Consider the following 72,089-nt stretch of genomic DNA (forward strand, 5'->3'; position numbering starts at 1 on the left):
GACTGTTCTGGAGCCTCCAGTGGAGTTGGTCAGTAAAATACAAAGGACAATTGTGAACTTTTTTTGGAGTGGGGCTCACTGGATCCATGTTTCAGCACTTTACTTACCCGTCCATGAAGGAGAGCAGGGGCTCGTGGACGTGAGGAGTCGTTTGATTTCCTATAGGATACAAGCAGCACAAAGACTTTTATATCACAAAGACTTGACTTGGGCCCATACTGCAAGATTAATTTTGAAGAACGCAGGCGGGCTCGGGTTGGATAAACATTTGTTCATTATGGACTTGGGGAAGGTGAGTCTGTCAGAAATTACTCCCTTCTATAAGTCAATGCTTCTTTCCTGGAAAACTGTTTATAAAGTGGATCGGAGTAGTGATGACACAGGGCATTGGATTCTGGAAGAGCCATTATTTTTCAATCCAATGATTCAAACCAGGCTGTTGTCTTCAGTAAGCATATCTGCAGTTCTGAGGCGTAATGGTGTTGTAAAGATCAGACATCTCTTGGACGATGATAGGTGGAAGCCGGCTGGAACTCTTAAAGAAGTGACAGGATTGAAATCTGAACGTCTTGTCTTAAAACTGACTGAGGAGATCTGGAATGTATTGCCAAGCGGGCACAGAGAGTACATTGGAGGAGGTCGGTCAATGGACTTAAGAGATCTAGAAGAGGAGTTTCCGAACATCAGAGTGTCTCCAGCCATACGTGAGGAAATAGTTGATGTAAATATGGACTCGATTCTGTCTTTTGATACTCCACAGCTGGACTGTTTTAAATCTACGTCGAAGAAAGCAATTTACTATTCTTCAGTTAAAGTCACACAACAAGGTTTTCTCAAGAGAATAAAAGCTTCAAAGTGGCCAGGTTTGTTGGGACCGGACTTCCTGGTGAGGGACAGGTGGAGAGCCCTGTATAAGCCTCCTATAGAGAAGCGCACTGCTGATCTACAGTGGAGGCTTATCCACGGGGCGATAGCTACTGACAGATATGTGGCACACTTGAATCCAGCAGTGGGTGGGGAATGTAGATTTTGTGGAAACCAAGAAGATTTAGAGCATTTATTTTTAAAATGTGGAAGATTACAAGATCTTTTTAATTTTCTTAAAGATTTGTTTAATGGTTTTGATGAAGAATTTTCAGATCAAATATTTATTGGAGGTGTTAAGTATAGGTATTCTATGAGAAGGATGACATGTTTATTAAACTATTTGTTGGGAACAGCAAAATTAGCAATCTGGAAAACAAGGAAAAATAAAGGAACACAACTTGGGTCTACTGAGGCGGAGATTATGTTTAGAAAACTAGTGGCTGGAAGAATCAAGATTGAATTTGCGTACTACAAACTGGTAAAAAATGAAATGGTTTTTTGTGATATTTGGTGTTTTAAAGATATCCTATGTGTGGTTTTTGAGGGTCAGTTGGTTTTGAATATTTAATTTATGGTTTATGTTTTTATTTATTTTTTACTATTTTAAATTGATTTATTATTATTGTGAATGTGTATGAGTTATAAATAACTTAATAAACGTTGTTTGATCCTCTCTCTCTCTCTCTCGCTCTCTCTCTCTCTCTCTCGCTCTCTCTCTCTCTCTCCCTCTCTCTCTCTCTTTCTCTCGCGCTCTCTCTTTCTCTCTCTCTCTCTCTCTCTCTCGCTCTCTCTCTTTCTCGCTCTCTCGCGCTCTCTCTCTCTCTCTCTCTCACACACTCTCTCTCTCTCGCTCTCTCTCTCTCTCTCTCGCACTCGCTCTCTCTCTCTCTCTCTCTGTCTCTCTCTCTCTCGCTCTCTCTCTTTCTCGCTCTCTCTCTCTCTCTCTCGCTCTCTCTCTTTCTCGCTCTCTCGCGCTCTCTCTCTCTCTCTCTCTCACACACTCTCTCGCTCTCTCTCTCTCTCTCTCTCTCTCTCTCGCACTCGCTCTCTCTCTCTCTCTCTCTCTCTCTCTCTCTCGCTCTCTCTCTTTCTCGCTCTCTCGCGCTCTCTCTCTCTCTCTCTCTCACACACTCTCTCTCTCTCGCTCTCTCTCTCTCTCTCTCGCACTCGCTCTCTCTCTCTCTCTCTCTCTCTGTCTCTCTCTCTCTCGCTCTCTCTCTCTCTCTCTCTCTCTCTCTGCCACAGCGATTCTGTGCAGTTGTTGCCGTTTCGAATCACCAGTACACTGAACCGAAAACTGTTTCTTTCGGACCCGACATCTGAGAACCGATGACAGGGCTCTCAAGCAGGGCCGGCGCTATGGTTGGGCATTTGAGGGCCGTGCCCCCCCTCGCGGTCATTGATGCCCCTCCTACCACAGGCCATGGCGCATTTGGCCAATATCGACCCATGGCAAAAAGTGGTGGGGACATGACCAACCCGCAAATTACGCCTATGATTAAATGTTTTTATAGCATTTCTGCTGTGTTGGACTATGATGTCGCCACTGCGTCAAAATATTTCTCAAACGGGCTGTGCCCCCCCGCCGATGACCCAATGCCCCTCCAGTAGATCTGCTGTGGCGCCGACTCTGCTCTCAAGTGTCACGCATTGTATTTCTCACGCTGAAAAACTATTTGTAATATATTTAATATGCCGCAGCGCCCAAAACTCTGGCCGCGCCGCTCTCACTGTAGAATCAGCAGGAATCAAGCGAAGCGCGTCTCCTCTCGTGATGTTCGTTGAGCTACACAATAGCCAATCATCAATCACAAATCAATCAATTTATCCATCGCATTTAGCCCTGCGATGATCCCCGCGGGATGAAAGAAATTACGTCATTGCGTCACTCTAAATGACCTCATTACGTGATGACGTAAAAGAACCGGTGAACGCGTTTATTGAACCGGTTCATTGAAAAGACCTGGACTTCCCATCACTACCGCGAACTGAAGGAGAGCAACCGGAACCGGAACATGAGTCTTAAAGGAACCACGCACCATATTTAACAATACTGCAAAATGAACGTGTAACCATAGAAATATGACATCTCAATTAATAGAAAGCTAAATTAGAAGAATACATTTAATGAATATTAAAAGAATAATTCCAGAATACAAAATAATGAAAGAAATCTAACAAATGATAACAAAGGGAGAGATTTTGAGTGAAATTAATAAATACATATAATACCCATTAAAATTATATCAAACAAAAGGACAGAGCCTCTACTTTATTCTTGCTTCATGCATTCAGTACATCCAGATGGGATTCAGGAGTAGATAAAACACCCATAACGCTTCACTGTCGCGAGTATAGCTCCTCCTGGGTCAACATTTCATTCAGTAACATTAGCCAGTTTTGATTATATGCTGTTTAATGTCATTATTTTTCATATTCATCTTTATTATATGAGATCTCTCGTTTCTGCTTCCACTTCGCCTGGAGAGATTCAGCACTCGTTCAGGAGACGCGTAATAGCGCCCCCTACCGTATAACAGTGGAGACACGGAAAGCCGGAAAATCTCTTCATTGGCAGGGAAGCGTTTTCTCATTAAAGACGAGATAACAAAAGCCAGAGAAAAATCGCTCACTGCTCTTGACTGAATAACTTAATCAGAATCAGAATCAGAATCAATTTTATTGCCAAGTAGTGTTGTGCACATACAAGGAATTTGCTTTGGTAATAAGATGTTACCGAGGCTGCTATATCAGCGCCAACTTGAGAAAAAAATACAGCATGACATGAGGAGAGGTGAGGAGAAAAAAGGCGACCCCCAGACTATGCTCCTGTAAGGAGAACAGTCTGGGAACAGGAAAAAACACCTCAGCAACATTAGCACATAAACAGTACACTCTACAAACAAGACATTGCAACATGGTGGGGAGTGGGGGATGGAGGTAGTCCAGCCCAGGCAAGCAGCATCCGGTCCTGCAGCCATTATGGCGCTGGTCACAGACCCGCCTGTCAGACTGGGGGTACGAAGCGGCGAAGGCGTGGGATGGGGTGTGGGTTAGGTGCATATCTGTGTATGTGTAAGTTCATGTGTGTGTAGGCCTGGAGAGAGTCGCTAAGCCAGCACCATAATCTAGGAGCCTCAGTCCGCAGGATTGTCATAGCGATACACAGCAAGTTGCCATGGAGACAACCTTGATCATGTCCCAGGCAGAGTCAACAATCAGCAGGTGTCTGAGGAGTCGGGGAAGGAACGCAAGAGCGGCTCACTGCAGTGCTCTTCCGGGAGAGTTGTTGTTCCAGCAGCGGCCTTGGCCAAGGCCAGTGCTGGTAGGGGGGTGCCGAAACAGATAAGATTGGGATTGTTTGGTCTTCGGGCGAGTAGCCGCATCCAATTTATACAGGCTATTCTCCTGGTCCGTTTTGGTCTCTGAAACGATCCATTTGCCTTTGCAAAGCTGTGAGCTTCTCCATGATGTTATCCATATTGTGGTTCATAGACCCAGTCTGAGTGCTGACAGCTCTGCCCACCGCTTCAATCATCACGGGCAGCCTTGCGGGGCTTTTGACAGCTGTCACCGTCTGCTTAGTTCCTCGATAAACCAGGGCAATGCCTAATCCAATCGGCAGAAGACCTGTTATCATGGTGCCGAATAGGTAGATATCTTCAACGTCCTCCACGGAAAGAGTCGCCAGACACACGACCCGCCACCTCTCCCACGCGTCCATCGTGTAGCCAGCTGCGAACGTCCCGGCAGGGCAGTCAGGTTCCCCCGAACCCAAGCTTCTCGTCGAGAAGATGGTGTCAATTGCGTTGAGAGACCAGTTGATCAAATCCATAATTTCTTGGTTTTGGAGAGCAGTGTAGCGAGAGTCTCTCAAAGTACAAGACAGTAGACGTGACGAGAGAAGCAAAGCAGGAGAGGTGAGGGGAGGGAGAGGGAGAGAAAATGCGACCGCCTTCGTTGAGAGCCAAGAGGGAAGAGGGGCGAATAAATAAGGGCGAATCTATATTTATACAGTGAAGACCATGCAGTGATATTTTACATTGTCAGGTAGGCTACAGAAATAGTAATCAATCTAGTTTAGACCTACATGAAAAACCTGAAAATTGTTTTTTATTTTGAGTCTTCTAAAATATTTACAATTTAAATTAGTTAGGCTGGTAGTTTTTGGAGCCATAACCTTATTTATTAACCTTAATAATAAATAAGGTTTTCTTCTAAAAACTCATCTCTTCCGTGAGAACTTAACAAACTTTTTTTTTTCCTTCTTTTTAAAAATCTACCCTTGTCTGGCTTTTGCTACTCTGAGCAATGCCTGAACTTTGTATTTTGAGCACTTGTTGCGTCGTTCTTGCCTTTTCACGATGACTCGCTTGCTTTAGTCCTCAGTTGTAAATGGCTGTGGATAAAAGCGTCTGCTAAATGACTAAATGTAAATGTATTGAGGTTACATCGATCAAAAACAACTAAAACAATAACTAGGCCTATTTTTTTTGTGTGTGTGTGTGTGTGTGTGGTTGGGCCAGTGAAAACTTTGGCAGGGCAAGTAAAAATTTAAAACACAGTAGAAATAATCCTGAGCTTTGAGCCCTGATTATATTTTAACATTTCAATGCAAGTTCATTTTGAATACATTTACCTGAACAAATCCTAACGTTCGACCTGTCTGAATACACCCAAAGGTGATCAGAAACTCCAGCCTCTTGTAACACTTACCAGGAAGAGACGGACTTGTTATCCCCCTTTTAGTCATACTAACTCTCTTCTCATCATATAAGGTAAGACAAAAGTCTCTTGTTTCACATGAACAATAATTAGTCATAAACACAGACACATTCATGCACTCAATAATTACTCAACTTCATATGATATGAGTATCATACTGTAATGTGAAGAAGTATCTATCCTGATTTCTTCTGTGTTTGTCACAGTCAAAAAATCCTCTATAACAGAAAACAACTCATTAACATCTTTACAAGTTCTTTTACCAAAGCATACACAAGATGAAATACGAACTCTAAACTCACGGTTGAGCAGCAAGCTTAACGTTTCTCAAACCAGGATTACCATCGAGGACAGTAGATACCATGTGGTTACCAAACTGAATCTCCCTCTTACTCTCCTACTTCCTCTTTTATCTATAAGGTTGAAGTGCTACTGGTGCCCCCTAATGGATGGGATGGACATAGCATTGAAAATGAAAACAAATAAACAAGTGACAGGCAGTGACTGTTACATATTCCCACCCTCAATTAGAAAGGGTTTGCACAGTACCATGAAATGGCTTTAAGTTTTGAACATGGAAAGAATCTACATGATCAGGGTCATCAACAAAGGACACAGAGTAATTTACAGGACCAAGACATTTAATCACTCTAGCTGGACCTTTCCATTTTGCCGCAAGCTTGGCCATAAAACCCTCACTAGCCTGTGATAGAGGATGAGTACGAACCCAGCACAGTCTCCAACCTGGAAGTGAGCTGGTCGTCTTCGCAAGTTGTAGTAATGACGTTGTTTCTCCTGGGCCCGTGCTACATTCCTTTTTACGGTCTGAATAAGCTCTTGGTACTTCTCCAGAACCGGGTATGCAGGGTTATCTGGGTCAGGTGACTTGAGAACTGCTCTTTCTAAGGGACCTTTCAACTTTCGACCCAGCATTACTTCTGCCGGAGTGAACCCTGTACTCTCTTGCCAGGCCGAGTTAATGGCAAAACGGAACTCTGCCAACCATCTATCCCAATGGCGGTGGTAGTCTTGAAAATACGAGGCAATCATGGTTTTCAGAGTACGGTTGACCCGTTCTGTGAGGTTTGTCTGAGGATGTGCAGTCGTAGTTAGCTTTTGAATGACACTCCATTGCTTGCAGATTTGACAGATTAGTTGTGAGGTGAACTGAGTTCCTCTGTCGGACACCAGATACATTGGCGTACCCCATCTAGTAAGATCTCCTCCACCAGGATGCGTGCGATCTGTGGAGCTTTTGAGATACGCAAGGGAAACATCTCCACCCATTTTGAGCAGTAGTCCACAATTACTAAAAGATGTACATTCTGCTTGGGACTTCTGGGAAATGGTCCCATGAGGTCAACTCCCAGCATGTGTCCGGGTTCCACCACTGGCGTAGACTGCATATGGCCGGCGAGTTTTGAAATGGATGGTTAGTGTTGTTGACATACTTGACACTCCTTACAATGTTTCCACAGATCTGAGCGCATCGTGGGCCAGTAGCAAATGTCCACAAGTCTTAGCAGAGTTTTAAGTCTGCCAAGATGTCCACTTAGAGGGTTGTTGTGTGCATAGTTGAGAAAATCTTGTCTTAAGCTGATAGGTATGACTATTTGAAGTTTGGGCCCTCCCTGTCCTTGTGGCATGCTGCGGAACAGAAATCCATTTTTCAAAAGGAAATGGATGCGTGTGGGATCAGGATCAGCAGATGTTTTGGTTTTCCCAATGATCTCTTGAATATCTGCATCTTCCTTTTGTGCTTTTGCAAAGTCCGTCCATTCCACAGGAAAGCAGAAAAAGTGGAGGATGAATCCTGGGATTTCCCCTGTGACAGCATTGTAAGTGGTGGGATATCTAGGAAACTGCGTGATAAAGTATCAGGCACGATATTACGTTGACCCTTTCGATACTTGACGGTGAAATCAAAGTCTTGCAGGCGAATGGCCCAACGGGTCAGACGTGAAGATGGTTTTGGATGGTTAAACACCCAGGTTAAAGCAGCTTGATCAGTGATCACCTCAAAATGTCATCCCTCCGAATACGGTCTCCATTTTTCAACTGCCCATATCACTGCACAGCACTCTTTCTCTGAAACTGAATATGATTTCTCAGCTCCTTGCAGGAGATGTGAGGCGTAGGCAATGACATGTTCCACCTCATCTATGTCTTGGGTCAAGACGGCTCCCAAACCAATGTCACTAGCGTCAGTCTGGACTCTAAAAGGCTTTGACAAATCTGGGGAAATTAAAACTGGGGCACTGGTCAGTTCATGCTTGATCAATTCAAAAGAACGCTTACACTCTTCTGTCCAAGCCCAAGTAGCTCCTTTTCTTTTCAAGGAATGCAGTGGGGCAGCTTTCTCAGAAAATTGAGGGATGAATCTATGGTACCATCCTGCTAGGCCCAAGAAATGTTGCACCTCCTTCAGCGACTTGGGGACAGGAAATGAGGCTACAGCTTCAACTTTAGCAGGGTCAGTTTTAATTCCTTCTACTGAAATCACATGTCCCAAAAACTTCAAGGATTTCTGCATTACATTGCACTTTTGGAAGTTTACAGTGAGACCTGCCCTACTCAGACACTGGAAAATTTCTCTTAAATGGGCTAGATGTTCCACCTCCGACATGGAGTAAACCACAACATCGTCGATATACGAAACAACTCCTACCCCTCACGTCTTTCAACACAAACTCCATAACATTTACATTTACATTTAGTCATTTAGCAGACGCTTTTATCCAAAGCGACTTACATTTGAGGATTAAACCAAGCGAGTCATCATGGAGAGGCAAAAACAACGCAAGAAGTGCTCAGAACACAAAGTTCAAACATTGCTCAGAGTAGCATAAACCAGACAAGCGAAGATTTCAAGAAAAAGGTTTTTTTTTTCCCTATGTTAAGTGCTCACGGAAGAGATGAGTTTTCAGTTGTCTTTAGAATGCTGTCAGGGATTCTGCATTCTGGACGGGGGTGGGTAGGTCATTCCACCAGCATGGAACCGTGAATGAGAATGTTCTGGACAGTGATTTTGTGCCTCGCTGTGATGGCACCACGAGCTGTCGCTCCTTGGCCGATCGTAGGCTTCTGGTAGGGATGTAGACCCGTAGGAGCGAGTGAAAGTAGGAGGGAGCTGAGCCGGTGGACAATCTGTAAGCAAGTGTCAGCGCCTTGAACTTGATTCGAGCAGCGAGTGATAACTAATGCAGGGAGATGAACAGCGGAGTGACGTGGGCTCTTTTGGGCTCCTTGAAGACAAGACGAGCAGCAGCATTCTGGATCATTTGTAAGGCTTTAGTTGCACATGATGGAAGACCAGCTTGAAGAGCATTGCAGTAATCAAGCCTAGAAATAACCAGGGCCTGGACAAGAAGTTGTGTTGCATGCTCAGTTAGGAAAGGCCTGATCTTTCTGATGGTGTGCATTGCAAACCTGCATGATCGAGCTGTCTTTGAAATGTGGTCTGTGAAGGTTAGCTGGTCATCAAAGATTACTCCAAGATTTCTGACTGACCTTAATGACCTTAGTGAAGTCGTGCTGTAGAGACGGATTTGCAGGGAGGACGAGAAGCTCAGTCTTTGCCAGACTGAGCTGCAGGTGATGTTCCTTCATCCATGCCGAGATGTCCGCCAGACAGCTAGAGATACGTGCAGCTACTGTGGGATCGTCTGGTTGAAATGAGAGGTAGAGCTGGGTGTCATCAGCATAGCAGTGGTAAGAGAAACCATGTGCCTGTATGATGGTTCCCAGTGATGTGGTGTAAATGGAGAAGAGGAGGGGTCCGAGGACTGACCCCTGGGGAACCCCTGTGGTCAGTCGATGTGCTTTGGATACCTCGCCTCTCCATGCGATCCTGAAGGACCTACCTGTGAGATAGGACTCAAACCAGTGGAGGGAAGTTCCAGTGATGCCCAGTGATGAGAGGGTGGACAGAAGGATCTGATGATTCACAGTGTCGAAGGCAGCAGACAGGTCTAGGAGAATGAGAACTGATGATTTGGAAGCAGCTTTAGCGATCCGCAGGGCTTCTGTGACTGAAAGTAATGCGGTCTCGGTCGAATGCCCTTTCTTGAAGCCAGATTGGTTAACATCCAGCTGGTTGTTTAGAGACAGGAAAGATGATACTTGGTTGAAAGCAACTCGTTCAAGTGTTTTTGCAATGAATGGTAGGAGAGAGACAGGTCTGTAATTCTCTAGAAGTGATGTGTTTAATGTTGGTTTTTTAAGCAGTGGGGTTACCCGAGCCTGCTTAAATGCTGTAGGAAAAATGCCAGTATGGAGGGATGAGTTGATGATGTGTGTGAGTGCTGGTAGAAGTGTGGGAGTGATGGCTTGAAGAAGGTGTGAGGGGATGGGGTCTAGAGGTCAGGTGGTAGGATGCGGCGGCAGTGGCTCAGTGGTTCATGTACTGTGTCAACCGTGGTTGTCTACAAACCGAAAGGTTGGTGGTTCGAGCCCCGGTTCCACCTGACCAAGTGTCGAGGTGTCCATGAGCAAGACACCTAACCCCGGCTGCTCCCGACGAGCTGGATGGCGCCTTGCATGGCTGACACCGCCGTCGGTGTATGAATGAGTGAGTGAATGGGTGAATGTGAGGCAACATGTAAAGCGCTTTGGTGGCCATTGGGTCAGTGAAAGCGCTATATAAATGCAGTCCATTTACCATTTACCATGACTGGAGAGGAGAAGTTTAGATACTTCTTCCTCGGTTAGTGGAGAGAAGGAGGAGAGAAGGTTATTGGCTGTGGGAGAGGTTGGGCTAGGTTCCTGTGTGTGTGGAGGAGAGAACTGACTGCTAATGGTCGTTGTTTTGTTAGTGAAGTTAGCAAAATCATCAGCAGTTAGCGAGGAGGAGGGTGGTGGTGGAGGTGGACAGAGGAGAGAGTTGAATGTCTTGAAAAGTGTGAATGTGTTAGAGGCGGTGTTGATCTTGTTGTGGAAATATGAAAGATTTTGCGGCGTGAATATCAGCAGAAAAGGAAGAGAGCAGGGATTGGTACATACTCAGGTCAGATGTATCTTTTGATTTGCGCCATTTCCTCTCCATTGAGTTTAGTCCGGTGTTCACGAAGAACCTCAGTTAACCAGGGGTTAGAGGGGGTAGCGCGTGCTGGCCTGGAGGAGAGAGGGCAGATATTGTCTAAAGAAGAAGTTAAAGTGGAGCATAAAGTATCCGTTGCGGTATTCACATCTAGAGATGAGAATTGTGAGGGTGAGGGAAGAGAAGATGACACAGCAGAGGAAAGACGGGAGGGAGAAAGTGAGCGCAGGTTACGTCTGAAAGTAACTGGTAGGGGAGTTGGTGGAGTGTGGATAGTGAGTTGTAGATTGAAAGTAATGGGGAAATGATCTGAAACATGGAGAGGTTTCACCAAAATGTTGTCAGTGATGCAGTTGCGAGTGTAGACCAGGTCCAGTTGGTTGCCTGACTTGTGAGTACCTGTGGTGATGAGCCGTTTGAGATCGAATGAGGCTAGGAGAGAGATGAAATCTGTAGCATACGGCTTCTCTAGATGGATGTTGAAATCGCCAAAGACTACAAGTGGAGTGCCGTCCTCAGGGAAAGAGGACAGCAGCACATCCAGCTCCTCAACAAAGCTTCCCAGTTGACCTGGGGGGCGATAAATGACGACAATCTGGATCTTAAAGGGAGTTGTAAGTGTAATAGCATGATATTCAAATGAGTTATTGCATAGAGAAGAGAGAGTTGAGTATTTCCAATTGTTAGAAATGAGAATACCAGTCCCCTCACCCCTACCAGACTGGCGAGGGGTGTGAGAGAGAGAAAAGGTCGCACAGGAGTCGCACAGGTAGAGTCGATGTTCTTCACCCGAGTCGGTCTTCACACGAGAAGGCTGAAACGCTTCCGCTGCCGCTTCCGTGACAGCACGCACACTACATAGATATAACGCGCTCAAATTACTGAGTGAGGACAGCTGTCTCGGACCAGCGATTAACACAGCACCCTCGAATAATCCGAAAATGCCATAAATCGCTGGAATGTGGCAGCAGCATTTTTCAGGCCAAAAGGTAAACGAAGAAATTCATATAATCCTGATGCCGTAGAAAATGCAGTTTTAGGGATACTCTCTGGCTCCATCTAAACTTGCCAGTATCCGCTCTTGAGGTTGAGGGTACTAAAGATAGCTGCTCCATGCAGAGACTCAAGAATTTCATGTATCTGTGGCATGGGATAACCGTCCAAGTACGTCTTTGAATTCAAACCTCTAAAATCGACACAGAATCTCTAACCTCCTCCCTTCTTCGGTACCAGGACCACCGGTGCAGCCCATGGAGAAAGTGAAGGCCTAATTATGTTTTTATCCAGCATTACCTTGATTTCTTGTCCGATGAATTGCTGTTTCTCAGGTGATACTCTGTAAGGTCTTTTAAGGATAGGTACTTCACTTGTGGTAATAATGCGATGTTTGTCTACATCTGTGTGTCCTATTTCATTAGTACAAACAGTGGGCCATTCTTTCATCAGATGCTTGAGTTGTGTCTTATATTCTGGAGTTGTATCTGCACTGGTAACCAGTTGATGGATAAAGGTTTGCATTTCAGGTGACTCTTCTGGTAGGGGTAAGGCAAGGTAGAAAGACAGCAATGCATTGGGGGAATTGGATGACATGAATGGGAATGTCTCTTCTTGGCAGTCGTTTGAGGTAGGTAAGGTATATTGAGCGTTATGGAAATTCAAGTTGATTCCCATAGTCGTCAGAGAATCCATACCCAAGATGACAGGTACAGTCAGATCTTCGTTCTTCATTACATACAAATTCAAATCATACCTCCTTCCTTGCACTTCACATTCACAGTTCCACATCCCCAAAGATGATAACAATTGGCCATTAGCTTGTTTGAAGGTCTGACCATGACTAGAATTCAGCTGTTCTTTGCGACTCAACTGTCTCCAACAGGATTCTTGTATTAGAGTCAGGGAACTACCCGTATCCACCATAGCTTGAAAATATCTGCCTCGGATCAACATTGGCAGGGTGAGAAACTTGAAGTTCAACATGTTGGGATTAGGAATGGACTGCAGAATACGCGCATGCGAGGGATTGGATTTGTGATGGGCATCTCTGTCAATTTGGTTCTTGTGCTTCTGCATTTCAGTGTCGGCCTGACTCTAATGCCTCTTGGCTTCCTCAAAATCTCTCTCAATTTGCGTGCCCACTCTTACCAATTCACTCACCTCTTTTACAGTGCCCCTTAACAAACTTGCAAGTCGGGGATTGCAATTCCTCAAAATGGACTGTACAATCTCCTTCTCAGGCATCTCTTTCCTCCATCTTAAACATAAAGCACGATAATGGTATGCAAAGTCTCTAATTGGTTCCTTTGGACCTTGTTTCCTCTCCAGCAAACGTTTGGCGGATTCAGCTTCGTAGTCATCCGTCAAAAAAGCATGCAGGAAATCTTGCTTAAACTGGTCCCAAGTGAAAATGTGTCTTTCTGCTAGCTACCAGTCCTTAGCTGTCCCTTTCAACACTGAAGTGAGTGAAGCTAGTATTTCGGAGTCAGTGAGTGGTCTGAGTGCAAAATATTCTTCACAACGTTCAACAAAGGAAATCGGATCATTGTCTTCGTCTGCACCAAATTGTGGGAATTCAACCTTTACCGGAGGTAGATATGGAGCAGTTGACGTGTTATCATGTAGGTTGTGAGTACGGTGATGAAACTGCTCAGTATGTGATCTATGAGAGTCTCTTGGCAAGGCTGGGGTGAGCAAAGGAAGAGAAACTGGAGTAGACAGGACATGAGCATATGACTTAAGCTTAGTGTCAATTTGCACATCTCTCCTCTTCAAACAATCCACCATAGACTTTCCCAAATCAGCTATACTCAGCTCAAGTACTTTTTTGACTCTTTCACATTCCCTTTCAATCCTGTAGTTCAACTTTTCCTCCAACATCCGCCACTGGTCCTTAAACTCAGAATGTGAACAACATTGACTCACTTTTTGGGTGCAGGCTTGTACTTCACCGTCCAAATCTGTTATACGGTTGGTCAATGAATCCATAATTTGTGTTGATAGGTGAATTTCAGGAACTACCTCACCAGGAGGAGGTGCAGGAGGAAGTTCATCAAGATGAATGTTGGAATCAATATCTTCATAAGAGTTAAGATACAAGTCACTGAAAGTATGAATGAGTTCTTGAACAGGTGGTGGGTCTCTTCTGGTGACAAAAGGACCAGCAGTGAAATCAGGATTGGATTTTGCAATCATCTGCATTTTGCGATGTAACTGACATAACCGAAACATAACAGAAAACAAATGATAAACAAACAGAAAAGCATAGACCCTGAACACTTGATAAGCAAACGGTCCCTGTTCGGGCGCCACTCTATAACTATCTTGGCTATTTTAAACCAAGCTTGCTACAGTAGAAGGAGGGGGAAATCAGCCTTGCATCAGATACTGTGTTCAGGGTATGCATGAATCAACAAAAGACAACTAAATGAAAATCTTCTCTCTTCAACTATATTGAATTTTACACAAAATACTTTATCATTCACCTAAACAAACAAAATATCACAGAAGAAAAGTCCTGGTGGGAATAGATGAATGTGAAATGCCCCATAAAAGATGTTGATGGATAAATGTAGATGAAGTGAGCAGTCTTTAGAATTAACAGTCTTATCTGGAACGGATGAAATGAAGTATTTGTCCTTCTGGTTGCAGCCCGGGATTCTTTGAATAAAGTCCTTGAGCAGTTGCCCTAATGCACCCAAGTAAACTCCAATCCAGCACTCAAGGGCTATGTAAGTCACGGGTTATACAAAAATCCTCTATAACAGAAAACAACTCATTAACATCTTTACAAGTTCTTTTACCAAAGCATACACAAGATGAAATACGAACTCTAAACTCACGGTTGAGTAGCAAGCTTAACGTTTCTCAAACCAGGATTACCATTGAGGACAGCAGATTGGAGTTTCCGCCCAGTTCCGAACTGGGGACCTTTCGCGTGTGAAGCGAAACGCATGCACGCGAGCCACGCACTTATCCTGGTGGAGGAGATCTTTACTAGATGGGGTACGCCAATGTATCTGGTGTCCGACAGAGGAACTCAGTTCACCTCACAACTAATCTGTCAAATCTGCAAGCAATTGAGTGTCATTCAAAAGCTAACTACGACTGCACATCCTCAGAAAAACCTCACAGAACGGGTCAACCGTACTCTGAAAACCATGATTGCCTCGTATGTTCAAGACTACCACCGCCATTGGGATAGATGGTTGGCAGAGTTCCGTTTTGCCATTAACTCGGCCTGGCAAGAGAGTACAGGGTTCACTCCGGCAGAAGTAATGCTGGGTCGAAAGTTGAAAGGTCCCTTAGAAAGAGCAGCTCTCAAGTCACCTGACCCAGACAACCCTGCATACCCGGTTCTGTGAGGTTTGTCTGAGGATGTGCAGTCGTAGTTAGCTTTTGAATGACACTCCATTGCTTGCAGATTAGACAGATTAGTTGTGAGGTGAACTGAGTTCCTCTGTCGGACACCAGATACATTGGCGTACCCCATCTAGTAAAGATCTCCTCCACCAGGATGCGTGCCATCTGTGGAGCTTTTGCGATACGCAAGGGAAACAACTCCACCCATTTTGAGCAGTAGTCCACAATTACTAAAATATGTACATTCTGCTTGGGACTTCTGGGAAATGGTCCCATGAGGTCAACTCCCAGCATGTGCCCGGGTTCCACTACTGGCGTAGACTGCATATGGCCGGCGAGTTTTAAAATGGATGGTTCGTGTTGTTGACATACTTGACACTCCTTACAATGTTTCCACACATCTGAGCGCATCGTGGGCCAGTAGCAAATGTCCACAAGTCTTAGCAGAGTTTTAAGTCTGCCAAGATGTCCACTTAGAGGGTTGTTGTGTGCATAGTTGAGAAAATCTTGTCTTAAGCTGATAGGTATGACTATTTGAAGTTTGCACAAAACACTTTATCATACACCTAAACAAACAAAATATCACAGAAGAAAAGTCCTGGTGGGAATAGATGAATGTGAAATGCCCCATAAAAGATGGATAAATGTAGATGAAGTGAGCAGTCTTTAGAATTAACAGTCTTATCTGGAACGGATGAAATGAAGTATTTGTCGTTCCGGTTGAAGCCTGGGATTCTCTGAATAAAGTCCTTGAGCAGTTGCCCTAATGCACCCAAGTAAACTCCAATCCAGCACACAAGGGCTATGTAAGTCACGGGTAATACAAAAATCCTCTATAACAGAAAACAACTCATTAACATCTTCACAAGTTCTTTTACCAAAGCATACACAAGATGAAATACGAACTCTAAACTCACGGTTGAGCAGCAAGCTTAACGTTTCTCAAACCAGGATTACCATTGTGGACAGCCGATACCATGTGGTTACCAAACTGAATCTCCCACTTACTCTCCTACTTCCTCTTTTATCTATAAGGTTGAAGTGCTACTGGTGCCCCCTAATGGATGGGATGGACATAGCACTGAAAATGAAAACAAATAAACAAGTGACAGGCAGTGACTGTTACAATATTGCCCAAAAGAAATGATTTCAACTCACCCCTATGAATATTCCTTTAATATGGCATTTTGTGAGAAGTCAAGAGAACTTGTCACGTTTTCTTGTCGTTTTCATATAAGATTAACAGTTAATGCCAAATATAAAATGTCCATGCATTTAGAAACCTCATTTGGATAAATACAATGGTAGAAAACTTTAATCAATCACATAGGAAAGCCTGTCAGTGATGTGCTGTAAAGTAAAAGGAAAGACCATGTAAATAACTTTGCTTAATATTAACATTATTATTAGTAGTATATAAATGCTAAAAAAAAATCATCATGGGCTGTTGGCATGTAAATGAACATGAGAATAGAGAGTGAAAAAAACCCAGCTCCATCTAAAACTTTTCAATCAAGTCAAAGGAGTACCAGCTTCTGTTGTAAAGTTATAGTACACACACATGAAAGGTACAGCCTCTCCCTACTCTTACAAAATTACAAACAACCAGCCTGAAAAACACGTTGTATGAAGAACCGATAACATCCAAGCTTATTGATACTGCGGTCTTCCTTATTTTGGCCCCAGGGCCCGTTTAATACTGGGTTTCGGTACCCATTCCTACGTAAGGGTGAGTTCATATGGATGAAAGCCTGTTGTGTTCTGTCTCTTGATTTGTGAGAGTGGCAGCTATTGTGAAACTCACCTTCTTCATCTACTGAGTGTGGATGACATCAAGACCTTGTCCTGAAGAATCACAGGGCCAAACGCTAGGCATTATATCTCATCTGGTGACAAGAGCATAGCCATAACTTTAAGGACTCTAATGATATCTATACTGTATCTCACCAAATCTTCTGTCCTCTTTTCTCTCTCACACACTCACGGCTTCTCCGATCTCCACTTTAATCTCCGTTTTCTGTCCGCACACACACTAATGATATCTATACCCCTGATATAGCATTCTTTTTTTCTATTCATACGTTCATGTTTTCATGTCATATTTTTATTTGTCAACATTAATTTTCGTAACGGTCTTAAAATATTTGAATTTTAATGACGGACACACCCCGCCCCCCGAATACTTGAGGAATCATTTTTTGAGACCTGTCAATGATCGAAATGAGAAATTAACAAAAAATGCCCATCCCTAGATCACATCTGATGCTTTGAATCAGCATCATGGCTAGTTTTTAATATCTACTCGCCTTGTCTCCTTGGATGTCATTTTTGCCTCTTCACAATGACTTGACTTGTCTCTAGTCCTCAGTTGTAATTCGCTTTGGATAAAAGCTTCTGCTAAATGACTAAATGTAAATGTAGAGCAGCAGGAGGTTTGCAGGGAATATTTGTTTTGATTGTGTTTAATCTTGTTGTGTTGTGTCTCAGTCCCCACAAACCTTTGCCCGGACTTATCATGAATTATTGCATTGTCATTACATTGTTTGTCTCAGCCTATTTATACTGTACCATGTTCTGTCTGGTCAGGCTTGGGGAGGTAACAAAGAAAAAGAAAGTATGATAACGTAGAGATGTAAAAATATGTGCAGAACACACTTCAGCCTCAGAGTGAAAACATAACGCAACTTTAAGTAAAAGTAAAAGTATTTATTTCCTTCATATATCAAAAAGGTTAACAAAAGATGGGAATAAATATTCAGGAGAGAGTAAGGCCTAAAATAATAAACAGAAAAGAAGCTAATTAAGGTTTAAGGGAGCTGCACAAAAACAGATGAAAATCAACAACACAAACTTCCCTGAGCTTCCTCTCTAACCAAAAACAGGAGAATATATATATATATATATATATATATATATATATATATATACTGTATATGTTTTGTATTTTTAATAAAATAAATGCAGCCTTGGTGAGCAGAAGAAACTTCTTTTAAAAACATTAAAAATCCCGCTCATTTCCCAGATAACCATAAACAAGTGAACAGAGCTAATAAGAAGTTATACATTATAATTACCAACAGAAAATGAAGTTAATGCCTGCTTTCACAATATCTTTTAGTTTTCCACAGGTAAAAAGTCAACACTAGAATTATACAATATATTCCAGGTACCCTCACAAGGATAAACTGGCGTTGTTGGCACACAGCGAATGAGTGTGTCCCAAACTCAACACACACTCTTTTTTTTCAACATTTTGGCAAAAAACTGAATTAAAGACAATTATCATTGGTCAAGGCAAATCAAATAAAAAATCAATAGAATTGTATCAGAAAAAATAGAAATAGAGAATATCAGAATCTTAAGCAAACCGCATATTAATATGCACTGTCAGTCAATCACGCAAAGGATAGATTTAAGGATTTACAGTGTGAGGTTTGGTCTGGTTTTTCACTGTTATTAAAGACCAGGAATCTGTTTCCACAATCTCTGTTTTGTTTCTTCAGTTCTGCACAGTTACTTTCACTGAAACATTTTTCTGTTGGCTTATTTCTCCGGCGATCTCCTCCAGTGAACAGAACAATGCTGAACTGAGCAGCTCTTGGACTGAAGATCTTCTTCATCAGATCTACTGTGTCCATCTCTTGTACATCTTTCCAAACTCAACACAATGATGAACACATGAGGGCCAGGTGACAACGTGGAAATACATTTCAGTATTTATTTACTGTTGATCATGTGTCAGTGTCTCGCAAAGAGACCTGGAGTATCAACAACAGTTCCTGATCGACCATCAACTTCACAAACTCTCTTTTCACACACTCGTGACTGAATTTAGTCACAATCATCTCTTCCCAGAATACTGTTTCCTGTTGCACTCTTCCCATTTCCTGTCTTCCCGATCAGAGCAATCCTCAGACACTCCTGATCCTCTGATTGACCTTCAGCACCTGAAAATCACAGCGGTAGAAAGAAAACTTAGAGAAATTACGCTCAGAACTTTAACATTGTTGTGTTGTGTTGTAGAAGTTGCAGATGAATGATAATTGATTATGAACTGAAAAACAACAACATCTTAAGTCACTTGCAATAATAATAATAAAAAAACTCAATGGATGGATACTAGGGCTGGGTAAGGAATATTGATTTCTTGATTTTAATCGATTCTCATTTTTACGAACCAATATTGATTCTTAAATCCCAAGAATCGATTAGTCATCCGTGTAGCAATGTTCAGGGAAGAAGGAGGCAGGAACCGGCGAACAATCAAAATAAACTTTATTTAAAATAAAACAAACAAACTAAAATACCGCCAGCAGCCCCTCGCGGACGACTGCTGGCTACCGAAAATAAATATAACGGCCAGCAGTCCCTCGCGGACGACTGCTGGCTAAAATAAAACACAAATACAAAAACCAAACACAACTAAAACACAGGCCTGTTCCTCTCTCGATCATCAACGTCGTCGCTCCTCCTTTATGCTTCCGCTCCTCCGTGAGAGATGCGAGACCGGTGTGCTCACAGGTGTTGCTCATTATCAATCGCACCACCGGCCTCGCGCCGTTCTCTCACGTCCCTCGGCCGTCCTGTTCGCCACAATCCTGTTTTCTAGTGATGTAGTACTTGAGTCCGGTCTCGAGACCGATTTCTGCTTTCTCGGTCTCGTCTCGGACTCGACCCTTCAAAGACTCGGTCTTGACTCGGACTCGACCCTTCAAAGATTCGGTCTCGACTCGGACTCGACCCTTCAAAGGACTCGGTCTCGACTCGGACTCGACCCGGACTCGACCCTTCAAAGACTCGATCTCGTCTCGGACTCGACCCTTCAAAGACTCGGTCTCGGACTCGACCCTTCAAAGACTCTGTCTCGTCTCGGACTCGACCCTTCAAAGACTCGGTCTCGACTCAGACTCGACCCTTCAAAGACTCGGTCTTGACTCGGACTCGACCCTTCAAAGACTCGGTCTCGGACTCGACCCTTCAAAGACTCGGTCTCGGACTCGACCCTTCAAAGACTCGGTCTCGGACTCGACCCTTCAAAGACTCGGTCTCGTCTCGGACTCGACCCTTCAAAGACTCGGTCTCGACTCAGACCCTTCAAAGACTCGGTCTCGACTCGGACTCGACCCTTCAAAGACTCGGTCTCGACTCGGACTCGACCCTTCAAAGACTCGGTCTCGACTCGGACTCGACCCTTCAAAGACTCGGTCTTCACTCGGACTCGACCCTTCAAAGACTCGGTCTCGACTCGGACTCGACCCTTCAAAGACTCGGTCTCGACTCGGACTCGACCCTTCAAAGACTCGGTCTTGACTCGGACTCGACCCTTCAAAGACTCTGTCTCCACTCGGACTCGACCCTTCAAAGACTCGGTCTCGACTCGGACTTGACCCTGCAAAGACTCGGTCTCGTCTCGGACTTGACCCTGCAAAGACTCGGTCTCGTCTCGGACTCGACCCATCAAAGACTCGGTCTCGACCCTTCAAAGACTCGGTCTCGACCCTTCAAGACCCTTCAAAGACTCGGTCTCGACTCGGACTCAACCCTTCAAAGACTCGGTCTCGCCTCGGACTCGACCCTTCAAAAGACTCGGTCCCGACTCGGACTCGACCCTTCAAAGACCCTTCAAAGGACTCGGTCTCGACTCGGACTCGACCCTTCAAAGACTCGGTCTCGACTCTGACTCGACCCTTCAAAGACTCGGTCTCGACTCGGACTTGACCCTGCAAAGACTCGGTCTCGTCTCGGACTCGACCCTTCAAAGACTCGGTCTCGACCCTTCACAGACTCGGTCTCGACCCTTCAAGACCCTTCAAAGACTCGGTCTCGACTCGGACTCAACCCTTCAAAGACTCGGTCTCGCCTCGGACTCGACCCTTCAAAAGACTCGGTCTCGACTCGGACTCGACCCTTCAAAGACCCTTCAAAGGACTCGGTCTCGACTCGGACTCGACCCTTCAAAGACTCGGTCTCGACTCGGACTCGACCCTTCAAAGACTCGGTCTCGACTCGGACTCGACCCTTCAAAGACTCGGTCTCGTCTCGGACTCGACCCTTCAAAAGACTCAGTCTCGACTCGGACTCGACCCTTCAAAAGACTCGGTCTCGACTCGGACTCGACCCTTCAAAGACTCGGTCTCGACTCAGACTCGACCCTTCAAACTCGGTCTCGACCCTTCAAAGACTCGGTCTCGACTCGGACTCAACCCTTCAAAGACTCGGTCTCGCCTCGGACTCGACCCTTCAAAAGACTCGGTCTCGACTCGGACTCGACCCTTCAAAGACCCTTCAAAGGACTCGGTCTCGACTCGGACTCGACCCTTCAAAGACTCGGTCTCGACTCGGACTCGACCCTTCAAAGACTCGGTCTCGACTCGGACTCGACCCTTCAAAGACTCGGTCTTGTCTCGGACTCGACCCTTCAAAAGACTCGGTCTCGACTCGGACTCGACCCTTCAAAAGACTCGGTCTCGACTCGGACTCGACCCTTCAAAGACTCGGTCTCGACTCAGACTCGACCCTTCAAAGACTCGGTCTCGGACTCGACCCTTCAAAGACTCGGTCTGGACTCGGACTCAACCCTTCAAAGACTCGGTCTCGTCTCGGACTCGACCCTTCAAAGACTCGGTCTCGACCCTTCAAAGACTCGGTCTCGACCCTTCAAAGACTCTGTCTCGTCTCGGACTCGACCCTTCAAAGACTCGGTCTCGTCTCGGACTCGACCCTTCAAAGACTCGGTCTCAACCCTTCAAAGACTCGGTCTCGACTCGGACTCGACCCTTCAAAGGACTCGGTCCTGACTCGGACTCGACCCTTCAAAGACTCGGTCTCGACTCGGACTCGACCCTTCAAAGACTCGATCTCGACTCGGACTCGACCCTTCAAAGACTCGGTCTCGTCTCGGACTCGACCCTTCAAAGACTCGGTCTCGTCTCGGACTCGACCCTTCAAAGACTCGGTCTTGACTCGGACTCGACCCTTCAAAGACTCGGTCTCGACTCAGACTCGACCCTTCAAAGACTCGGTCTCGGACTCGACCCTTCAAAGACTCGGTCTCGTCTCGGACTCGACCCTTCATAGACTCGGTCTCAACTCGGACACGAACCTTCAAAGACTCAGTCTCGACTCGGACTCGACCCTTCAAAGACTCGGTCTCGACTCGGATTCTACCCTTCAAAGACTCGGTCTTGACTCGGACTCGACCCTTCAAAGACTCGGTCTCGACTCGGACTCGACCCTTCATAGACTCGGTCTCGACTCAGACACGAACCTTCAAAGACTCGGTCTCGACTCGGACTCGACCCTTCAAAGACTCGGTCTCGACTCGGATTCGACCCTTCAAAGACTCGGTCTTGACTCGGACTCGACCCTTCAAAGACTCGGTCTCGACTCGGACTCGACCCTTCATAGACTCGGTCTCGACTCAGACACGAACCTTCAAAGACTCGGTCTCGACTCGGACTCGACCCTTCAAAGACTCGGTCTCGACTCGGATTCGACCCTTCAAAGACTCAGTCTTGACTCGGACTCGACCCTTCAAAGACTCGGACTCGACCCTTCAAAGACTCGGTCTCGACTCAGACTCGACCCTTCAAAGACTCGGTCTCGACTCGGACTCGACCCTTCAAAGACTCGGACTCGACCCTTCAAAGACTCGGTCTCGACTCGGACTCGACCCTTCAAAGACTCGGTCTCGTCTCGGACTCGACCCTTCAAAAGACTCGGTCTCGACTCGGACTCGACCCTTCAAAAGACTCGGTCTCGACTCGGACTCGACCCTTCAAAGACTCGGTCTCGACTCAGACTCGACCCTTCAAAGACTCAGTCTCGGACTCGACCCTTCAAAGACTCGGTCTCGACTCGGACTCGACCCTTCAAAGACTCGGTCTCGTCTCGGACTCGACCCTTCAAAGACTCGGTCTCGACCCTTCAAAGACTCGGTCTCGACTCGGACTCGACCCTTCAAAGACTCGGTCTCGTCTCGGACTCGACCCTTCAAAGACTCGGTCTCGACTCGGACTCGACCCTTCAAAGACTCGGTCTCGACTCGGACTCGACCCTTCAAAGACTCTGTCTCGACTCGGACTCGACCCTTCAAAGACTCGATCTCGACTCGGACTCGACCCTTCAAAGACTCGGTCTCGTCTCGGACTCGACCCTTCAAAGACTCGGTCTCGTCTCGGACTCGACCCTTCAAAAGACTCGGTCTCGACTCGGACTCGACCCTTCAAAGACTCGGTCTCGACTCAGACTCGACCCTTCAAAGACTCGGTCTCGGACTCGACCCTTCAAAGACTCGGTCTCGTCTCAGACTCGACCCTTCAAAGACTCGGCCTCGTCTCGGACTCGACCCTTCAAAAGACTCGGTCTCGACTCAGACTCGACCCTTCAAAGACTCGGGCTCGGACTCGACCCTTCAAAGACTCGGTCTCGACTCGGACTCGACCCTTCATAGACTCGGTCTCGACTCGGACACGAACCTTCAAAGACTCGGTCTCGACTCGGACTCGACCCTTCAAAGACTCGGTCTCGACTCGGATTCGACCCTTCAAAGACTCGGTCTTGACTCGGACTCGACCCTTCAAAGACTCGGTCTCGACCCTTCAAAGACTCGGTCTCGACTCGGACTCGACCCTTCAAAGACTCGGTCTCGACTCGGCATAGGCGGTCTCGTCCCCATCACTTTCCCGGTGAGAGGGTTCAACACCCGCACTTTTTCTGCAGTTTACACAAACGCCTTACTACAGTCGCTCTCGTTCAGTTGTTTATCTGGCCGCTCTGTGTCTGCGCTCGCTGCGTCTCCTCTCCCCTTTCCTTTCAAAAATGACACCGCCTTTGAGTGTGACCGGCTGATGATTGGCTGTTCTGCCTTAAGTCCCGCCTCTCTTGGGGTGTTAGATTTATTGGTCAGCTCGTGCTGAGGAGTCGGGAACTTATGGTTATTTACATCTCCCTTTTCCAGGTACTTTGAATGAGTGTTTATGCTTTCGAGGTTTTTAAATAAGCTTGATATGCGTTTAGGAAGATGTTATGTTTGTGTTTTGTTGACATGTCGAGTGTTTTCAGTATTATATTTCGTTCTTTAGACTAAACCGCACATGACTTAGGCATTCTCTTTGTGCTGCGTGATTTAAAGAAAAGTGTGCACTTTGCTCAAACTTTTCTCCAAAATAAAAGCTCAAGGGTTTATTTCTTACAAGTGAAGAAATTAGGACAAAAGTATTGTAATTTTCCTATTCTATAGCGTAATGTAAAATATACTTTTGAAATATTCATTTTCATTTATAGAGTAGCATACATTTATAGGCTATATGGATTTTCCATCATAGGAATAATTATATAAATAATTATATTATTATGATAAATGTTTGGCATTCTAAAACACCAGTGATAATGTAATGTAGACGGAGACTCTATATCATAACTAAAAAGATGTTTGAGCCCTCTTTAGGTACAAGTCAATGTTTTTTTTTTGTTCAATGTGCACAGGTCATGGGTCGAACCCGGTTGAAGCTCTTAATTTTGAGCTCTCAAAGTGCATCAGATTGAGCGTTTAACCTTAAAATGTACAAAAAAAAGTTGAGGGGGAGCATACTCCGAACCCCCCATAAAGGAACAGAGGTCCACACAACATCGTTTTACAAAATCCAGTGGGAAAGAACGATCATTTATAAATTGTACCCCAGCATATACAACAAAGTTCCTTTTAAGCTTTTTAGTCATTAATAGCTGTTAATGCCAACATTTAAATGTCACATCCATCCCCCGCACTTTTGAAAAGCTTGCTACGCCCCTGGTCCATATTAAGACGTTAAGACTGCTCCTCTAAACAATTCCCAATCTAGCTTAGTCTGTAGGCCTAACTGTTGATTATTAACTGGGGTGATATTAAATCATGAATATCAAAACTGACATGTCGAGACAAAATCTCGACTCGGACTCAACCCTTCAAAGACTCGGTCTCGACTCGGACTCGACCCTTCAAAGACTTGGTCTCGACTCGGACTCGACCCTTCAAAGACTCGGTCTCGACTCGGACTCGACTCTTCAAACACTCGGTCTCGACTCGGACTCGACCCTTCAAAGACTCGGTCTTGACTCGGACTCGACCCTTCAAAGACTCGGTCTCGACTCGGACTCGACCCTTCAAAGACTCGGTCTCGACTCGGACTCGACCCTTCAAAGACTCGGTCTCGACTCGGACTCGACCCTTCAAAGACTCGGTCTCGACTCGGACTCGACCCTTCAAAGACTTGGTCTCGACTCGGACTCGACCCTTTCTCGACTCGGACTCGACCCTTCAAAGACTCGGTCTCGAATCGGACTCGACCCTTCAAAGACTCGGTCTCGACTCGGACTCGACCCTTCAAAGGCTCGGTCTCGACTCGGACTCGACCCTTCAAAGACTCGGTCTTGACTTGGACTCGGCATAGGCGGTCTCGTCCCCATCACTACTGTTTTCAGTTGATAAATGAATCGAACATTGCGCGTGAAAATGAAAATTGTGAAAATTTGCCATGTATTGTACCGAAACCGATATCGGACCGAATTGCAAGCTTGTGAATCGAAATCGAATTTTATGCATTCTTTTATTAATATTAAAGTCCCTGTAAAGGCAATTCTAAAAAAAATTCTAAACACATTATAAATGTTAGAAATGTATTGCTAAAACATATTACAAAGACTGTGAAGTACTGAATTGTGGCGTTAGAGCGTTAAACAATTTTTCACTATTGCTGTGTTCCGGATTTTTTGGGCGGGGCTAAAAATGATGACGCACTGGGGGTCTTGATTGACACGCCCCTACTTGATGACGCCCTGGAGCCCCTGAGCTCCTGGACACGCCCCTACTTGATGATGCACTGGAGCCACTGAAGCTGGCCCCTCCCCTAACAATATAAATAGAGCACATTAATAACATCACTTTGCTGCTCAATTACGAGTTACTGTAAGTATTATTAGTTACTTGCCTACAATTTGCTAGCTAGCTATGCGTTCGTCACGGAAATGCGTACTATCTGGATGCGGTCAAGTACAAAACATTTCCGAAAAACGATCACATCAAGAAGAGTTGGATTAATTTTGTGAAGAGACACCTTGATAGAGAGCTGAGGATCACCGCAAACACCCGCCTCTGTAGTGATCATTTTACTACTTTTATTTCAATGTAAAACAGCTGTTTTCTATGCGAATATATAGTAAAAAGTGTAATTTATTCCTGTGATCAAAGCTGAATTTTCAGCATTATTACTCCAGTCTTCAGTGTCACATGATCCTTCAGAAATCAGTATAATATGATGATGTGATGCCCAAAAAACATTTATGATTATTATCAATGTTGAAAACAGTTGTGTACCATTTGTTTTAGGATTCTTTGATGAACATAAAGTTAAAAACAACAGCATTTATTTGAAATAAAATATTTTGTAACATTATAAATGTCTTTACTGTCACTTTTTATCAATTTAATTCCTCCTTGATGAATAAAAGTATTGATCCATTTTATTTATTTCCCCCAAAAAATTAAATAAAAAATTCTTACTGACCCCAAAGTTTTGAACGGTAGTGTTTAATGTTACAAAAGATTATTTTTCAGATAAATGCTGTTCTTTTGAACTTTCTATTCATCAAAGAATCCTGAAATAAAAATGTAAATAACTGTTTTCAACATTGATGATAATGAAAATGTTTTCTTGAGCATCACATCATCATATTATACTGATTTCTGAAGGATCATGTGACACTGAAGACTGGAGTAATGATGCTGAAAATTCAGCTTTGATCACAGGAATAAATTACACTTTACTTTATATTCACATAGAAAACAGCTGATTTACATTGAAATATTTCACAATATTACTGGGTTTTTGTTTTGTATTTTTAATCAAATAAATGCAGCCTTTGTGAGCATAAGTGACTTATTTTAAACTTACTTTTGAACGGCAGTGTGTGTGTGTGTGTGTATATATATATATATATATATATATATATATATATATATATATATGTGTGTGTGTGTATGTGAGTGAAAAATCTAAAATGTATTCCCAAAATCGTGCAGCCCTATAGTTTGTCTTGATATCAACATGTTTACAGGTGTTTATTTATTTATTTTTTTAGAAAGGGATCAGATGCTACTGGATGAGTCCTGCTGACTTCAACATTCACATGAGTCTCTGTACATGAACATAGTAAAATGAAAAGTCAAACACCTTGGACATGACCGGTATGTAGGCTACTATGTTTTAGGAATGGCACAAAGGTGTGTGACTGTCCAAGTCTCTGTTTTTAGATCAGTGTGTTTACTAATGTGCTATTTTGTCATTTGTTGTGTATCTTTGGATTATGTTGTGTTGTAAATAAATCCAGACAATCAAAAAGCCATTCTTTTTTTAATTTCTCCTCATTCTTTGGGCATGGCTCCTCATAATGATCGGGCCTGATAGCACCTGATAGGGCCATTAGGGGAGGGTCTTTGTCTTTCTCAGGTGTAAAATGCATTCATATTACTGAGAGAATCACGCCTCCTCGCATACAGCTTTCTCACACAAAACACGTCATACAAATTTTAAATCAATATATTGTCTTATCTAAATGAGTATGCAGGATGATTTTCACATAGTTTTGGAGCAAATTATAAATGTATAGCTTCCGGCTATACGCAGTCTACTTGTGCCTAAAGCACAACTTACGCAACTTGTGACGTCAGAAGTAGAGTAGTGCGTCATGGCGTAGCGTAAACATGGTGTTTGTGGGGTCCTTGAGATGTTTTGACATGCCCTGACATTTGTGCTTTTTTCAGTTGCTTATAAAAATATTATTGGCAAAGGTGTAATTACACTCAATTCAGCACAAACAGGGCTACCATAATATATGAGCAACATGTATGTCAGGTGTTCAAAGCATTTTCTACTGGTTGAGAGAGGAATTACTGCAGTAAATTGACTTAGGATGGTCTATTTTACTGTCATTAGTGAATATTGTAGAATAGAATAGCGCCCAGTATAGCCTAAAATAGTTATTTCTTAACATTCTAATAACGTTCTTATAACCAGGAAATAACGTTAATACAACATTTATATATCGGGAGAATTGTACGTTCTAATGACGTTTGAATGATATTCTTATAACCAAGCAAGAACGTTAATACAACGTTTATATAACGGGAGAATTGAACGTTCTTATAACGTTTTGAATGGAGTTCTTATAACCAAGAAATAACGTTAATACATACGTCTAAAAAACTGGACATATGTTCCTGGAACATTCAGAAATAACTTTAACGTTTTTATAACTTAATGGGAACGTTATGAAAACGTTCTTATAACCTAAAATTGTTAGCTGGGGAAGAGGAGAGATTCGCGATTGCACTGAACACGTTTTAAGTGCAGGATTCTCTGAGCGAGCCAAGAGAAAATAGACCTATTTTAACAAGAGCAGCGTGTATCTGAGAGCACGGCACATTATATTCCGCGCGCGAGCAGAGAGATTCGCGCTCGCGCATTATATTAATGTACTTTCGCGCTACAATAATGCGCTCCGCATCCATCGTCCATGTAACGTAACAGAGCACTGCTGTTTGTTTACCCTCACTCGTCGCTGCTTAGAAGTGCAACATTGTAAAGGGTCCGTCTGAAACAGTGTCGCGCAGCGTAACGCTCGTTCCGAACGTTGTGTAATTAAATACACCGGTGTGGCGGTTTATTCAAAATCAATATCGTGACGAAAATATAAACTGGTTTTCGGTTTGAACCGGTTTATCGCCCAGCACTAAGAATAATGTTTATGCATGGTTATTGAAAAAACTAAAACTTAAAGTTTCTGAAAATAAGGCCACAAAACACATACTAAATATGTGTCCACAAGACTTTTGACTAATGGATGTTGTTGCCTAGAGTTTTTGCTTCTAAAGGATCTGAAAATCATCCTGCCTAATCATTCACATAAAACAATACATTGTTTTAAATTTTGTAAGACACTTTTGGTTTGGAAAGGCAATATGCATGTGGGCGTGAACGATCATGAATAATGCTCTGATTCACACCTGAGAAGACAATGACCTGCATAATAAGCTGCATAATAAGCCTTTCACACAGGTGTGTCACTGGGTACCACAAGAAAGAATGTGAGGACTTATTTTGTATGCATGCAAATTGCATAATTTCCATGGTAAACATTTCTAGTAACTATGCAGTTAATTCTCATACTGTATTTTCAGAAAGTTTTGGAATATATCCTCTCCCCAAATGTGTCACTAATAAAAAACAATAATAAATAATTTAATGTGAAGGCTTATATTGGCATATTAAGATGTTGCTTACATTTAGGCTACCTTGTAAATATATATTTTTGCTATTTTATTAAAAAGTGTTCATACATATTTCAAAGTTAAGGATTCAAACACTATAATAACATCTTACTTGATGAGTTTATTTTTGACAAAACATACTAGCTATATATTTAACATATGAGCAGACACTGGCTAACAAAAGCTTATTTGATGTCTATTTTACAATAAAAATGTTATAATCTATCCCAAACTAGTCAACGAAATGTTGTCTTTCACATTTCATCTGTAACATAGTAAACGTAAGTGCGCATCTGTGCTGTTCATTCATTCACACACGGACACACGATTCATATTTAAACAGTCTTTTTGCGGTTTACAGACACTATTATATAAAGGGGTGGTGATGGCGCAGTAGGAGACACATGCCTTTGGTGTGAGAGACCCGGGTTCGAATCCACTGTGAGACACCAATGCGTCCCTGAGCAAGACATTTAACCCCTAGTTGCTCCAGAGGCGTGCGACCTCTGACATATATAGCAATTGTAAGTCGCTTTGGATAAAAGCGTCAGCTGAATGAATAAATGCAAATGTATTCTGTGGTGAACAGGACGGCCGAGGGACGTGAGAGAACAGCGCGAGGCCGGTGGTGCGATTCATAATGAGCAACACCTGTGAGCACACCGGTCTCGCATCTCTCACGGAGGAGCGGAAGCATAAAGGGGGAGCGACGACGTTGATGATCGAGAGAGGAACAGGCCTGTATTTTAGTTGAGTTTTGGTTTTTGTATTTGTGTTTTATTTTTAGCCAGCAGTCGTCCGCGAGGGGCTGCTGGCGGTATTTAAGTTTGTTTATTTTATTTTAAATAAAGTATGTATGTTCGCCGGTTCCCGCCTCCTTCTTCCCGGGTTTCGGCACCAGTGTAGCAATGTTCAGGGAAGAAGGAGGCAGGAACCGGCGAACATTTAAACATACTTTATTTAAAATAAAATAAACAAACTTAAATACCGCCAGCAGCCCCTCGCGGACGACTGCTGGCTAAAAATAAAACACAAATACAAAAACCAAAACTCAACTAAAATACAGGCCTGTTCCTCTCTCGATCATCAACGTCGTCGCTCCCCCTTTATGCTTCCGCTCCTCCGTGAGAGATGCGAGACCGGTGTGCTCACAGGTGTTGCTCATTATGAATCGCACCACCGGCCTCGCGCTGTTCTCTCACGTCCCTCGGCCGTCCTGTTCGCCACATTTTCCTATCGCGATTAGAACAAAGCATATAAGAATAAAAAACTTACTATTAATCCTCAACTGGATCCGTTGCTCCTCGAAGTGTTCAAATTAGACATTCCTGTTGGCTGAACACAAGTTAATAGATACCAATCAGTCAACAAAGTGTCCTGTGCTCACCACACACCGGCTATAGGTGGAGAGGAGAGATTTGGCTATAGGGTGATGTGTGGATAACTTACACAGAAGAGACTTTGTTGCTCAGCACATGAAAATAAACTACTTACCGTGATCTCAGACTGTGTTTAAGTGATTTCTCAACTGCATGGATCTTCATGTGTCGCTTCAGGTGACTTTCAATAGAGAAACTCTTTCCACACTGATCACACGTGTGCGGTTTCTCTCTGCTGTGGATCCTCTCGTGTGTTTTCAGAGCTGATGCCTGTCTGAATCTCTTGTCACAGTGTGAACACTTGTAAGGTTTCTCTCCAGTGTGGATCCTCTCATGTCTTTTCAGAGTTGATGACAGACTGAATCTCTTGTCACAGTGTGAACACTTGTAAGGTTTTTCTCCCGTGTGAATAATCTGGTGCCTTTTTAAATGGTTTGCTGTACTAAAAGTCTTCTCACACTCAAAGCACATGTACTCTCTCACACCAGTGTGAGTTTTCTCATGTCTATGTAAATTAGGCAGCAGTGAAAAACTCTTTCCACACACAGAACATGAATGTGGCTTCTCCTTCGTATGAACTGTCATGTGTGTCTTCAGGTCTGATGCCCTAAGAAATGTGTTGCCACATTGATCACATGAGAACGGCTTCTCTCCGGTGTGGATCCTCATGTGATCTTTAAGGGATGAAGATTGACTGAAATCTTTCCCACATTGATCACACTTAAACGGCTTCTCTCCGGTGTGGACTCTCATGTGTGTCTTCAGGGTTTTTTTAAAAGCAAAATTCTTTCCACACTGATCACACGTGTGCGGCTTCTCTCCAGTGTGGATCCTCTCATGTGTTTTCAGATGTTCTGATCGACTGAATCTCTTGTCACAGTCTGAACACTTGTAAGGTTGTTCTCCAGTGTGTATCCTCTCATGTGTTTTCAGATGTTCTGATCGACTGAATCTCTCGTCACAGTGCGAACACTTGTAAGGTTTTTCTCCAGTGTGGATCCTCTCATGTGTTTTCAGATGTTCTGATCGACCGAATCTCTTGTCACAGTGTGAACACTTGTAAGGTTTTTCTCCCGTGTGAATTCTCTGGTGCAGTTTCAAATTGGTTGCTGTAGTAAAAGTCTTCTCACACTCAAAGCACATGTACTCTCTCACACCAGTGTGAGTTTTCTGATGTGTATATAAAGATTGCAGCTGTGAAAAACTCTTTCCACACACAGAACATGAATGTGGCTTCTCCTTTGTATGAACTGTCATGTGTGACTTCAGGTGTGATGTACTAAGAAATGTTTTCCCGCACTCATCACATGAGAACGGCTTCTCTCCGGTGTGGATCCTCATGTGATCTTTAAGGGATGAAGATTGACTGAAATCTTTCCCACACTGATCACATGTGAACGGCTTCTCTCCGGTATGAACTCTCATGTGACGCTCAAGATGTTGTTTGGTTGTTAAACTGTTTCCACACTGAGTGCAGGTGAAAGATATCTTGGCTCGTCTTTTCTTTGAAAATGTCTGTTTAGTCTTTGAGCGACTCAAAGGTTTTTCTCCAGGTTGGACATGAAGTTCCTCCTCCACTTCTCTCAATTCTTCACTCTCCTCGCTCTCTTCCATCCGGTCTGACATGACAGAAACAAATATTACATTTAATTTTCAGTACATCAAAATAACTCAAAGAGAGAAATATAAAGTGAAAGGACATGAAAGTGAGCCCTGATGTAATGGTAGAAAGTAGACAACTGCCATAAAATATAATAATTTGATGCCTTTTTATGAATTGATTATATGTCCTTGAAACTTTCCATGAATGAGGTAAATTTAACTTCCAAGTATTATTTGTAAAACATTATAAGCAAGAATCCCATGTTTCTTTAGCCAGAAATGTTAAATATATTTAATCAATGACACAATTATCTAACATGATATTAACATTAAAATATACAATACTGCCATTTTTTGACACCAACTTTGAGATTGATATTTATTTTAATAAACCTTTTAATTATTAATGGCCGTTCGCACTAGACTTTTCCTTGCACTGACTTCCATTCATACGCATGTGAAAGTGGGACACCAGAAACACAAGCTCAAGTGAATAACCCTGTGAGAAATAACACAAGCGTTTAGCATTCAAATAGAGTGGACGGTTTATTTTTACATTTTTAATTATTATTATTTTTTATATGTTGAATTTATGTTTGTAAAAAAGCTGCCGCAGAATGTGACGTCATTTCACGATCGTTGCAGTGTCTGTAGAAATATCACACGCTCAAAGTGTAGAGCGGCTTTAACTGGTTTTAAATTAACCATATGTATTAGCATTATCTGTGTCCTACATGTTTCACTCAACCCTGTTACTCATGACATGATTTTCCTCCTTTTAAAAACAGAGCATTTCTTAAAACTGTGACACCCAGGAAGTGACATCGTCTGGACTCTTTCTGCTGCATGATGGGAAGACAAGAAAATAATAGGCTTGTTTGAGATGAGCAAAATCTGCGCAGAACCGATCACCGGTGATCAGCGCGTAATGCATGCCGGTTAGAAATGTGTCCGAGTGCGGTCCACCTTGCTCTGATGTCATGCTGACGTGTGTCAAAAAGCTCTCGCGAGCGCAAGTGTCGGATTCTGCAGTCGCTCGCAGTTGCTCTCCACCGACTGCGCTGATCAAAAGCATGATGGGAAACGACTTGCTGACGACACAGCTTAATGTTGATTGGTTAAAACAACCGTGATGTATTGTTCTCTTTTAAAATGTTTTATTTTAAAACTCGGATATCATGTTTTATGTGTATATGTTATGTGTGTATATTCCCAAACTCTCGGACAGTGTGATCTCTATGGGTTATGTCATTTTATTATAAAAACAAAAAAACACATAGCATATGTCTGTATTAAAGAAAAAATGATTGATAAACACTTATTTGGAATGGAATTAAATAACAAGTACTTTGGGTGTCTTGTTCATTATATTTATTTTCATATAAAAGCAACAAAACTTAAATTACATCCAGTTTATTAGCAACACTGTGCAGGAGCGTGAGTCCCGCGATATCCATCATTGATCTGGCAGGAGTCAGATCCACTGCGAGAAGCGAGAACTGTCCGGCTTGCCTGCGCTTTCTTCACTCCTCCTCTCACTGCAGCCGCTACTCTCGACTACACTTCAGGCGAAGCAAGCCGCATATCAAACAAGCCTATTAGACGGCTCAATGACATCATCAGCTGTCGGCCAATGAGAACCCTAACCCTAACCCTACTCTCGACTACACTTCAGACGAGGCAAGCCGCATATCAAACAAGCCTATTCTCAATCCATTGTCTCAGTTTTTACACAAACTGTAGCATTGACTGTATTCATCAACCCTGTTACCAAAGTTACTGTAAGAAGAATCTCTATAACTATGAATAACTTGTATGATATTTGACAAATACAACTTTATCAGTAACTTGGCGTTTACTGATTATTCCTAAAAAAATAATAATTTTGTGAACTATGTTGAAAAGGACAAAAATTCTGGTAACGTAGTTGCAAATTGGGACCAGATATAAAATAAATGTAAAATAAAACAGTTAAAATAGTAATAAGCTTGATCCGATCTTGACAATCAATATAAAAGTCTCTCAAACTTCCCTTTACTGACCATTTGTTGAAGAAAAACCCAGAACATTCTGTACCATTTCATAGATTAACTGTTTATCTAAATGTGAAGAAGTGCTTGAATGTTTCTAACATGAATGTTCTCCAGCATCATGAATGAATGAAGAATAAACACCAACCTCTTTGTTCTTCAGGATCTTCAGTGTGTTTCATTCTGCAGGTTCTGGATCACTCGTGTTCTCACTGTCCTCTTTAATAAACTCAGTCTTTGCAGATTTCAGCTCTTCCTGATGCTCTGATGCTCGTCTTCACTTGCAGCTGATGGGAATCATTTAAAAATGCATTTATCTGAGAATTGCTGTGGGAGGAGCTTCACTGATGATGTATTCCAGTGTGGGAGGAGCTTCACTGATGATGTATTCCAGTGTGGGAGGAGCTTCACTGATTATGTGATTACAGTGGGAGGAGCTTCACTGATGATGTGATTTCAGTGGGAGGAGGTTCACTGATGATGTGATTACAGTGGGAGGAGCTTCACTGATGATGTGCTTACAGAGGGAGGAGCTTCACTGATGATGTGATTACAGAGGGAGGAGCTTCACTGATGATGTATTCCAGTGTGGGAGGAGCTTCACTGATGATGTATTCCAGTGTGGGAGGAGCTGATCTACCAAAATCAAAAATATATAAATTACTGAGCGAGTTTGTTTTTATAATAATTGAAACTTCTAAGCATTTATGTCTGTCTATCTATTCATCATACAGTAAGTGATGCCAATTCATTAATTATTTTTTATTATTTTTATTGCTAATCCTAACATCATTCTGTTTCTTCATTAAAACACCGGTATCAAGAAATATAGAAAATAATATAAATAATTTAAATTCTTCCAAGTATAAATAATGGTAAGAAAAACAGTTCAATTCATAAACAGAAATAAACGTACTTACTAGCCAACAAATCCCCCCAGTCTGCTGACACCAACGAAATGAGCTTTAAGTGTCAATTTACAGGAGATCTGAAAACATCAGCATAATAAATGAGGAGAAAACAGGAACTATTGTCATGAAATAAAGAGTGTTTTCAGCAGATCTGTTAATATTGATGATCCTCAGACTATCAACACTCATTCAACAAGACATTCAGGATCATCAGCAGAACATCTCACTTTATTCTGAGTGTTTGCTGATAGAAACACATTATTTGAGTCGGATAGATGATAAAAGCCTATAAAACTACTCTACTGACAGTCAATACTGTTATTTCTCACAATATGACATGGATAAAACATCAATAACACAAAAACAATCACTAATGACACTCATCAACCACTACAGATAAATAATTACAGCAGCATAATGTCCAAATTAATCTAAATATTATATATAAGTTTGATAACTATAGTAATCCCCATAAAGTAGTTAGATCATTAACTGGAGCGCAACTGGAAAAAAACAAAACTAGAGGTATTTCGGATTTCATGGAAGGAGAGCCCGATTGCTTACAGAGAGGCTTTAAAAGCTGCTAGATCTGCTTATTTTTCAACCCTATTAAAAGAAAATAAACATAATCCAAGGTATTTATTTGAAAAAGTGGCTACACTAACGAAAAAGAAAGCTTCAAGCCCAGAAGTTTCCAAGAAACACAGCAGTAATGACTTTATGAACTTCTTCACTTATAAGATTGATAATATTAGGGACAAAATTATAACTATGCAACCGTCTACTACAGCATCACATCAGGGAGTGCATTATAGTCTCCCCGAGGTAAAATTTGATTCATTTGTTGCCATAGGAGGAAGAATTTTGCAAACCTGTTAATTCATCTAAATCGACAACATGTATGTTAGACCCTATACCGACTAAACTACTGAAAGAGATGCTTCCAGAAGTCATAGATCCTCTTCTTAACATCATTAATTCGTCTTTGTCTCTAAGATACGTACCAAAAACCTTTAAGCTGGCAATGATTAAACCACTTGTTAAAAAAACGCAACTTGATCCTACAGAATTAGTCAATTACAGGCCGATCTCGAATCTACCTTTTCTGTCAAAGATATTAGAAAAGGCAGTATCCTCACAACTGTGTTCCTTTCTTGAAAGAAATGGTATCTGCGAGGATTTCCAGTCAGGATTTAGACCGCACCATAGCACCGAGACAGCTCTCATTAAAGTCACAAATGATTTGCTCTTATCATCCGATCGTGGTTGTATCTCTCTATTAGTGTTACTCGATCTTAGTGCTGCATTTGACACCATTGACCACAACATTCTCTTAAATAGACTAGAAAACTATGTTGGCATTAGTGGAATTGCACTAGCATGGTTTAAATCATATTTATCTGACCGTTATCAGTTTGTAGCAGTAAATGAAGAGATGTCTTATCGATCACAAGTTCAGTATGGCGTACCACAAGGCTCAGTACTAGGACCGCTGCTGTTCACTCTGTACATGCTACCTTTAGGAGATATCATTAGGAAACATGGAATTAGCTTCCACTGTTATGCTGATGATACTCAGCTCTATATTTCTTCCAAACCTAACGAAACTCACCAATTCACAAAATTATCGGAATGCATAGTTGATATAAAAAATTGGATGACTAGTAATTTCCTACTACTAAATTCTGAAAAAACAGAGATTCTATTTATTGGACAAAAAACTTCCACACGTAATAACTTAGAATACCGTCTAACACTTGATGGCTGCTCTGTTAAGTCTTCGCCGTCAGTTAGGAACCTGGGTGTATTCTTTGATACCAATCTTTCATTTGGAAGTCACATGTCTAGTGTCTGTAAAACTTTTCCATTTTTCCATCTTAAAAATATATCTAAATTACGTCATATGCTCTCATTGACAAATGCGGAACAACCAGTTCATGCTTTCATGACATCAAGGCTAGATTATTGTAATGCTCTACTGGGTGGTTGCCCTGCACGCTTAATAAACAAACTACAGCTAGTTCAAAACGCAGCCGCTAGAGTTCTTACCAGAACAAGGAAGTACGACCATATTAGCCCGGTTCTGTCAACACTGCATTGGCTCCCTATTAAACATCGTATAAATTTTAAAATATTGCTGATTACTTACAAAGCACTAAATGGTTTAGCTACCCAGTACTTGAGCGAGCTCTTAACGCATTATAGTCCTTCACGTCTATTGCGATCTCAAAGTTCTGGCCAGTTGATAATACCTAGAATATCTAAATCGACTGCTGGCGGTAGATCCTTTTCCTATTTAGCACCAAAACTTTGAGAACAATCTTCCTAATATTGTCCGGGAAGCAGACACAGTCTGTCAGTTCAAAGCGAGACTAAAAACACATCTCTTTGACCTAGCATTCACATAACACTCTATAGCCTTCTATAATTCAATATTAGGCTGCTTAGATTAGGTCAGCAAGAACTGGGAACACTTCCCTCAAATCCTGATGTACTCGTTACATCATTAGAAGAATGTCATCTAGGCTAATTTTAGTGTCTTTGTTTATCCCAAGGTTTTCCCGCAGCCTGCCGGATCCAGGCCGTTTCCAGATCTGACGAAGGACTTTCGCCTGGACCCGATGACAATGCAGTGCTGAAGTGCCAACTAGCCTCTCCCTATGGAGGATCCCTATACCACTCTACAGATAAAGCGTTGTGGAATTTTTCGGTTCGCGATCCTACTCAAAGTGATAAGATAAAATAAAATTCTGCATCAAAATTTATAGACAAGTAGTTTGTTTAGGCATGGTTTGTAAGGAATTACAAACCTGCGCACATATATTCAAACGCACATAACTATAGAATCAATTCTTAATGCGCATGTGAACGCCATCAGCGTCTATCACAGGTTCACGTTTAAAGTCTGTTTAGAGAGAACGGTGTCGTCTTAGCGGCCCCTAATTTAATAACAAATGATCATTTAGACGGAAGTGAATCAATCAAAACTAACTTTACCTGGAAAAAACATTTTTCTAGAACCACTATAAAACCAAACCAATCTGTTACCTTAAATTATATGTTTCTCTCTGTAAAGCGGCTTTGAAACAATCTTCATTGTTAAAAGCGCTATATAAATGAGGATGACTTGACTTGACTTGACATTAAAATAAGATGATTTGATATGCGCAGAAACTGAAAATTATCATAAAACTTTTAGGAATAAACAGGTGCCATTTGGGTTTGATGAGATGCATAAGGCCCAAAAATGTCCCAAAATGTGTTTACAAAGCTTAAAGTTATTCATTCAAGTGTTCTTGTTAACATGATATATGATAAAAAAAATACTATTTTTAAAGAATAACTGTTACGTGTGGGTTTTGTTGTGTCTTGTATATCACGTGATCCCTTGTTTGTCATGTGATCCTGCCATGTGTCTTGTCATTGTTTGTTGTTGCTCAGTGTCCACAGGTGTTCCTCGTCCATGTTTATTAGTCTCCCCAGGTGTTTCTCATTAGCCACGCCCCCTTGTTATCTTGTTTAGCTTGTTTGTCTGTGTATTTAAACCCCTGTGTTTCAGTTGTTGGCTGTTGGTTGTTGTTTGCTGTGTGTTGTTCCCAGTTTCCTTGTTCCGTGTCCCGTGTGCCTTATTCTGAGTTTACCCATGATATTCTGTTTGTTGGATTATTAAAGTGCTTGCGATTGGATTCACTCTCCGCTTCATCCTTGCTGCTACGCAACAGAACAACCGACCAAAAATGAATCCAGCAGCATGGACCTCGTCTGATCTCCCCTGCATGAGCCGGGAATTCGCGGGTCAGATCGCATCCTTGGCTCTGGATAGCCCTGATTTATTTCAGTTCACGTGGGGATTTATTCCTCTTGCTACTTCCTGCTCCCTCGGAGACGAGGCAATTAAATTGTGTTACCGGCTGGGGCCTAAGGAGGTCAACCTGAGGGAGCTTCCCAATATCTCTGGTCTGGACTGGAGAGAGGCACTCTCCCGATGTCTGGAGAGCATCCTCCCATGGTACGCCAGGTCATCATCTGACCTCCACGCCCAGCTGGATTTTCACGTCCAGTCAGAGCTTCACGTCAGCCACGTCCAGCTAGAGCTTCACGTCAGCCACGTCCAGCCAGAGCTTTACGTCAGCCACGTCCAGCCAGAGCTTCACGTCAGCCACGTCCAGCCAGAGCTTCACGTCAGCCACGTCCAGCCAGAGCTTCACGTCAGCCGAGTCCAGCCAGAGCTTCACGTCAGCCACGTCCAGCCAGAGCCTTCACCGCTGGTCCCGTCCAGCACAGTGCCTTCACCGCTGGTCCCGTCCAGCACAGGGCCTTCACCGCTGGTCCCGTCCAGCACAGGGCCTTCACCGCTGGTCCCGTCCAGCACAGGGCCTTCACCGCTGGTCCCGTCCAGCACAGAGCCTTCACCGCTGGTCCCGTCCAGCACAGAGCCTTCACCGCTGGTCCCGTCCAGCACAGAGCCTTCACCGCTGGTCCCGTCCAGCACAGAGCCTTCACCGCTAGTCCCGTCCACCGCAGCGCCCTCACCGCTGGTCCCGTCCACCGCAGCGCCCTCACCGCTGGTCCTGTCCAGCGCAGCATCCTCACCGCTGGTCCTGTCCAGCGCAGCATCCTCACCGCTGGTCCCGTCCAGCACAGCGCCCTCCCCGCTGGTTCCGTCCAGCCCAGCGTCCTCATCGCTGGTTCCGTTTAGTCCAGCGCCCTCTCGCTCTCGGAGACGGAGGAGGAAGAGGACTTCCCGCGTCCCGCAATGCCTGGAAGTCCTTCCTGTACTTCCTGTCAGCCCAGAGTCCTCGCCGCTGGTCCCGTCCGATCCAGAGACTGTTCAAGTCACGTCTGCCGATCCAGAGACGGTTCAAGTCACGTCTGCCGATCCAGAGACGGTTCAAGTCACGTCTGCCGATCCAGAGACGGTTCAAGTCACGTCTGCCGATCCAGAGACGGTTCAAGTCACGTCTGCCGATCCAGAGACTGTTCAAGTCACGTCTACCGATCCAGAGACTGTTCAAGTCACGTCTGCCGATCCAGAGACTGTTCAAGTCACGTCTGCCGATCCAGATACTGTTCAAGTCACGTCTGCCGATCCAGATACTGTTCAAGTCACGTCTGCCGATCCAGAGACTGTTCAAGTCACGTCTGCCGATCCAGAGACTGTTCAAGTCACGTCTGCCGATCCAGACTGTTCAAGTCACGTCTGCCGATCCAGAGACTGTTCAAGTCACGCCTGAACCTGATCGCTCTATGTTTGTTTCTGTGTTTACGTTTGTCCTTGTGGCTGTTTCTGTGCTGGTGTCTGTTCCCGAGCCGGAGCCAGTGTCTGTTCCCGAGCCGGAGCCAGTGTCTGTTCCCGAGCCGGAGCCAGTGTCTGTTCCCGAGCCGGAGCCAGTGTCTGTTCCCGAGCCGGAGCCAGTGTCTGTTCCCGAGCCGGAGCCAGTGTCTGTTCCCAAGCCGGAGCCAGTGTCTGTTCCCGAGCCGGAGCCAGTGTCTGTTTCCCGAGCCGGAGCCAGTGTCTGTTTCCCGAGCCGGAGCCAGTGTCTGTTTCCCGAGCCGGAGCCAGTGTCTGTTCCCGAGCCGGAGCCAGTGTCTGTTCCCGAGCCAGAGCCAGTGTCTGTTCCCGAGCCGGAGCCAGTGTCTGTTCCCGAGCAGGAGCCAGTGTTGTCTGTCCCCGAGCCAGAGTCTGTGTTGTCTGTTCCCGAGCCAGAGTCTGTGTTGTCTGTTCCCGAGCCAGAGTCTGTGTTGTCTGTCCCCGAGCCAGAGTCTGTGTTGTCTGTTCCCGAGCCAGGGTGTGTGTTGTCTGTTCCCGAGCAAGGGTGTGTGTTGTCTGTTCCCCAGCCAGAGTCTGTGTTGTCTGTTCCCGAGCCAGAGTCTGTGTTGTCTGTTCCCCAGCCAGAGTCTGTGTTGTCTGTTCCCGAGCCAGAGTCTGTGTTGTCTGTTCCCGAGCCAGAGTCTGTGTTGTCTGTTCCCGAGCCAGTGTGTGTGTTGTCTGTTCCCGAGCCAGTGTGTGTGTTGTCTGCTCCACAACCAGTGTGTGTGTCATCCGTTCCGTCCAGCCCAGCGTCCTCATCGCTGGTTCCGTCCAGTCCAGCGCCCTCTCGCTCTCGGAGACGGAGGAGGAAGAGGACTTCCCGCGTCCCGCAATGCCTGGAAGTCCTTCCTGTACTTCCTGTCAGCCCAGAGTCCTCGCCGCTGGTCCCGTCCGATCCAGAGACTGTTCAAGTCACGTCTGCCGATCCAGAGACGGTTCAAGTCACGTCTGCCGATCCAGAGACGGTTCAAGTCACGTCTGCCGATCCAGAGACGGTTCAAGTCACGTCTGCCGATCCAGAGACGGTTCAAGTCACGTCTGCCGATCCAGAGACGGTTCAAGTCACGTCTGCCGATCCAGAGACTGTTCAAGTCACGTCTGCCGATCCAGAGACTGTTCAAGTCACGTCTGCCGATCCAGAGACTGTTCAAGTCACGTCTGCCGATCCAGAGACTGTTCAAGTCACGTCTGCCGATCCAGATACTGTTCAAGTCACGTCTGCCGATCCAGAGACTGTTCAAGTCACGTCTGCCGATCCAGAGACTGTTCAAGTCACGTCTGCCGATCCAGAGACTGTTCAAGTCACGTCTGCCGATCCAGACTGTTCAAGTCACGTCTGCCGATCCAGAGACTGTTCAAGTCACGCCTGAACCTGATCGCTCTATGTTTGTTTCTGTGTTTACGTTTGTCCTTGTGGCTGTTTCTGTGCTGGTGTCTGTTCCCGAGCCGGAGCAAGTGTCTGTTCCCGAGCCGGAGCCAGTGTCTGTTCCCGAGCCGGAGCCAGTGTCTGTTCCCGAGCCGGAGCCAGTGTCTGTTCCCGAGCCGGAGCCAGTGTCTGTTCCCGAGCCGGAGCCAGTGTCTGTTCCCCGAGCCGGAGCCAGTGTCTGTTCCCGAGCCGGAGCCAGTGTCTGTTCCCGAGCCGGAGCCAGTGTCTGTTCCCGAGCAGGAGCCAGTGTTGTCTGTCCCCGAGCCAGAGTCTGAGTTGTCTGTTCCCGAGCCAGAGTCTGTGTTGTCTGTTCCCGAGCCAGAGTCTGTGTTGTCTGTCCCCGAGCCAGAGTCTGTGTTGTCTGTTCCCGAGCCAGGGTGTGTGTTGTCTGTTCCCGAGCAAGGGTGTGTGTTGTCTGTTCCCCAGCCAGAGTCTGTGTTGTCTGTTCCCGAGCCAGAGTCTGTGTTGTCTGTTCCCGAGCCAGAGTCTGTGTTGACTGTTCCCCAGCCAGAGTCTGTGTTGTCTGTTCCCCAGCCAGAGTCTGTGTTGTCTGTTCCCGAGCCAGAGTCTGTGTTGTCTGTTCCCGAGCCAGAGTCTGTGTTGTCTGTTCCCGAGCCAGTGTGTGTGTTGTCTGTTCCCGAGCCAGAGTCTGTGTTGTCTGTTCCCGAGCCAGAGTCTGTGTTGTCTGTTCCCGAGCCAGTGTGTGTGTTGTCTGTTCCCGAGCCAGTGTGTGTGTTGTCTGCTCCACAACCAGTGTGTGTGTCATCCGTTCCCGAGCCGGTGTCTGCTGTTCCCGAGCCGGTGTCTGCTGTTCCTGAGCCGCTCTCTGCTGTTCCTTAGACGGTCTCTGCTGTTCCTGAGCCGGTGTCTTCGCCGCCCTGGCCGCCCGAGGGGTCTTCGCCGCCCTGGCCGCCCGAGGGGTCTTCGCCGCCCTGGCCGCCCGAGGGGTCTTCGCCGCCCGAGGGGTCTTCGCCGCCCTGGCCGCCCGGAGGGTCGTCTCCGCCCTGGCCGCCCGACGGACTGTCTTCTCCGCCGTGGCCGCCCGAGGGGTCGTCTCTGCCCTGGTCCCCTGCACAAACCTGGCCCTCCGTCCCTCCCCCAAGACCGCCTCCACTTCACCACCCTCCTAAACTTTAGTGTTTTTGTTTCAAGGGGCGTCGGGAGCCGCCCATAGGGGGGGGGGGGGGCTATGTTATTATGTGATCCCTTGTTTGTCATGTGATCCTGCCATGTGTCTTGTCATTGTTTGTTGTTGCTCAGTGTCCACAGGTGTTCCTCGTCCATGTTTATTAGTCTCCCCAGGTGTTTCTCATTAGCCACGCCCCCTTGTTATCTTGTTTAGCTTGTTTGTCTGTGTATTTAAACCCCTGTGTTTCAGTTGTTGGCTGTCGGTTGTTGTTTGCTGTGTGTTGTTCCCAGTTTCCTTGTTCCGTGTCCCGTGTGCCTTATTCTGAGTTTACCCTGGATATTCTGTTTGTTGGATTATTAAAGTGCTTGCGATTGGATCACTCTCCGCTTCACCCTTGCTGCAACGCAACAATAACATACTTTTTAAAATAATTTTTCATTAGTACATAGCCAATTTCACATGTCCGTGTTGACCAACATTACATTTGCATCTAAAATATTTTTAGAGTATTTAGTAAGATATTTTTGACTTTATATTTTCTAAAGTTATGTATTTTTTTAAAACATTTATTATTTTCAGGATTATATGTGTGTAGGCGACTACTCCCCCTCTCCCTCCCGGATGGCAGTCGCCCTTCAAACTCCCAGGCGGCCGGCAGTGAGCTTGACCGCCCCCCCGGCAACTCACTCCAGCGCACCGCCTCGAGCGTCCATGGCCTCGAGTCCCCCGCTCCCTGCTCCTCCTCTACCCGGCGGGCGGTAGCAGGCTCCGGCCCACGGCGAGCGGCGGCGACTCGCGCACCATGTTCGATGGCACCACGAATTCCCCACAGCGGTGAGGACACTCTGACAGCGCGTTCCTCCCTCTTCCCGGGTTTCGGCACCAGTGTAGCAATTTTCAGGGAAGAAGGAGGCGGGAACCGGCGAACATTTAAAGACTTTATTTAAAATAAAACAAACAAACCAAAATACCGCCAGCAGCCCCTCGCAGACGACTGCTGGCTAAAATAAAACACAAATACAAACACAACTAAAACACAGGCCTGTTCCTCTCTCGATCATCAACGTCGTTGCTCCCCCTTTATGCTTCCGCTCCTACGTGAGAGATGCGAGACCGGTGTGCTCACAGATACAGGTGAAATCAGTGTACGCAACCATCTCATTCCACTCCTCCAAAACGTCATTTTAGAGCTTGAAATAGAGACTTGTGCCATTGATAGCAGATTAATTACACGTGTACGCAGCGTGTTCTTCTGGGATCATCACGGATACAGGTGAAACACGTGTACGCAGCGTGTTCTTCTGGGATCATCACGGATACAGGTGTAACGCGTGAACGCAGCGTGTTCTTCTGGGATCATCACGGATACAGGTGAAACACGTGTACGCAGTGTGTTCTTCTGGGATCATCACGGATACAGGTGAAACGCGTGTACGCAGCGTGTTCTTCTGGGATCATCACGGATACAGGTGAAACACGTGTACGCAGCGTGTTCTTCTGGGATCATCACGGATACAGGTGAAACGCGTGAACGCAGCGTGTTCTTCTGGGATCATCACGGATACAGGTGAAACGCGTGTACGCAGCGTGTTCTTCTGGGATCATCACGGATACAGTTGAAACGCGTGTACGCAGCGTGTTCTTCTGGGATCATCACGGATACAGGTGAAACGTGTGTACGCAGCGTGTTCTTCTGGGATCATCACGGATACAGGTGAAACGCGTGTACGCAGCGTGTTCTTCTGGGATCATCACGGATACAGGTGAAACGCGTGTACGCAGCGTGTTCTTCTGGGATCATCACGGATACAGGTGAAACGCGTGTACGCAGCGTGTTCTTCTGGGATCATCACGGATACAGGTGAAACGCGTGTACGCAGCGTGTTCTTCTGGGATCATCACGGATACAGGTGAAACGCGTGAACGCAGCGTGTTCTTCTGGGATCATCACGGATACAGGTGAAACGCGTGTACGCAGCGTGTTCTTCTGGGATCATCACGGATACAGGTGAAACACGTGTACGCAGCGTGTTCTTCTGGGATCATCACGGATACAGGTGAAACGCGTGTACGCAGCGTGTTCTTCTGGGATCATCACGGATACAGGTGAAACGCGTGTACGCAGCGTGTTCTTCTGGGATCATCACGGATACAGGTGAAACGCGTGTACGCAGCGTGTTCTTCTGGGATCATCACGGATACAGGTGAAACGCGTGTACGCAGCGTGTTCTTCTGGGATCATCACGGATACAGGTGAAACGCGTGTACGCAGCGTGTTCTTCTGGGATCATCACGGATACAGGTGAAACGCGTGTACGCAGCGTGTTCTTCTGGGATCATCACGGATACAGGTGAAACACGTGTACGCAGCGTGTTCTTCTGGGATCATCACGGATACAGGTGAAACACGTGTACGCAGCGTGTTCTTCTGGGATCATCACGGATACAGGTGAAACGCGTGTACGCAGCGTGTTCTTCTGGGATCATCACGGATACAGGTGAAACACGTGTACGCAGCGTGTTCTTCTGGGATCATCACGGATACAGGTGAAACGCGTGAACGCAGCGTGTTCTTCTGGGATCATCACAGATACAGGTGAAACACGTGTACGCAGCGTGTTCTTCTGGGATCATCACGGATACAGGTGAAACACGTGTACGCAGCGTGTTCTTCTGGGATCATCACGGATACAGGTGAAACACGTGTACGCAGAGTGTTCTTCTAGGATCATCACGGATACAGGTGAAACGCGTGTACGCAGCGTGTTCTTCTGGGATCATCACGGATACAGGTGAAACACGTGTACGCAGCGTGCTCTTCTGGGATCATCACGGATACAGGTGAAACGCGTGTACGCAGCGTGTTCTTCTGGGATCATCACGGATACAGGTGAAACGCGTGAACGCAGCGTGTTCTTCTGGGAACATCACGGATACAGGTGAAACGCGTGAACGCAGCGTGTTCTTCTGGGATCATCACTAGAGCCCGACCGATATATCGGCGGGCCGATATTATCGGCCGATTTTAGGCATTTTCCTAACTATCGGTATCGGCATTTATAATGGCCGATAAATGAATATTTAAAAAAATGCGGGTACGGTGATTCATGTAAGGGTGGCGCTGCCAATAAAGCACCTAAAAGCTGTCACAAGAACTGGCAAAAATAATGATTATGAATACAACAAATATAGCAAGGAGACATTTTAATTGTTTATTAATAAACAAGTGTTTTCAGTCAGTGTCAGCCAAAGATGAAGTTGACGATGCTGACTCGCGATCTTCAGTGAGCGCGCGCCAGAGAGAAATGCACATTTCATACGATTACATGAGTCTTTCTGTCTTTCGTTTTGAATTGTTCTGTTTAAAAGTAGACATTTCAATATAGATATATTTCAATTCTCAGGTCTATACGCTGAGTTTCGGTTCATGAGACGAGCTCCAGTTCACCCGAAGGCGCCTCCGTGTCGAGATTATCTATCGTCTGCTAAATTTACTTCTTATAAATTAAATCCAGGCAAATGGCTGATGAAACAGTGATTAAAATTAAGATACAATTAATACAAAACGAAATTCCCTTTGAAACGAAAGGTTTTGTGCTTTCTGTTTGATGTCTATGTGAAAGTTTCAAAGCATTAGTGCCGCTTTCAGAGCGCTCACGTCCGTAGTGCTGAACTGTCGCGTCTGTAACATTGTTTTTTCCTCATAAATGCAAACACGAAAAATAAAATAAAATAAAATAAAATAAAATGAATATTTTATGTAGCCTGTGGAGACTGAGAGCCAACCCTTCTTCATCCGGTGGGTAGTAGCCTACTTGTGATTTGCGCAGTGTAATTCACGGAATTGATTTCTCTGCTACAAGCCTCTGTCACGTATTGTGTGAGCTTGTGACTATTGCAAGCGCGCAGCTGAGAAGTCCTGATTATATTGTCTGCTATATTTATGCCTTCTTCTTATTTATTAAGGCAATTGGTTGATGAAACATTGATTAAAATGCGTGGCGCGAGCGATCTCCGACAGTAAACTGATTCTGCTTTGTCTAGGGTAAACAGCTGTTGCGACGCGAGCAGTAACGGCCGCGTCCGGTGTAGACACAGTGTTAAAGCTCATTCTGCCTGATAACGCTACGTTACAACATCAAGCAATATTCCAAAAATGTATATAATTATAACACTTTATATAGGGCCATTTTGCATTAAGAGTAGCCTAGTTTCACGTTTAGTACATTTTGCTTACTAATTATTTAAAATAGTATAAAAGTACTGTACATATGTAATTAAAAACGTTTTCATTATGATATTATTCATCTTACTTTAGTAAAAAGATCTGAGTTCTTCCTCCACTGGTAGAGATTAGAGGAATTAAGAGTAAAAATAGAAGATAATAAGGTTTTGTCAGTGACACACTTTATATATTTATTGATACAAGTTATGACTAAATTAAAAGACAAAGTCATCGTTAGTGAAGATTATGCAACAGTATTTAGAATATAATATAATATAATATAACATGCAATGCAAACTAGTTTGGTTACAGCTCAGCTGTATAATTCTCATTCTATCATTCCCCCTGCCTCCATTACATATCTGTGTCACACAAGTGTTTGATTACCACATTTGAGTGATCATTGCAAAACGTGTTTATAAAATATATTTATTCTGTTTATAGCTACTGTGTAAAGTACCCATCAAAAGTTTGTACACACCAATAGGAAAGTGTCCAAACTTTTGACTGGTATACTGTACTATAATACACATAAATAATATTGCTACTGTATTATAATATACACATAAATAATATCGGCCGATATATCGGTATCGGGCTTTTTTTACTCCCTAATATCGGTATCGGCATCGGCCCCCAAAAATCCATATCGGTCGAGCTCTAATCATCACAGATACAGGTGAAACGCCTTTTTAAGCCTTGTTAATTGAAATATTCAAGCGCACATAGACGCGAAAGTACCAGTGTCTCTGTTTGGAACACGCGCCCATAACGCAAACGTCTCACAGCGCGCGAATACTCTTTCACATCTTTCTGAGCTTGCACCAACACACAAAATTGGCAAATTGCACGTCTTGACGAGAATCAACGTAGACATAGTCGGTTTGGTCTAAAGCGAACGTAAACATTAAGTTTCCCAGCCACCTCCAGCGTTTTTGGTCATTCTCACAAGTTTCATGGCCCTGAGAATATTTTGATGTATAAATATCTGAACATGCATTATGTGACCGGTCGGGCTGGGTACCGAGTTCATTACTTTTTAGGTACCGACCGAATTGCCTCGATACTATCGAGTATCGAAAAATGACATGTTGTTTCGGTTCCAGATTTCGATACCTAAGGAGTTAACTCGTCAACGTCAGTGCTCAAACAAATACATATGAAATGCACATACAGGCAAACTCTACACACACAAGACCCGCGGAACTCTCCTTGCACATACTCATATGAGACGCGCGCGTGCACGCACAAACTCTCCACGCGCATACTTATATGAGACTCGAGCACACACAAAAACTCACGCACATACTCAATGACACGTGAGCACACACATACAAACTCTCCGCGCACATATTCATATGAGACGCGAGCACACACACATAATACCTTAAAGATGTGGAAAAGTCGATCAAAAGTGTGGGTACATTTCTGCTTTATGTCAACAGCGCACGATGCAGTATTTGCGGTAAAATAATTGCTGCAAAGACCGGCATACCACGACAAATATGATGAAGACCTTGACAGTGCACGGAGTAAACATAAAAGTTGCTCCGTCTTCGACTGGTAAATGAAGAGATACCTTGTTGATCACTCTGACAGTGTTTATAGAGCAATAAATAATAACCTACTGAATGTACACTGCAGTTAAAAAATGTGTTGGTTAGTCAGAATTGTTTTTCAGTAAGGAATAGGATGCATTAAAGTTATCAAAGGTGACATTAAAACGTGTAATGTTACAAAATATTTCGTTTTTAAATAAATGCTGTTCTTTTGAATTTTTTATTCATCAAAGAATCATGACAAAATGTATCATAGTTTCCAAAATATTAAGCAGCAAACTGTTTTCATATATCTGAAGGGTCATGTGACAATGAAGTAATGATTTTGAAAATTCAGCTTTGAATTAAATCCCTTTCAATAAATTACATTTTGAAATATATTCAAATAAGATTTTAATTTGTAATACTATTTTACAATATTACACGTTTTACTGTATTTTTTATTTTTAGAAAATCAGCTTTGGCGAGCATGAGCTCATTATACAACATTTTTTGTTCCTTTTTGCACCGGCTAGGAGCATGAGTCAAACTGAAAAAGTAAAACCAAAGTTTTTCTGAGGTAATGTGTAATGTAATCTTGTTCAAATGGATTTCATAAAATTGGTCTCGAAAAAAGTATCGTTAGGAACCGGTATCGAAAGATTTTGAACAATACCCAGCCCTAGTGACCGGTCTTCATTTAGCTCTGCGTTGTGTTGGTAGATGAACGAGACAACAGCGAATTACAACAGAAATTACTCAGGCCAGATTGTATTCTGCATGAATAAAAGGGAAGATCAGAACAAGCTCGAGTCTGTGGCCTTCTCTCACAACTCAGCCTGTCAGTGAAAGGCATTATTTTAGCCAACAGAGCTTGCACACTCGTGCTTAATGAATTCTCCCCGAAAATACATGTTAACTCATCACATCATTCAAACAAACTTCATGCATGTTTGAATAAGATTAAAGTGCATTTTAGAACAAAATTACATGTTGTATTACAATAAACAAATCTCATATCAAACTTTTTAGACGGAGCATCTCTTCAACTCACCTCTCTTCAGTCGCATTTACCGCGAAATAGTGATGGCCGGTTCGTGAACGAATCGTTCTTTTGAACCGGATCTTTTTAGTGAACCGGTCGACAGTACACTAAATCGGACTGAATCGTTCGAAACAGTTCGCGTCTTGCGTCAGTGCTGATCCACAAGTTATTAAAGTTACTCACTTTCAGACATGCCTGACAGTCCCTCGGACTCGAAAATAAACCAATATCCCTGTTAGAAATATATATCTCCCTCAGCAATAAAGTCTATATACAATAGAGATTCTATGGTCCAGCATAGTAGCCACGCTGGCACATTCCTTTCTATCGATGTGAAGTTAAACATCTGGTATTCATTAATGAGGAAGGGAACACCTCCCTTCTCCTTTCTCTTTCTTTTCTTCTATAGCCTATGTTTCTATGTTATACATTGAAGAGCTTCCTCGGAGCTCCAGGCTTGTAAGGAGATTCTAGCGGATACTGCCCATATAAAGAAGCTGTATAAAAGTCTATATGATATGCCAATGATGTAATGTTTGATTCTATTGGTCAGACTTATATTCCTCCCTTTAAGACTTTTCCTATATAATGTATAATTTAGACATTATGAGCTGAGCGTTTTGTCTCCCTCCGGCGCTGGGGTTGTGAATTGTTTATTCATAATAAAAGACCAAGATTTGAATGGAATGAATATGGTATCAAAATGATTAACACATGCAAGCACAATTATCAATGAACTTGATTAATGTTTCAGATATGTTTTACTATCCACAACCCAATGCCTTTCAACTTGCGTGTGCAAAATTCGAAATTGAATGAATGTGTAGCAATTTGTACAAATAGAGACATTTTTGTGAATAGGCCTACAAATGTTTTCTTTTGTATTAGTGTATCATAGCCTACTTTGCACATGCAACAAAGAAGATGTGCATGTGTGGATCAGGTGACGCGCGTGCATTCATTGATGTCTTTTCTGAGTCAATCTCATTTGATTCATTTGGATTTTGAGACTTTCTTTTCGCTGTTTTTAAGCATTTCACAACCCACACACAAATGAATAGGCCTGGTGCTAATTATTAATGTGTGCACAACAACCCATCTATTTGACAAATTCACAAATGTGCGTCACTACATTTAAATTAATACAATACAACTTGTGTGTGCAAAATTCAGAATCACGTGAATGTGCAGCATTTTGTACAAATAGAGACATAGTTGTTAATACAAAACCTCGATTTTGTATTAATGTAGCTCAGAATTTGTGCATGCAACAAGTAAGATGTGCATTTGTGGATCAAGTGATGCGCGTGCATTCATTGACTCGTTTCTGAGTCGATCCTATTTGATTCATTTGGATTTTGAGACTTTAATTTCGCTTGTGCAGCTTTGCACGATCCACACACACTGTCTGAGAAAACCTGCTACCACTACATGGCAGTGGTCTGCTAAAACAGACAACGGTAGCGTAATGTAGTGGATTTTTCCCTAAACCTAACTGCATATCTGGAATCTAATTATTGAACACTATTACTTTGGATCTCTAGTGTTCTTAAATTTGTTCGGGGTGCCCTGTCATCACCCAAGCGTCTCTCGTCGACACTTAATCTATGGCGTCTCTAGTCGACACTCAACAACCTTTATACTCTAAACTAACCTGTTGCGCAACAGAAAATAACAGACAGACTACAGCAAATATCCTTTAAATGCTTTAATCACGGCCAGGAGAGTTCTCGAGCAATACTCAGAGAATCTCACAAGTAAAAACAAGGCCGGTGGATCTCAGACAAATTCCACTGAGAATCCCACCAGTCAACACGAATACAACAGTTTTTATAATATGACATGATACATTATCACATGCTTTCAAACCCAGACATCTCAAAACAGAATCATCATGACTAACATATCACGATTGGTTAGATTGTCAAAGCAAGTCCCCCCTTTATCAGTAACATAAGCAAAGATATCCTGTATCATCAAAAATATTGTGAGGGGTTAATATTTCAATCAATCATTTCACAACATAATGGTTAGTGCAGTTTCATAGTTCCTTTTACCAAAGTTATATCAAGTCAAAACTTTAGGAGGTTAGAGTTTGTCTGATGGCTACATCCTAGAGAAAAAGGAAGTAAACTCAATTTAGATTTATTGTTAGAATCAGGAATGGAAGTTTTAGTCATCTTCAGACATAGGACCGAAGGAAGTGTTAGAACCTATCACGAGATGTTAGTATAATTCATATATTTGTGGTTAGCAACATAATTAATCTTTATCTCCTTTAAAAAATCCACCACAGTAATAAAGCGTTCTTCCCCATTTAAGACGCTTAATGTGAGTGATATTGAAGCACCAAATTTAGTACACAATATAGGGCTACCTTTTAATAACGCATACTTTGTAGAGGCAAACAGATTAAATCAGATTATGAACAACACCCATGGAAAACCATTATAAAACACTTAACGTGCAATAGCGCGTTACATGTTCAATAAGGTGTAGGATACTGAGTTTTAATATCACTGTCTTACTGCATTGACGTTAAGCTTTTTCTTTATAATAGGCTCTATCGGAAGAAAGTATAGCCTACAGACAAGAGCCTATATGAACGCGACGTGCAAACTTTCACGGTCATTTTCCTCAAAAAAATTTAGGAAAAGCATCAGGAAGAGCTGAAATCTGCAAAGACATGTCTAATTATTAACTTACACGTGTAGACATATTAACTTATGTGGCAAGAAACCATGTAATACACTGAATAATGTACATTCAGCCGGTTGTTATCGCAGAATAAACCCCTTCAGTCTAATGCAAGACCCCTCCGCTTCACGTCCTGATCAGCCTGTCGGAGTTTATTCTGCTATAAAAACTGGCTGGATGTATGTTATCCCTTACATAATTGGTTAATGTTCCTCTTTTTATAGTTGATAAAGGAAATTCTACAGACAAGACCAAGTGGACCAAATGTGCTTAAAGAGTTTGAAGATACAGGGTCAATTAGCGATGACATGAGAAAACTGATGGTGAACATCTTTTGATGGTGAACATCAAGGGTAATTATTAAAATATAATAGTCTTGCATGGGTTATTTAATTTGTTAGTGATTATGATAGTATATAAATTGTGAAGTATATTAGTTGGGTGCTACAAATTTAATTAAGTAATAAGCTGTTGATTGTTCTGAAAGTAAGAGTAGTTTAATTATATATTTTTAAACAATTCTCATCAATGTAAAGTAACATTTTTCAGGAGAGTCCCACATCGATTTACCAAACAGAAGTATGGTTTGGGAGTTATCACCTTGTTTCCCTCACTCAGAGATCCCCAAGGGAGGACTGGATATGTAAGTCATTATGTGAGATCAGAACATTCAATATTTTTGTGATCATTTAGAAATGTCTTAAAGAAGTTGTCATTTTCGATGGGGGGTTACAATTAGGGCTGTCACTTTACGTTCGAAAATCGATTGCACAATCGATCGGACGAACCAACACAAGTTTCGAAAATGAAAATAGGTTATCGATTTTAACGGCCTTCTCTCGGAGCGCGTCCAGATCGTCACAATGCGCCCGCAGCGAACGCGCGTCACACAGCAACTGCAGGTTCTGACACACACACATAGCCTACTTCTGCATAATGTGTCTCTTTTTACAACAAAATTGTGAATTCTGATGGTATTCAGACAGTCTCATGCATACAGATTCGGGCTACGGGCTAAAATCGCCTACGTAGGCAAAATTTGTTTGACATTTCTAATCGTAGGCTCAAAACAGCCATGTTGAAGCCCGCAGCAATGTTTTTCATTGATGTTATGGCAGTCCACACTACTTATTGTTTTTCAAGAATGTTACACTCATGTTTGTTATTGTGCACGAAACTTCACACCCATAAATCATCAGAAATATTGCTGACTTGTGCGTCTCAAGCGCCCTCTTTACGTTCTCCCTAATGCCTGTTAGTTGTCCGTGGATTTACCTATATTTGGCGTTGAAAATGGAAACGTCTTTAGACATGGAAATTCATTTTTACAATCGATTCAATGAACACTTATGTCTCAAAAATCAAACAGGACTTTTTCACAAAAGTGACAGCCCTCGTAACAATTTTGAGTTTTAATTTGTGTCATATCATCAGGAACATTTTTATGATGGCCAAAAAAACACTGGATTCTTGTCATGGCGCCTCAAGACAGTACAAAGGGGGACAAAACCTTCAGCAAATAAGGATGATCCAAAAACAGAGGAAAAGGGAGGCCCTTTGCTTGACAGACAGGTGTGTCACCATGAAGATCAGCTAGATAATGACCAAAGTGTAGAGGCTATCTCCTTGATGAATCATACAAGTGACCGTGGGTCATCATGCAGAAGATGAGGGCCACGTTTGAATACAGACGGCGCCTTATCCATGACCCAGAGAGATCCACCACCATTCTCTCACTTTTTCCTCGATTGGATTGGTATGAATTTTGTCTATGCTTTTTTTAACCAAATGAATACACGGTGGAGATAGCAGCAGTTAAAGAGGACCACAGACTCCCTGTCTGTCTACACGGTGTAGTTAGCAGCAGTTACAGAGGACCACAGACTCCCTGTCCGTCTACACGGTGGAGTTAGGAGCAGTTAAAGAGGACCACAGACTCCCTGTCCGTCTACCCGGTAGAGTTAGCAGCAGTTAAAGAGAACCACAGACTCCCTGTCCTTCTACACGGTACAGTTAGCAGCAGTTAAAGAGGACCACAGACTCCCTGTCCGTCTACACGGTGGAGTTAGCAGCAGTTAAAGAGAACCACAGACTCCCTCTCCGTCTACACGGTGGAGTTAGCAGCAGTTAAAGAGGACCACAGACTCCCTGTCCTTCTACACGGTACAGTTAGCAGCAGTTAAAGAGAACCACAGACTCCCTCTCCGTCTACACGGTGGAGTTAGCAGCAGTTAAAGAGGACCACAGACTCCCTGTCCGTCTACACGGTGGAGTTAGCAGCAGTTAAAGAGAACCACAGACTCCCTGTCCGTCTACACGGTGGAGTTAGTAGCAGTTAAAGAGAACCACAGACTCCCTGTCCGTCTACACGGTGGAGTTAGCAGCAGTTAAAGAGGACCACATACTCCCTGTCCGACTACACGGTGGAGTTAGCAGCAGTTAAAGAGAACCACAGACTCCCTGTCCGACTACACGGTGGAGTTAGCAGCAGTTAAAGAGGACCACAGACTCCCTGTCCGTCTACACGGTGGAGTTAGCAGCAGTTAAAGAGGACCACAGACTCCCTGTCCATCTACCCGGTGGAGTTAGCAGCAGTTAAAGAGAACCACAGACTCCCTGTCCGTCTACACGGTAGAGTTAGCAGCAGTTAAAGAGAACCACAGACTCCCTGTCCGTCTACACGGTAGAGTTAGCAGCAGTTAAAGAGAACCACAGACTCCCTGTCCGTCTACACGGTGGAGTTAGCAGCAGTTAAAGAGAACCACAGACTCCCTGTCCGACTACACGGTGGAGTTAGCAGCAGTTAAAGAGGACCACATACTCCCTGTCCGTCTACACGGTGGAGTTAGCAGCAGTTAAAGAGGACCACAGACTCCCTGTCCATCTACCCGGTGGAGTTAGCAGCAGTTAAAGAGAACCACAGACTCCCTCTCCGTCTACCCGGTGGAGTTAGCAGCAGTTAAAGAGGACCACATACTCCCTGTCCGACTACACGGTGGAGTTAGCAGCAGTTAAAGAGGACCACATACTCCCTGTCCGTCTACACGGTAGAGTTAGCAGCAGTTAAAGAGAACCACAGACTCCCTGTCCGTCTACACGGTAGAGTTAGCAGCAGTTAAAGAGAACCACAGACTCCCTGTCCGTCTACACGGTAGAGTTAGCAGCAGTTAAAGAGAACCACAGACTCCCTGTCCGTCTACACGGTGGAGTTAGCAGCAGTTAAAGAGAACCACAGACTCCCTGTCCGACTACACGGTGGAGTTAGCAGCAGTTAAAGAGGACCACATACTCCCTGTCCGTCTACACGGTGGAGTTAGCAGCAGTTAAAGAGGACCACAGACTCCCTGTCCATCTACCCGGTGGAGTTAGCAGCAGTTAAAGAGAACCACAGACTCCCTCTCCGTCTACCCGGTGGAGTTAGCAGCAGTTAAAGAGGACCACATACTCCCTGTCCGACTACACGGTGGAGTTAGCAGCAGTTAAAGAGGACCACATACTCCCTGTCCGTCTACACGGTAGAGTTAGCAGCAGTTAAAGAGAACCACAGACTCCCTGTCCGTCTACACGGTGGAGTTAGCAGCAGTTAAAGAGAACCACAGACTCCCTCTCCGTCTACCCGGTGGAGTTAGCAGCAGTTAAAGAGGACCACAGACTCCCTGTCCATCTACCCGGTGGAGTTAGCAGCAGTTAAAGAGAACCACAGACTCCCTCTCCGTCTACCCGGTGGAGTTAGCAGCAGTTAAAGAGGACCACATACTCCCTGTCCGACTACACGGTGGAGTTAGCAGCAGTTAAAGAGGACCACATACTCCCTGTCCGTCTACACGGTAGAGTTAGCAGCAGTTAAAGAGAACCACAGACTCCCTGTCCGTCTACACGGTGGAGTTAGCAGCAGTTAAAGAGAACCACAGACTCCCTCTCCGTCTACCCGGTGGAGTTAGCAGCAGTTAAAGAGGACCACATACTCCCTGTCCGACTACACGGTGGAGTTAGCAGCAGTTAAAGAGGACCACATACTCCCTGTCCGTCTACACGGTAGAGTTAGCAGCAGTTAAAGAGAACCACAGACTCCCTGTCCGTCTACACGGTGGAGTTAGCAGCAGTTAAAGAGAACCACAGACTCCCTCTCCGTCTACCCGGTGGAGTTAGCAGCAGTTAAAGAGGACCACAGACTCCCTGTCCATCTACCCGGTGGAGTTAGCAGCAGTTAAAGAGAACCACAGACTCCCTGTCCGTCTACACGGTAGAGTTAGCAGCAGTTAAAGAGAACCACAGACTTCCTGTCCATCTACACGGTGGAGTTAGCAGCAGTTAAAGAGGACCACATACTCCCTGTCCGACTACACGGTGGAGTTAGCAGTTAAAGAGAACCACAGACTCCCTGTCCGACTACACGGTGGAGTTAGCAGCAGTTAAAGAGGACCACAGACTCCCTGTCCGTCTACCCGGTGGAGTTAGCAGCAGTTAAAGAGAACCACAGACTCCCTGTCCGTCTACACGGTAGAGTTAGCAGCAGTTAAAGAGAACCACAGACTCCCTGTCCGACTACACGGTGGAGTTAGCAGCAGTTAAAGAGGACTACATACTCCCTGTCCGACTACACAGTAGAGTTAGCAGCAGTTAAAGAGGACCACAGACTCCCTGTCCGTCTTCCCGGTGGAGTTAGCAGCAGTTAAAGAGAACCACAGACTCCCTGTCAGCTACACGGTGGAGTTAGCAGCAGTTAAAGAGGACCACAGACTCCCTGTCCGTCTACCCGGTGGAGTTAGCAGGAGTAAAAGAGAACCACAGACTCCCTGTCCGTCTCTACGGTAGAGTTAGCAGCAGTTAAAGAGAACCACAGACTCCCTGTCCGTCTACACGGTGGAGTTAGCAGCAGTTAAAGATGACCACAGACTCCCTGTCCTTCTACCCGGTGGAGTTAGCAGCAGTTAAAGAGAACCACAGACTCCCTGTCCGTCTACACGGTGGAGTTAGGAGCAGTTAAAGAGGACCACATACTCCCTGTCCGACTACACGGTGGAGTTAGCAGCAGTTAAAGAGGACCACATACTCCCTGTCCGACTACACGGTGGAGTTAGCAGCAGTTAAAGAGGACCACAGACTCCCTGTCCGTCTACACGGTGGAGTTAGCAGCAGTTAAAGAGAACCACAGACTCCCTGTCCGACTACACGGTGGAGTTAGCAGCAGTTAAAGAGGACCACATACTCCCTGTCCGACTACCCGGTGGAGTTAGCAGCAGTTAAAGAGGACCACATACTCCCTGTCCGACTACACGGTGGAGTTAGCAGCAGTTAAAGAGAACCACAGACTCCCTGTCCGTCTACACGGTGGAGTTAGCAGCAGTTAAAGAGGACCACAGACTCCCTGTCCGTCTACACGGTGGAGTTAGCAGCAGTTAAAGAGGACCACATACTCCCTGTCCGACTACACGGTGGAGTTAGCAGCAGTTAAAGAGGACCACAGACTCCCTGTCCGTCTACACGGTGGAGTTAGCAGCAGTTAAAGAGGACCACAGACTCCCTCTCCGTCTACACGGTGGAGATAGCAGCAGTTAAAGAGGACCACATACTCCCTGTCCGACTACACGGTGGAGTTAGCAGCAGTTAAAGAGAACCACAGACTCCCTGTCCGTCTACACGGTGGAGTTAGCAGCAGTTAAAGAGAACCACAGACTCCCAGTCCGTCTACCCGGTGGAGTTAGCAGCAGTTAAAGAGAACCACAGACTCCCAGTCCGTCTACACGGTGGAGTTAGCAGCAGTTAAAGAGAACCACAGACTCCCAGTCCGTCTACACGGTGGAGTTAGTAGCAGTCTTACCGGCGTTAGGGTGGGTGGAGGAAAATAATCAGAACCAAGGTGTTGTTATAGCCTCAGACAGTTTATAAGCATTATTAAGCAAATTAATCATGTAGACAAAACCTCATTCATCAGTACTCCACTTGCTTCTCACACTTCATAGTAAAAGAATAGCTGTCTCCTTCCTTTGGGTTCCACTGGATCTCGCAGCGCTGTGTAGGAACCAAGGATGGGCAGAATTTCAAATAAATGTATTAAAATAAGTATTTGAAAAACAAAATACTATTTTGCTATACAAGCGCTTTGCTGTTGGGAAGAATATGAATAATGGAGGACACCAGGTTTTTGGAGAAATCTTAATAAATCCAAAATCTATTGAAGATATTTTCATTTGGAATATACATACAGCTTGTTGACAGGTCTGTATTTTCAGTTTATATTTAAACAAAATTACAAACATTTTAATGAACAAGCTTTCCTTCATGAAATCTATCAGATTGATTTAAACTTATAATGTGATATAGATGATTTTGAGCTGGCCTGGATTTATTTTTTATAGACCTTTTTAGCCATAGTTGACAAACATGCCCCTATTAGAAGATATAGGGTAAGGGGCAGTGATAATTCGTGGTTTAATGATTCTATTGCAACAGCTATTAGAGAACGTAATGAAGCATGGATCAAAGCAAAAATAAATAATAATGATAAATGTTGGTTAAATTATAGGGATTTAAGAAACAAATGCACAAGACTAATAAAAAGTACAAAAAGTGAACATTATCTGAATTTAATAAATGGAAACCTTAATGACCCCCAAACATTTTGGAAAGCAATTAAATCTTCTTCGGGTGACGTGCCATCTCCCACTATTCCTGAGGTTATAATAGCAAGCCAAGGTGAAGTAAGGGGTAACCAAAATATAGTAGATACTTTCAACAAGCACTTTATTAATGCAGGAATCGTTACTCAGTCAACACTGCCAGTCAAACCCACAGATAGTGTAACCTCTATAACAAACTTGTCTAATGTAAGTTTGAATAATTTTAATTTTACTCCTGTAACTGTCTCTGAAGTACGAAAGGCATTGTTAGGCCTGGACTGTAAAAAGTCTGCTGGCCCAGACCAGATTGAGCCATATTTCCTCAAAACTGCTGCAAATTTGATTGCTGATCCTCTCTCTTCCATTTTTAATCTTAGTCTATACAGTGGTTATATCCCTGTCATGGAAATGTTCTCCCACTATTAAAAAGTGGAGACTCATCGGTCTTAGACAATTATCGGCCAATCTCCAGACTATCTGTCTTGGCTAAACTGTTTGAGTCTCTTATAAATGAGCAACTAAAACATTTTTTAACTGACAACTGTATTTTAAGTTCCACTCAGTCTGGTTTCCGGCAAGGACACAGTACAATTACGGCTGTAATCTCTGTTACAAATGATACTGTAAAAGCTTTAGATGACAAAAAGTCTTGTGCTGCTTTATTCATTGACTTAACTAAAGCATTTAACTCCGTAGACCATCATCTTCTTCTGCAAAGATTGCAAAACATAGGTTTTAGTAGCACTGTGCTAAATTGGTTTTCTAATTGCCTGAGTGGTAGAACTCAATGTGTGGCATTAGATAACTGTACCTCATCCTTACTAGAAGTAAAAATAGGTGTTCCCCAAGGATCAGTTCTGGGTCCTATTTTATTTTTTATTTATATAAATAATTTAGGTATGGATCTGAATCAAACAAAGGCTCATTTTTACACAGATGATACAATACATCTTCATTTATATAGCGCTTTTAACAATGTAGATTGTTTCAAAGCAGCTTCACAGAGATAAACATAATTTAAGGTAACAGAGATAGTTTTGGCTTTATAGCTGTTCTTGAATAATGGTGTGTCCAGGTCGGCCACTAGAGGGCACTCCTCCTCTGACCGTCGCCACTCTGCCATGAACTTCAGTCCCCACAATCCTTTGCCAGACTCATCATGAATTATTGCATTCACCTGTTCGTCATTATTGTTTGTCTCTATTTATACCATGTTCTCTCTGTCATTTCTCAGTGAAGTTGTGTAGTTGTCACACTGCACGTCTGAGCGCTCTCCCTTGTCTCTTGTGTTTTTATTGTGGATTGTTTGCAAGTGTTTTGACCCTTTGTCTGGCATATGACTACGATTCTGGATTTTCCAATGAAGCTGCGCTTGGATCTTCCTAAAGTCTCAGAACAATCCGTGACGCGTTCCTCTCCCAGACTAGGGGTCGCGAGGAGAGGTAACAAAGGAAAGGAAATTATGATAATGTAGAGATGTAAAAATATGTGCAGAACACACTTCAGCCACAGTCTCAGAGTGAGAACATAACACAACTTTAAGGAAAAGTAAAGGTATTTATTTCCTTTTATATATCAAAAAGGTTAACAAAAGATGGGAATAAATCTTCAGGAGAGAGTAAGGACAAAAATATTAACAGAAAAGCAACAACACAAACTTCCCTGAGCTTCCTCTCTGACCAGAAACAGGAGAAAAAATAAATAAATGAAAATATAAAAAAAAAAATATTTATATATATATATATATATATATATATATACACCCACACATTTCCCAGATAACTATAATCATCTGAACAGCGCTAATAAGAAGTTATACAATACATTTTAATTACCAACAGAAAATGAAGTAAATCCCTGCTTTCCCAATATCTTTTAGTTATCCACAGGCAAAAAACACACTTTTTTTTCAACATTTTGACAAAAACGGAATTAAAGACAATTATGACAAAAATCAGTCAAGGCAAATCAAACACAGAGACAATAGGACTAAAGATCTTCTTTATCAGATCTACTGTGTCCATCTCCTCTCTTGTACATCTTCCGAAACTCAACACAATGATGAACACATGAGGGCCAGGTGACAACGTGGACATACATTTCAGCATTTATTTTACTGTTGATCATGTGTCAGTGTCGTGTCAAAGAGACCTGGAGTATCAACAACAGTTCCTGATCGACCATCAACTTCACCAACTCTCTTTTCACACACTCGTGACTGAATCTAGTGTAGTGGAATTTTCTTTTCTAATGCTAACCTATAATCTGACTATCCGCTTTTCCTAAAATGCTCACTCTGTAATACTCCAGCTCCCTGCGTCTACAATCGACAACCGCTGAGTTTTTCTACTAATCCTACCCTACTCAAGCTCTCTTGCGTCTACAGTCGACATCTTAGCTTCGAGTTTGCTAAACTACTCTACTCAAGCTTTCTTGCGTCTACAGTCGACATCTTAGCTTAGAGTTTTTTCCTTTACTTAACAACTCCTTTGCTGCGCAGCTTAAATGACAGACAGACTTCAGTAAATGTCCTTTAGATGCTCTTTATTTCAGCTGGGAGTCCTCTCGAGCAGTACTCAGAGAAGTCTCAAAATTAATCAAAGAATACAACAGGTTTTATAGTGGAAAAGCCAGACACATCAAAAATAGAATCATCATCACTAAGCAAAAAATCATTGTCCCGCTCTACCCACATGATTTGTCACATTTGTTAAAGCAAGCCCCCCTCCTTTGTTAGTGACATCAGCATATGTTCAAGGAACAGAACGTTTAGTTCATTGTCAAACTTCAACCTGACCAAGGTTATATTTGGGTCAAATATTTGTTAGATGGTTAGATCATGTGGAAAGAACGCCTGATGGCTACATCCTGAAATAAAGGAAGTAAGTCTCATTATGTTTTATTGTTAGAATAAGAAATGGAAAGTTTTAGTCGTCTTCAGACAGAGAAGTAGGAAGCATGATAGATTGTATCACATGAGAGAAATATTGAAATCATGATATCTGATAGAAATACGAAATCAGAACGTTAGTAATATGATTAACTTTACTGATTATAATATAAAATCAGAACTTTATGGTTAGTGACATGATTGACTTTGTCTATTATAATTTTTTCCACGACATTTCCACCCTCTGGTCATAAATTTCTATGACCAAAAATCTGATCTGGTTAGTACATCACATTATTGATTTTGAAAAATTATCAAATTACTGATTCTCTATCAGACTGATTGGCCACAACTACATCTGGCAGACCCCGTGCAATAGCAAAATTACGGTATTGGATTTCTGATTGCTCAATCGGGCTCAACCGCATCCGGCCGATCGGGGGCAATGGCCCACGAACCGCGAGGTACAATGGAAATGAGGCGGCTTCTCATAGTCTGCTGGTAAAAACTCATACTCTGAATATGGGTCAAATGCAGGAGTTATAGCCCAGTTATAATACCAATTTGGCGACATTTGAGCAAAATTTCCATTCTTTGATGTTACTGTTATTCCTTCACATGAAACATCAATTGTCATTTCTAATTTAGCCATCAAATCTCTACCTAACAAATTCAAAGGGCATGATTCAGAAATCAAAAATGAGTGTGTACATGTTCTGTTTCCATCTATCACTATCAATGGTTCTGAGAGTTTATCAATTTGTGGTAAGCCTGAAATACCATAAATAGTACGAGTTTGATCAGAAATTTGCAATTTGTCAAACCTGGATGCAGTCTTAGTCGTGATAGTTGAAAAAATCGCACCGGTATCGACAAGAAAAGAAACTGGAAGTCCTTTTATAGTAATTGTCATCATTGGGTTTGAGTTTGGGTCCTTTGTCAGTTGTAGCGGCTGGTTGTTGGATTGAGCTTGGTAAAACAAGTACTGAGCAGTCTGCAACTTATTTTCTTTCTCTGTGTTCTTCTTATCGTCATTCTGTTCAGCATGCTTCGCGTGTTGCGTCACCACTTCAAGATCCTGTGCCTCCCACGCAATGCAGGTCAGTCGCACAGCTCCCTGAATGCTTGGAAGGAGGCCGTTGACAAAGTGATGTTTCAGGACACTGGAATTATCCGTTCCTTCTGGAAGCCCTGCACATTCATCAACAACAGTCTTTAGTCGTGCAAGATAAGCAGAGACCGTCTCACCTTTCAATTGCTTTGTGTTGGTGATAGCTGCCCAATCAGGTTTAATGGGAAAGGCCAGCCTCAGGCGTTCGATCAATGCTGTCCACTGCTCTCTCCATTCTTGAGTTTCAGTTCCTCCTTCCTCCAAGCGCGGAAGGGCGGGGTTGAATGCAGGGGCAGGAGGAACTCCTCGGATCTCAGTCCATTTCAGGCCCATTTTTCCACTGAAAATGGCAGCCCAATCTCGACCTGTGGGTTTATAAGTCACATCAACATTCGTTACTGCGACAATAAAACGTTCCACTCCCTTTTCTGGATTCGGAAGGGCAGCTGTCACATTTCGTAGTTCCTCCAGATCCCATGGCCTTTCCAGCCACACCGGACCGTCTGCACCTGGAAACTGGAGCATAGGCAGATTATAAGCTTCTTGGGATCCTTCCCCAGTTGCAGAAATTGCCCGGGTTTTCATTGGGTGTGGGAGAGGTGGTTTCCCAGCTGCTTTTCTTTTGACACTTTTAAACACTCGTTTGAGTGTTGTTTTCAGTTCTGGTGTCATTGCTTCATCTAAAAGTTTCCTCACCTCTCTGTAGATGCCCCCTGCTTCACCCTTATCCTCATCCGAACTCTCATCCTCCGTTTCAACTTCCTCTTCTTTCCGGAGTGGTTCTGCAGAGTCGCCATCTCTTAACGTGTGGCGAACTTCCCCTTCTTCAGCTTTTGCAGCATCTGCTCTGTAGGGAGGGGGCCTTGACACGGGCGGCGGCCGAATCTCATCCAATTCCTGCTTCCTCTTTTTTGTCTGCAAAGCAATTAGAGAATCTGCAGCTCGCTCACCTTCTTTTTGGCTTTCAAAGCGTGCCTCAGCCTCTCGTTCCCATCTTCGGAAAAGTGTCCAGTCAATCCTCTTCCGTTTCCTTGGGGGCAAATTTTCAAGGAGACGTCGTGTCTCTCCTAAAACTGACACACTCAAAGTCCCACAATCAGCAAACTGCCCCTTTGTTAATTTTGACCACAGTTTGATTTGAGCGATTTGCTCATCTCCCAATTTCCACTTCCTGATCAACTCTTTAAACGCACCCTGAATTTCAGTTTTTTCAGTTTTTCCCTTATCACAACAATTCCCCATCTTTTGTTAGAAGCAGTTCTTCAATTGCAGAAAGCAAAAACAAAATGAAATAGAAAAAGAGAAAACAATTTACAAACACAAGGAAACAATCTTATAAATTCAGTTTACTGGGTATATGTTAGATGTGTATCTCCAAGCCCAAATTTGTGGATACCCTAGTTTTTTTGCAATAGGAATTAATCCTAATTCACCTGTTGCTCTGTCTATGTAAGGTCTTAAATTAGGCCTGGTGATTAAATAAAGAGATGTTTGCCCTATTAATAATTCCAGTCCTGGTTGGGGTTGCTGCCACGCCCTGGTGCATCCAATCCCCAACACGGCAGGATCTTCCTCAAATATTTGTTCTATCTGGCCACTTAATCTCAATCCTATACGTCGTCGTAGATACGTATATCTTGTCAAATAGAAATTATATCGTTGTGGCAAATTTAATTGTCTTTCATCCTCCCCATAAGATAACGGGATACTGCGTTTAAATCTAGGTGCCTCCAGTGCAGCCAGTTTTGTTTTTTTGTTTGTTTTTTTTGGTTAATAATTTCCCAATTCAATTTCACTCTTCCAAAATCCCTCTTTCAGATCTTTCAAATTTGGAAATTTCAATTACAATCATCAGAACAGAACAAACAACACGTTCCAAATTCTTATTTAAAAAAAATTTCATACGCACAAAAATGTTTTAATTTACACATCAAAAAAAAAAGGAAACAGAAAACTGAAGTCTGTGTGTCCTACCTTAGGTTCTTTTCCTTTTCTCGCCCGTCTAAGATGTGGTCCCTCCTTCGGTGTTGAATCTGCTGCAAGTTGGCAGGATTTTGAAATCAAAATAATAAGAGATACAAGTTCCCTTTTTTTCAGAACCTATATCTTGTCGTCCGTTTTTCCGGAACGTCCTTCGCCGATGGAGGAACCAATCCTTGGGCTCCTGGCTGGTTCGCCAAACTGTAGTGGAATTTTCTTTTCTAATGCTAACCTATAATCTGACTATCCGCTTTTCCTAAAATGCTCACTCTGTAATACTCCAGCTCCCTGCGTCTACAATCGACAACCGCTGAGTTTTTCTACTAATCCTACCCTACTCAAGCTCTCTTGCGTCTACAGTCGACATCTTAGCTTCGAGTTTGCTAAACTACTCTACTCAAGCTTTCTTGCGTCTACAGTCGACATCTTAGCTTCGAGTTTTTTCCTTTACTTAACAACTCCTTTGCTGCGCAGCTTAAATGACAGACAGACTTCAGTAAATGTCCTTTAGATGCTCTTTATTTCAGCTGGGAGTCCTCTCGAGCAGTACTCAGAGAAGTCTCAAAATTAATCAAAGAATACAACAGGTTTTATAGTGGAAAAGCCAGACACATCAAAAATAGAATCATCATCACTAAGCAAAAAATCATTGTCCCGCTCTACCCACATGATTTGTCACATTTGTTAAAGCAAGCCCCCCTCCTTTGTTAGTGACATCAGCATATGTTCAAGGAACAGAACGTTTAGTTCATTGTCAAACTTCAACCTGACCAAGGTTATATTTGGGTCAAATATTTGTTAGATGGTTAGATCATGTGGAAAGAACGCCTGATGGCTACATCCTGAAATAAAGGAAGTAAGTCTCATTATGTTTTATTGTTAGAATAAGAAATGGAAAGTTTTAGTCGTCTTCAGACAGAGAAGTAGGAAGCATGATAGATTGTATCACATGAGAGAAATATTGAAATCATGATATCTGATAGAAAAATATGAAATCAGAACGTTAGTAATATGATTAACTTTACTGATTATAATATAAAATCAGAACTTTATGGTTAGTGACATGATTGACTTTGTCTATTATAATTTTTTCCACGACACTAGTCACACTCATCTCTTCCCAGAATACTGTTTCCTGTTGCACTCTTCCCATTTCCTGTCTTCCCGATCAGAGCAATCCTCAGACACTCCTGATCATCTGATTGACCTTCAGCACCTGAAAATCAGAGCGGTAGAAAGAAAACTTAGAGAAATGACGCTCAGAACTTTAACATTGTTGTGTTGTAGAAGTTGCAGATGAATGATAATTGATTATGAACTGAAAAAAACATCTCAAGTCACTTGCAATAATAATAATAAAACTCAATGGATGGATACTAGGGCTGGGTAGAAAAATATTGATTTCTCGATTTTAATCGATTCTCATTTTTTCCAACCGATATTGATTCTTAAATCCCCAAAAATCGATTAGTCATCCTGTTTTCAGTTGATGAATGGAACATTGTAGAGCGCATCGCATCCAATAAATCACAATAGTCTTTGTGTTTTGTTACTATTGATATGAAACAGTCTCAGATTTCAAATTCCATTTTCTTATGAAATTCAAAAACATAAATCTCCTGACTGACTGTGAGCCTTTCTTGCAAGAAATTAACCATTATAATCATTGATTGAACACCTGTCCCTTATTCAGAATTGTTTATTTTTGTTGATAGATCGTCATTTAAAGGCGTCACGTTGAGTGTGTTTGCTATGTTTTGAGTTTGCTTTCAATCCGTTTCCCGTTCTGTGATTGTCTGTCTCAAGGTTTATTTGATCCTTCACCTGTTGTCTTGTTAATTACTCGTTAGTTCATTTGTCCCAGCTGTGTCTCGTTTCCCTGATCTGTCATCATTTTCCACTTCCTCAAGCTTTTCCAAAGCATCAAGAACCCCCCTAACTGGAAATGTACAGCTTTGACAGTATTTTTGCTGCCCACCTGCCATCACTCAGAGGCTTCAGTGTAATGTCTACAAATTATTTCAGAATATCCCACCTCTTCACCGAAGCCGAAAAAATGGTGTACAGTCTTTGTAAAGTGCCAAAAAAGGTTGGACACACACTGTTTGATGACGCAGCATCACATAACAGGAGGTTCAGACTGTGGTTACAGCAGGGGATAAATAGTGCTTCTGGACTAGAGGTCTGCACAGGCTTCAAACTTTAGCCCAAACCCGGCCCGTACCCAAAATCATTTAACCCGACCCGAACATTACGGTTAAATTTTAAGCCCGAACCCGAGGTTTCTCACAGTAAATACCATTTTTTTGTGCAATACGCTGTATTTTATGATTTCTTACAACTAGAATTAAAAATAGGCTACATGTACAAACATCGTTTCACCAAGGCACAGCGGCCCCCTCAGCAGCACACAAGAAAAGAGAAAAGGCACGGACTTGCTAATTACGAAACTTTGATGTGGTTGAACAGGTGAAACAGTCACAAATTCCCCTGGAACCCAAACATTAAACTTCAAAACAAAGTTTGCGCAGTTGCACAACTATTTACACAAATAGATCCTTCTCAGTACTAGTACTGAGTACTAGTACTTCTCAATATTCCTCCGCCCAGGCGAGCAACCACCAAGAAAAGGTGCTAACACCAATTCTCGCCCAGGACAACTGGAAGCTGCTAGGGACTGGAAGATGCTGGCTGATCTTGATCAACGGCTTATTTTTCCACCTGAGATTGCCACCACTAACCTACGACTAGATATTGTTTTGTGTTCTGGATCAGCACGCATTGTTCAACTGATAGAGTTAACAGTGCCATGGGAGGATGCGGTAGATGAGGCATATGAGAGGAAGAAATTGCGGTATGCTCATCTGGCCACTGAAGCAGAACAGCGAGGATGGAGAGTCCAGGTTTATCCAGTGGAAGTGGGTTGTCGAGGTTTTGTGGCACACTCTACAACCCGGTTCCTCAGAGACGTCGGATTCAGTGGCCAAGAGTTGCGTCGTACAGTAAAGAACTTATCTGAAGCAGCAGAAAGGAGCAGCAACTGGCTGTGGTTGAGACGGAAATATTCTAGCTGGCTGTGTACAGGCCGCCATGCTACGGTTTCGTAGAATTCTTGAAAACTTGAAGGGTGTTGGTTTATTTGTATAGGTTGTATAGTATTTACAGTCATTACGTTCCTGTGTATATTGCGTGAATGACGGGAAGTTGGGCAGATATTGTGTTTTGCGGTAGGTGGTATGCCATACGGAACCGTTGCCACTGAAACTGCATATTAACGCACCAGTGGGGCTCGACAATCTTAGTCAAACGGGTTGGCGCGTATGGTTGGGTTGCGGAGAGATTGTGAGATTGTGGTTAGGTCTCAGCAGCACTGTTGGTTTATTTGTAGAGGTTGTGTAGTATTTACAGTCATTACGTTCCTGTGTATATTGCGTGAATGACGGGTGGTTGGGCAGATATTGTGTTTTGCGGTAGGTGGTATGCCATACGGAACCGTTGCCACTGAAACTGCATATTAACGCACCAGTGGGGCTCGACAGCCTTAGTCAAACGGGTTGGCGCGTATGGTTGGGTTGCGGAGAGATTGTGAGATTGTGGTTAGGTCTCAGCAGCAAGAGGGAAGTAGAGGTCAGTAACCTGGGCTGAGTTGAGTGGGGGACGGAGGGGGGTGACTCTGGGACGCCAGAGTCACTGTCGAGCCCTCTTGAGGTGTCGTGGGCTAGTCGACGAAACACTGAGGACGGAAGGTGCCCACTTGAAGACCCTAGAGATGTTCCCTACTCCGCTCAATCCAGAGGGTTGTTATGGGGGAACCGCACTGTGGTTGCAGCCGTTGTGTGTGCTGACGCGTGTTAACACTAGACAGAAGGAGATTTACATCACCAGATGGAAAGAAGCGTAAATGGATGGAGAAGCATAGGTTACTGTAAAGCTACATCTTAGTTGGTGCTTATCTTGGCGAAAGCCGACTACAAATCAGCATGAAGTATTAACATCTACTCTCGTGTAATGGAAATCATGAGTTATGAAGGAAGAGAACAGCATTGCAGTGTTGTGTCTGAAATAGCGCTCACAGGTGCGCAAAACAGTTTTGTAACATGGTATAGGCTATGATCAAATAAAAATGATTCATATATCATTTTACAAAACAATATTTACAAAACTGTATAACCCGTATTTTTTCGGGACCTGTCGAGCTCGGGTCGGGTAGCAGACCTCTACTCTGTACACTTCTGCTGCACCAATGCTTGCACACCCTTGAGTATACCCCTATATTTGAGCCATTGTCATAGCTCTGCCCCTACAGTTAGCCAACTCCAACCCCAGGTTATCCAGCACCCCAGTCAGTGTTTCTGTGAGGCCCTTACCAGTTGTGTCCTTCATAGGGCTGGGACGGTTACCGGAATACCGGCTCACGTGACTCCAACCGCGGGTCTGAGCTTGTCACCGTAATCACCGCAAAAAAAACCCATTGGTCTGCCCATTTGTGCACGTTGTGTCTAATGACATGGATTCATTGATTCTAATGACATGGATTATGTCTAATGATATTGTGTCTTACATTCAAGGTTTTCTAAAGAAAACTTATCAAAAGATGGAGCAAATCCGATCTTTCGCAAGTTGGGGAGCACAATGTTCCATGACACATAATAACATTACATTTGTATTAGGGATGCGCGGATGGGCTATTATTATTTCATCCGCAACCGCATCACAAAACTCATCATCTGTCCGCACCAGCGTTTTTTGATCAATTTCGAACTGACTGTTTTAAGGTCTATGAGCGATTCTAGCCTCGCGGCAGCAGCGCCTCGCAAGCTCTTGGCTGTTCTAGAAAGGAGACTGAACAAATGCAGCAAAGATATTTAAAGGCTAAAGTCCCATAGCCTATTGGCTATGTTGTATCCCCAGAATATCAGCAGTGAACTCAGTCTCAGATCGGCGCACAGGGATAAAAATAAATAAATAAATAGCATATAACGCACATCGGCAAACCTGACCTTACCTGACTAAGCTACTGTAGCCTAAAATAAAATGTACTGTATTTATATAGCGCTTTCACAGACCCAATGGCCACCAAAGCGCTTTACATGTTGCCTCACATTCACCCATTCACTCACTCATTCATACACCAACAGTGGTGTGAGCCATGCAAGGCGCCATCCAGCTCGTCGGGAGCAGCCAGGGTTAGGTGTTTTGCTCATAGACACCTCGACACTTGGTCAGATGGAACCGGGGATCGAACCACCAACCTTTCGGTTTGTAGACAACCTACATGAACCACTGAGCCACTGCTGCCCCTCTACTAAAAGTAGACATTTTAAGCTTTCTATTTATTTCTCATGTCTGTGACCTAGACTAGGCCTAGACTATACGCCGAGTTTCGGTTCATTTATAAGACGAGCTCCAGTTCCCGTGCAAGAGATCACACCGGCGCTTCCACGTCCTCCTGATTATATGTCTGCTATATTTGCTTATTTATTAATTCCAGGCAATTAGTTAATGAAACAGTGATTAAAATTAAGATACAATTTATACAATACGAAATTTAATTTAAAGAAAGGCTTTCTACAAAAAAAAAACTTAAAGTGGTCAAAATCATGTCTGACCCATCTTATGATCCTATCTTACTCATGCTGTTCACTTTTCATATAATCGACATAGATTAAATGAAAAATAACATTATAGAAAAATAACATCATATTACGTAAACATAAGGAATATAATTTTTGTAATTAAGACATGTTGGAAAAGGTGTTCATCTTTCATTTCCAATGTGAACATCATAATGTATTCTCCTGAAAATGATTAATTCAATGCAAATATATCTGAGAATATTCTTAAGAAAATCAGTGATTGGTTCATGCCTAATTACTGCTTGATGAAAATTTGACTTTCAAATTCTTTTTCAGATGTATGTGACACTATTAAACAAAGTCTGTCTAGCAAAAACGACTTCTGGTGTGTGCGCGAAAGTCTGTTGGGTTGGGGGGGGGGGGGGGTATTTAAAGCGTATTTTTTTCTTTGTATTTAAAGCGGTTTACCGCTAAACTGTGGGAATATCTTGGTTTTCAACCGCGGTTAGAAACAATCCATACCGCCCCAGCCCTAGTCCTTCACGACTGTGAAGCCAACAAAAGACTCATTGATGGTGGCATTCTTGTTGTCCTCTGAACATACCGGGTTATTACGGAGGCCAGCTCCTTCTTTAAAGTGTCAGGTGTGCAATCCAACTCCACTGCAAAGTACTTGGAGGCTTTGACCTGGGCACAAGTTTGACCAACTACACATTCAGATATTGAATCTAAAAATTAATTTTGAGTGCACCAGGAAAAATCTCCTGTGGTTTCTTTAGAGGCTACCTTTCTAAGATGCTCTGCTAGTATGACATCATATTGTGCTATGAAATCAAGGACACCCAGGAAATTTTCTATTTTTAGGATCTCCTAACTTAGCAATCTTCCCCCTCAGTGGCAAGTTCCTTTCTGCAAGGAAGGGTATGCAGTCTATCACTCTCGTTAACACTTCTCCAGTGTGCCTTTTCAGCATCTATGTCTCTTTGCAATATTCTGTTAATAGTTTTAGCAAGGCGTAAGCATGATGCTAATTCTTTCTACAACAGATAAGCATTTATGTGATCACCACTGGTTTCACGTTTTTTTGAAAGACACTGGAAGATATTGTACCCCACCACAAAGCGTGTGTCAACAACTCTGGCTACACCAAAAAGCTTAGACGCAAAACAATACACTTTATTTTGGATAATTTATTTTGCTTTTGGAGTACAGTAACCAATCCCACTGCACTTTTTCTCCATTGGACATTGAACGAAAACAGTATGCTTTGAAAAACACTGTCTACTCTTGTCTGATCTTGGATACGGCCCATCAGGACATTTCTG

At 43.4% G+C, this 72,089-nt stretch overlaps 3 protein-coding genes across 16 annotated transcripts in view; all 3 read right to left on the reverse strand.

Annotated features, from left to right (window-relative positions):
- Positions 1-18,800: 18,800 nt before the first annotated feature.
- On the reverse strand, positions 18,801-34,706 carry LOC143714431 (uncharacterized). 3 transcript variants are annotated; one of them, XM_077205618.1, is made up of 5 exons: positions 34,454-34,706; positions 32,104-32,292; positions 30,789-31,347; positions 30,570-30,622; positions 18,857-18,936 (listed from the first exon to the last, which is right to left on the reverse strand). In XM_077205618.1, the coding sequence occupies exons 1-4, from the start codon at positions 34,485-34,487 to the stop codon at positions 30,613-30,615; spliced, it is 792 nt and encodes a 263-aa protein (XP_077061733.1). In that variant the 5' UTR covers positions 34,488-34,706; the 3' UTR covers positions 18,857-18,936; positions 30,570-30,612. The 3 variants fall into 3 exon arrangements, with proteins under 3 accessions (XP_077061732.1, XP_077061733.1, XP_077061731.1); XM_077205616.1 differs by having other exon boundaries at positions 30,789-32,292; XM_077205617.1 differs by lacking the exon at positions 30,570-30,622 and having other exon boundaries at positions 18,801-18,936; positions 30,789-32,292.
- A 30,983-nt stretch (positions 34,707-65,689) lies between these two features.
- The window catches only part of LOC143714407 (uncharacterized), an 85,008-nt gene continuing 78,608 nt past the window's right edge, over positions 65,690-72,089 (reverse strand). For 10 of the 11 annotated variants that reach the window (XM_077205539.1, XM_077205532.1, XM_077205540.1 and 7 more), the window contains one exon: positions 65,690-66,404. In XM_077205539.1, the coding sequence (XP_077061654.1) occupies positions 66,398-66,404 (7 nt within the window). In that variant the 3' untranslated portion in view covers positions 65,690-66,397. Of the gene's footprint in view, positions 66,405-71,368; positions 71,452-72,089 lie in introns of all 11 variants that reach the window. The other variant, XR_013195481.1, reaches the window with a different exon arrangement.
- LOC143714448 (uncharacterized) overlaps positions 66,292-72,089 on the reverse strand; it is a 111,862-nt gene continuing 106,064 nt past the window's right edge. The window contains exon 4 of one of the 2 annotated variants that reach the window (XM_077205658.1): positions 66,292-66,404. In XM_077205658.1, coding sequence (XP_077061773.1) covers positions 66,398-66,404 — 7 coding nt within the window. In that variant the 3' untranslated portion in view covers positions 66,292-66,397. The remainder of the gene's footprint in view (positions 66,405-72,089) is intronic. The other variant, XM_077205657.1, reaches the window with a different exon arrangement.

The sequence above is a fragment of the Siphateles boraxobius genome, unplaced genomic scaffold (genome assembly GCF_051911475.1).
Source record: "Siphateles boraxobius isolate OS27281-9 unplaced genomic scaffold, OSU_SipBor_1 54, whole genome shotgun sequence".
Taxonomy (NCBI): Eukaryota; Metazoa; Chordata; class Actinopteri; order Cypriniformes; family Leuciscidae; genus Siphateles; species Siphateles boraxobius.

Coding starts and splice junctions, on each gene's coding strand:
- LOC143714431 (XM_077205616.1), bottom strand. CDS start 34,487: ATGAAACACACTGAAGATCCTGAAGAACAAAGAG. Junction 32,293..34,453: donor AGATCCTGAAGAACAAAGAG/GTTGGTGTTTAT, acceptor CTGTCATGTCAG/ACCGGATGGAAGAGAGCGAG.